The sequence below is a fragment of the Ornithodoros turicata genome, chromosome 4 (genome assembly GCF_037126465.1).
Source record: "Ornithodoros turicata isolate Travis chromosome 4, ASM3712646v1, whole genome shotgun sequence".
Taxonomy (NCBI): domain Eukaryota; kingdom Metazoa; phylum Arthropoda; class Arachnida; order Ixodida; family Argasidae; genus Ornithodoros; species Ornithodoros turicata.
In genome coordinates this window covers 29,809,740-29,881,828 of record NC_088204.1, presented here as the reverse complement: position 1 = coordinate 29,881,828, position 72,089 = coordinate 29,809,740, and the positions used below count along the sequence as shown (strand labels likewise).

At 46.0% G+C, this 72,089-nt stretch overlaps 3 protein-coding genes, 1 long non-coding RNA gene and 1 pseudogene across 4 annotated transcripts; 1 reads left to right on the top strand and 4 right to left on the bottom strand.

The window, feature by feature from the left end:
• Window positions 1–3,525: 3,525 nt before the first annotated feature.
• Window positions 3,526–4,973, bottom strand: LOC135392260 (uncharacterized; annotated as a pseudogene).
• A 4,874-nt stretch (window positions 4,974–9,847) lies between these two features.
• On the top strand, window positions 9,848–10,441 carry LOC135392906 (uncharacterized). Its single transcript, XR_010422295.1, has 3 exons — window positions 9,848–9,945; window positions 10,005–10,179; window positions 10,378–10,441. It is a non-coding gene; the product is annotated as an uncharacterized LOC135392906 (long non-coding RNA).
• A 7,611-nt stretch (window positions 10,442–18,052) lies between these two features.
• Window positions 18,053–52,358, bottom strand: LOC135392259 (uncharacterized). Its single transcript, XM_064622977.1, has 8 exons — window positions 52,313–52,358; window positions 52,122–52,215; window positions 49,708–49,734; window positions 38,143–38,285; window positions 37,674–37,742; window positions 37,483–37,595; window positions 19,591–19,625; window positions 18,053–18,165 (listed from the first exon to the last, which is right to left on the bottom strand). The coding sequence occupies exons 4-8, from the start codon at window positions 38,248–38,250 to the stop codon at window positions 18,053–18,055; spliced, it is 438 nt and encodes a 145-aa protein (XP_064479047.1). The 5' UTR covers window positions 38,251–38,285; window positions 49,708–49,734; window positions 52,122–52,215; window positions 52,313–52,358.
• A 9,093-nt stretch (window positions 52,359–61,451) lies between these two features.
• LOC135392258 (uncharacterized) lies at window positions 61,452–61,959 on the bottom strand. Its single transcript, XM_064622976.1, has 2 exons — window positions 61,872–61,959; window positions 61,452–61,825 (listed from the first exon to the last, which is right to left on the bottom strand). Exons 1-2 carry the CDS (start codon window positions 61,957–61,959, stop codon window positions 61,452–61,454), a joined length of 462 nt encoding a protein of 153 aa, XP_064479046.1.
• A 2,514-nt stretch (window positions 61,960–64,473) lies between these two features.
• Window positions 64,474–65,340, bottom strand: LOC135392257 (uncharacterized). The gene has a single exon (XM_064622975.1). It carries the CDS (start codon window positions 65,338–65,340, stop codon window positions 64,474–64,476), a length of 867 nt encoding a protein of 288 aa, XP_064479045.1.
• Between the last annotated feature and the right edge of the window lie 6,749 nt (window positions 65,341–72,089).

Genomic DNA, 72,089 nt, shown 5'->3' with positions numbered 1-72,089 from the left:
GCGCGGCGGATCGTAGCTCCCGGCGAAGTAGCCGAATGCTTTATTAACGCTTTATTAATGTAGAAACTATGGAAGTGAGCGTCATTTTTAAAATGTCGTTTAGCTGTAAGATCCTGTGCGTCAACTTTGTTCTCTACAAAATTAGCTCTCACGTGGTAAGGATTGACCAATCCCTGGGAGCCCTGGACCGGAAACCGCCGAAACCCAAGTTGCTCTTTTTCGCCGTTCGTTGGCAGCACCGTCCATGTTCCGGCAATCTTCAAAATATTTATCCGTAAAAAATATGCCGAATTGAGCAGTAATGCTTTCTGTGTGTTATCAAACAGTGATGTTGTGCACGATAGTGGGCAAAAATATGGGGGTTATTTTTCACTTTACAGTCCCTTTAATGACTTTTACTATGCTGTACGCTATCGCCTTTGCGTACGTTACACTAAAACTCACCATTGCCTGAAACGTTATCTCGCTCTTAGTCCGACGACGACTACCGACTTTCGTACCTTACCTACTTCCGATCAAAATTGGAGTACGCTCTATCAGTTTGGAACCCTCATCTCTGATCGGACATTTCGAACCGTGCTGCTCGTTTTAATCGCTCAAACTACTCTCGTTTCTCTAGCGTCACTCCAAAAAAAGGCGAACTTAACCTCGAAGATCTCTCCTTTAGACGCTATATTTCATGATTAAGCGTTTGCCGTAAAATTGCTCATCACTGCCCACACGTTCGTGATCAGCTGTTAACTCCAGCCGACTACACCTCACTACGCTGTGATCATCCAATCAAATTTCAACGGCCTCAGTGTCGATAATCTGTCTTCTTGACCTGTTTTCTTTCCTTCTGCCGTTCGGGACTGGAACGACTTTCCACAAGCCACAGTCTCGGCCACTAAGCCCTATCGGTTCAACGTAGCTGTATTCGCAATCGCCTCTCCCAGCTGATTACTTAATTACCTCATATCAATACAATATGTTATGACGTTGCTCATAGGAATTTGCATTGCTTCACATTTTTTTATATTGTGCTGTATACTTAACGTATGTTAAATAAATAAATATATGTCTATGGGTACATGCATTGGTACCCGAGCTGTATTGGGCAATCTCAGAAATTTCGGGGGGGGGGGGGGCGGGTGTAGCAGAAAAAAAAAGAAAAGAAAAACAGGAGGACTGGGGATAGAGGAAAATCCGTGGTGATGTGTAGAGTCTTTAGAACAGACAGTACCGCATTCAATACACTTTGTAGCAGGGACCTTCCCAGCTTTCCCCTCTTCACGACAGCATATTTCTCTGAATAGTCGCAGCAGTAGCCAGTGCGTGACATCCTACTCTGGAATTTGAGATTACAATCCTGGTCTAACTCCTGCTTCAACGCACACTCGGTCCGCCGAAAGAATCCCCACACGATATTAGCGTTCCGGCGGCTTGTCTAGCACGAGTGGCAGCGATTTCTCATCATAGCTCTGCTGGGTGAATTCTGACGTTCAGGCGTCGGAGGTAGACGACGACCAGACATTAACTGCAGGCTAACCACTGCGAGACGCAGTATACCAGTAAATGAAAGTACCACAAAACACGTCCCCCTTTCCCCGTGGAAATATAGTCATCACAGTAAATCAAGCTACACGTTTTTGTGTGTAAAAAAGGGAGTTTTCAGATGAAAACACCTTTTCTTACTCCTATGACCCGACCAAAACGTGTAACAATGGTGTTCAAAAGGGTGTACTCGGAAATTACACCTATTCTAACTCCAACAGCCAGTGTAAAGTAGCGTGTTATTGGGGATTTACACCTTTCGTCCTCCTTTTACACCTTTTCCCCCCTTTTAACACCAATTGGGTGGTGTTGAAAAGGGTGTTTTCGCCCTCTGTTAACACAGTGTTGAAAAGGGTGTTTTTGCACTGAGTAAACAAGACTGAGCTGTTAACTAATAACATGGCTTTTGACAAACTACTTTGGAAAGTAAACATTCCTGTTTGAACTAATGGACCTCACTGAAATGTGCCTGTGCTTGTCATTCCATTGATGCAGCTGGCAGAGCAGCTTTATGAACCAATTTCTTTGGGGGCTGTTGTGTCCTGTCTACTGCGCATGTGCCAGGTCGATGGTGCGTCTCTATATGTAAATCTTTGTATGTGCAGGTGATGTTTCTCTCTTAAAAACACAGAGTGGCACAGTGGCACTGTTTGCTACAATAGGTACTCATGCAAGAAAGCATGTATGAATATTGGTGGTGGTGCTGCCGTTAAGTCCTTGCCCTAGTATGTAACGAACAGTAAATGTAGAATGCAAGACAGATAAGCCGACCAATGCGATAGACTAGCTGAAAACATTGAGAATGAAACCGCATCAGAGCCACGCTGACTCTGATGCGGTTTTACTCTCGATGTACGATGTTGTTTTACTCGACTTGTCTTTTCTTTTTCAGAAGAATATGAATAGTACAGTGGAACAAGATACATGCTATCACATATATTTTACAGACGCAACATTTCGACATGTTCCTTATACCCAGGTGGCTGGGCCGGGCTATAAGACACAAAAGTGGCCCAAAAATGCACAGAAGATTTCTTTATGTACAAAATGTTAATTCTATGAATCTAAATATTCCTGTACTTACAATGACTGCATAGCTGGCACTACAAGTCGTGTCTCTTGAACTAATTACATGCTGACAACAACAACAACAAATGGACCTGACAAGAAGCATCAAGAAAAGAAAAGCTCAGCAGAGGGTTTCAGATTCACAGTGAACTGCTGCATGCCTGGGGTCTACAATTCACTGTTTCTTACACCAGGGCAGTGCGTGCATTGATGATATGCCTGTTCCCCCTTTGTGTAACATACAATGGCTCCGTCCTGAGAGCTGTAATGTCAGTGGCAATGAAGTACTTGTCGGTCAGCGCAACAACATAAACACGGTAATGGGTGTCATATTCTGCAGTCAAAAGTTCACGCATTTAAAAAACAATGTCCCTGCTGACAGCGTAAATACCGCAGACTTCGATGAATTCAGGAAGGTCATCAGAACTGACGTGGCTAAGAAATGTCATTCCTGGTGCATAGAGCGTACCATCGATCCTGACAGAGGTCAGTATTGAAATGGTTGGTGATTCCAGGTCCCGTTGTGCCAAATAAGACTTGACCACCTCTGGTACATGCTCAAGCAGAACTCGCCGACATCCTGTTGTGAAAAGCGAGCTCTTGGATGTGGCACCTGACAGGACGTATGCTTGCAGGTACTGATGCCTGACAGACAAAGTTTTCGTGATATTCTTGAAGTTGTGTAGCTTGCGTGATAGGTCTTTGAAATATTGATGTTTAGACTCGAACCTCATGGCCCAGATATTAACCAAGGGGCCATACCTGTAGATGAATGACGGATAATGTATCAGGTAATGTACTTTGCAGGGGACCGGAATTTGAGGAAACAGAGCTAGGAAGTCGAGGCAGAAGAAATGAATAAGTCTCTGAAGGTACGGCACGTGATGGCTCTGTAGTTTCCTGCTCATTATAAGTTCCACGATCTCACGCAGTAGGAGGTACAGCTCCCAGGCACTGTCTGAAGATGGCACGGAGTCGCCAATGAACAGTGAGAAATGTCTAAAGAAACAAAATATCTGAGAGGCGCTGCCTTTCATGCTGCTTTTTCCGTGAAGGAACTCTTGCGTTACCTTCTCTGGTTTGTTTCTGATGTCACCCGCCTCGTAGTTATACGTTTCAAGACGTTCATTCAGGTGGTTGAGGGAAAAAAGTCCACTTGAGACCAAGGATTTCATTATGTACCTCATTGCAAACGGAATCACTCCCTCAAAGACGTCGGGCATCACGTCAGGAGGGAAGTGCTCCGTGGGGTGAAATCCGGACGTCGTTATCGCACAGGCTTCGCGCACACCGTACAGAGATACTGCAGGCATTCCGCTCGTTAGCATTTCCAGATGGTGGCAGTGGCCTTCCGGGGACCGTAGCACAAAATCAGATTCTAGGTGTTTGTGACTTGTCTCATTCCGTAGTGCCAAGCAAAAGCGGCATATCCTACCCGCACTAAAACTGCACTTAAATCCTCCTATTCGATGGCTTGATAAATTGTCTCCGGTCATGATGAAGATTGTGTCATTGAGTACCCTTACATGCACCGCGATGCCCTCCCTTTCCAGTTTTGCCACATCCTCCAAAAGTGGGGCAAAAACCTTTCGAAGTCCATAAGCTGACGCATGCTTATCTTTCACAAGCAGCACAAGGTGTATTTGTGACAATGTGGACCTTGACCTTTATGCTATATTGAGGATTGAAAAATAAACACCCAACAGCTTGTGTTTCCCCCTCTTGCTCCCCAGCGGGTCACAAACTTCAAATTCATCTGCATACAATTGTATACAGATCTTTCCGTCGTCGCCCTGGAAATAAGAATGATCACGGAAGGCTGTTCCGTCGAAAACTGAAGACAAGTAGCCCTCTTCTCTGTCTGAGCAACAAAAGCTACTGTATGTTTCTGGGTCCTCAAGGACGTGCCTCAAAACATCACATATGGGCACGTAGTGAAATACAACTTGTCTTCCTCGTTCATTAGTTCCTAGCAGAACAGCTCGAGGCTCAATGAATGGGAGGTAGGTCTGCCAGTATTCAGTCCGGCCTCTGTTTGTCGCCAACGTCTGCATTTCATCGCAAATAGAAGAGTTCCGGCACATAAGTTCCGGCACCTCTTGTGCTGGCTTCGTCATTAAGTGGTCTGCGAGACCTTGCACATAACAAATGATGTCATTGGCAATTTCATTCGCTGTTGTCTCCGGCAGTCGCTTACTTTCTTTCCACTTTAACAACAGCAGTGCAAGCTGCCTCACATGGTCGAGTTCAGAAGGGGCCGAACTTTCATCACCTTGAGCACTTTCAGGGCTCTGTGTACGATGTTCTTCATCACGGTTTGTTGCCACCATATCGTGACCCATATCAGACGAAGTGTCAGTGCCGCTTTCCATGGTTCCGTGGCTGTTTCCAGGCTCAGAAGAGGCTCTTCTCTCACCCTGAAGGAGGTCATTGTGTTTGCGAACCACATGTTTGCGGTATGAAGGGAAGCTGACAAAGGAACGCATGCAACCACTAAAGCCACAAGTCCAATTCTGTTCACTGCCATGGGTCACGGGGAGATGCCGAAATAATGATTTCATAGAAAATGCCCGCCACTCGCATCTTGGACAGTAGAAGCAGCGTACACCTGGCATCTGGAAAAGTACAAATTTAACTAAGTATGACCAATATCAGGGGCGTAGCAAGCAAAAAATTTCAGATGGGTCAGTCCGAGAGATTAAGAGGATTTCACCCTCTTTTGCCGTTTCCAAGTGCAGTAGCCATGGTATGGTTTTGGGGCTATAACCTCCAAAGTCCCCTCGCTGCACCCATGACCCATATTGCTAGCTCTGGTGCTGTACCAAATGTTAGGGAATCAGAACTTAACCCCAGGATGACGGAACACATTTTAATTTCGCGTTGCGTTGTACATTCACTATCTTAGTCCACTAGAGGTTCACAAACAGAACAAAAGATAAGCAACCAGATAGGAAACAGGCAAGCTGGTGGTTAACATCCATACTGAAAGCCTGAGACTCTGTTCGTGCTTTTCCCTCAGGGTTTCAACATGGATATAACGATCCACAGCTTTCCCGTTAACCGAGCGTAGCAGATGAGCCGCGATATGAACAGGTTATGCACTGGAAGGGCAGCCACTTGTCCCTATAAGTGTAATGAGCAGTAAATAAGTAATGCTTACCAGAAAAACTTTTGTCAGGCGATGTGATGGGTACTGCGCACAAAAAGAACCGCGGCGGCACCACGAGAATTTCTCAGCGTATCAGACGATTTACGCGTACTGCGGCACAGACCTTCGTGTGCACAACTGCGAGTGAAGGGCCAGAACATGAGTTTGTAATGCTTAACTGGCTGAATGAAGAGGTGAACCAGTGAGAAGCAGCAACCGAAACGGGAACTAAGTAGCGGCGCGGCGCGGGTAAAGCAGAGTGCGAAGTTCAAGGCCTGTAGCCAAGACAATCCAAATTCATACGCTTTTGATTCTAACATTGGCGCGGTTGCGTTTCGTGCTCGGCGGCGTTGTTCTTACGACGCAGTGAACGCGAGTTCTTCATAATGACAGCTGTCATTTGTTTGCTACTGATACCGCATGCTGACATTAGACGTAAGTGCCAACTGAGTGAAGCTACTGTTGCAGCACTGAAAGATGCTGTGACCGCATCGGCCGTCTTGGCACCGCACGTTAGGGATGATGACAGGTTTCAGGTATGTTGCTTTTACTCCTTATGCTGTAACTTAAGGCGTCTGTAACAAACCTTTCGCTATTTTGTTTGTCAGATACTTGACAGTGACTTCAATCAGTACTTGGACCTGGCTGACGGCGACGAAATAGTGAATATGGCAACTGTCCGAGTCTTTCGCCCATGTGCGTCGCCTGCCCCAACCACAGAGCATGTGTGTACCGATGCTTGCTTTTTGGAGTTAGGGTTGTGACATGCGTACGTTAATTATGGAGCCTTAATTTCATTACCTGTATCGTAATACAGTTGGGCCTGTCCCTTCTGCTGTTAGATATTTGATACTTTTGAGGAGAGCCTTGCACTTAAGCACTGAATTGTCATACGTTCTCGTTGACGCGAAAATAGAGACCAAGTAATGTGGTCCCTGTTATACAACTCATCACGGTCCATCATATACATAGCACGTCATAGCACAAGCACGAATATTGGCTTTATCGTATTTGTAATAATGCTGCGATACCGAGCGCACCGCACTGGCATGAGGCATTACTCTAGTATATATACACTTCCTTTCCGTGACTATGTTGTCTTGTTGCATGCAGAATCAAGCTGCGAGCGTGCCAGATTCTGTGCCAAGTACATCTGGCAGTAGAGCCGATTCCACTGGAAGCGGAGGCGGCATACGTGAAGTTATGTAAGTACAATTCTCTATTTTGCAAGATATCACCGTGTGACTTGTGGGAAAGATTGTAGGTCACCTGATTGTAGGTCACAAGGCATCTAACCATTATTATTGACGAGCTATATGAAAGAGTGCTGGCTGTTGCCTTTTCATGCAGCTTGCACTGGAGGCTCTATAAAATATATGGAGCATAGTTAGCACCTCGCACGAGACGTGCTGGATGCTTCCACCTTTGGAACTGATTTTGGCGGCAGAAGTCGTGCACAAAGTTTCTAACTGAAGAGTTAGCGGGAGGTTAGCATACTTTATGATCTCTCACATGTTACCGTGCTTTGTGATCTCTCCCATGATAAAGAAGTAATCTCTTTCTTCACATTCAGCTGACAGTTGCTTCCTTACGCATGCTTTGAGGTGACACAGTGCGATTGTGGAGGTCGGCTTCGTTTCTATTTCATATGAACATGACACGAGTTTATATCTGTGCAGACTGGTGTACATCGGTGTAGACTATTTTCGAATGTGAATGACTAAATTACTGTGCCACTTATACCTTGGCACACTGAATGCGCAGATTTTATGTCGTTTGAGGAGATGATTGAAGTACAAAGTCATATCTCTGGAAACGCTAACACCTACTGAACAGGACTGTATCGGTCAAATTTGCTCCAAACAACAAGGAGCATAGTATCGGACCCATGATTGTGCTTTTCGCCACTCCGTAATACCGTTTCTACATCTATGAAGTGCAGGGGTGCCGCCAAAATTTTTGTTCCTGGGGGGGGGGGGATGCAAACCGCATCCATGCCGTATCCAGGGAGGGCATGTCGCAGATTTTGTCCCAAAATGACGTCAAAATGAAATAATTTTCGTAGCCGGGTGGGGGGGGGGGGGATGGCCTCCCCTTGCCCTCCCTTCGTGGTGCCCATGATGAAGTGCCTGTCCAGCCTGCCATGCTGAGTTATTTATGCTCGGCTTCCTTTCAAACAGGCATGACGTGACTGACCATGATGGCAGAAGCTATACACTCCCGCAGTTTGGACCACTTCATGCACTGCTAAAGTCTGGTGCTCCCCTCACATCTAAAGTGCACAGGAAAGTGATAAACACCCTCTACCAGTCCATGATAAAGTGCAGCATGTGAGTGTCATTTTTGAGACCTGCTTCTTGGAACCCTCTTTTTTGTGCTTTCTTTGTTGATGCGAGATATCTCTTGCTTGTTTGTCATTCTAGAACAGTGCTTGTGACCATGTTGTCATGTGGCAAGGCAGTGTCCGCCTTGATGGGGCACACGCCTCCTCTGTTCTGGTGACATGCTGCCTGATGGTGTGTTGGTATTGCATGCCTATGTGAGCGCTTAGGTACTGATACACATTATATAGTGAACTCTCTTTAACGCAAACGCACCATGATTTCCCTGGTATATTTACATTCTGTTTAATACATTCAATGCTCAAACAAGCAATGGTGGACACTGGGGGGGGGGGGGGGGTAGTTATTGAGAGTTTACTGTAGCGTAATTGATTGTGCATACTTTTTAGTTTATACACTTATTGTAATTTTTTTACACATTGTTCTAGAACTCCAAGTAGGAGATTCTACTCAAAAGTGGTGTCTCTGCTGTTGGAGAGTTATCCCTTGCTAGCTGATGTTGTAGGGACAGGACACGTAAGCTCTGTTTTTTTTTTCTTTTCTTGAAAAACTGTCTTTGTAATAAATAAACCCTGAACCCTTCAAGGGTGTAACCCAATTTCTCTGTGCATTTGCCCTCTGAATCAAGGTTCAGCCGCTTCGGGTTAAACCTGATAACTATGTGTGAAGCTGCATCTAAGCTGCACACATCAAGGCATGATACATACTAATCGCTTACAAAATGCGCAGTTCATTGCTTCTAAAGGTCCAGGGAACGGTGTGACAAACAATAGTTCTACAATGTAGCCTGATTTCTCCCTGAATTCACTCTGATGATAATTTTCTCACCCGAATCTCCATGAATTACTGACCTGATTTTTACCACCTGAATTACAAAATAAAACCCGAAAGTTTCAGGGTCTAGTAATGAGCAAGGCCAGACAACCTTCACGTTTATGAGAGCGTTTGGATATGTGTAACTGCCCCTGTGATGCATGCTGTTAATGAGTTATGTTTTGTGTGTGAAAACTTAGGAATCCTGGGTTGCCTCCCTGTCAACCAAATTCAAGAATGAACGGCGCAAGATAATGGATGATGAAAGGGTCACAGCCAACAGGCTCAAGTATGGGGGACGGGCAAAAAGGAAGTCTGACGAAGACAGTGCCAATAACGCTGGGGAGCTCAAAAGGCGGAAGCTACATATCGACAGTGCCACTGTATGTAATGTCTGAGTTAGGAGCCATGCAAACAGTAATAATCTGATGAAGAGGTTTCCCAATAGAGCAAAACAGGGAGACCACCAATGTGGAAAAACCTGGGACTGAACAACAATTCTAGTTCATACGGAAAGCCAGGGATATCCCAAGCAATGTCGTGCTCAATTCCTGGATATTGCAATACAAGAGGATAAATATTCAGTTTTAGTGCTAATCATTCGGATTGGCAGTCAGCTAAGCAGAAGAACTGAAAGCTGTAGGAATGGTCAGAGAGAGCTTTGAAAAGTCATCAATTTTTCCCTGTGCATATTACCACATGCCATGTGATGTTCTTGCTTTTTCCACCATGCTCCAGTGCACAGTGTTGTCCCCTATTTGGCTGTGAACTTCTGGTCCTTTCCCTTTATACTTTTCTATCTTTGATGTGTACTCTGCTTAATTACAGCAAAGCAGTGCCTCTCATGTGACTGGCGAAGATAGTAACAGTACTAGAGACCATGAGGAGTGGCTCCTCAAAGAATACAAAAAGGAGTCTCCCAATGAAGAGATGATTGATGTGAGAATGGCTCTTACTATGAGAGAGAGAACTGCATCCTTAATAAGACTTCCGGTTCCTGTCAGCAAGCAGACGTACCCATATCTGATGGATGCCAGAAGGGTATGTAGTGTCAGTCTGTATCACTACTAAATAATCAGCATCTATGCTTGCTTGTGTAGTTTTTCAAAGAATTTGAAAGAAGATACAATCAGGATCCTCTCGAGGGGACAGGCACTGCTCTGCATCAAATCCGTGAACTTGTGATCCAGCGTAAAATAAATTGTACAGACGACCTCAGAGAGAGTCTAATTGCTGATCAAGACATGGAAGGCATTGGCGAGACACGTAGAAAACGTGAGTTTGAGACTTCCTTTATGTGCTTGTCATAGCAGTTCCAAAAAAGGACACACTTTTCTCGAACATCTCTTTGAGCCTTTTTGCTGATCGCAGGTGTGCTTCCGAAAAAATGTGTCATAATTTCACATAAGTGATCTGGAAGCACATTTGGGCATTGTCAGAGGAGTTCTTTCATGACTCTTCTTACCGTTCCAGACATCCTAGATGTTCACGCCCTTAAGTTCCTCAGCACCTGTGTAAAGGAAAGTGAGGCCATCGAAAGCATGTTCGTGAGAGATGTAAGTCCGCCTTGTTCAGTTTGCGGGATTGGTGCTATCATAAGAGAGTCAATGAAGGGGGCAACCGTTGAAAAGTATCAGCAGCAGGTTGGGATGTTCCTTCCATTATCGTGCGGTGGCGAACATATAGGCCAAATGTCCCAGTGTTTGAACGTGTGGTTAAATCAGCACAAGTGCCGGCTCGCATCACTTTCCGAAGATACCACTCTTCCCCACATGAGTTCCTGCAAACCGATGTTCCAGGAAGCGAAGACACTGTGGCATCACCCTTCTCGTCTACGGAGAGAGATCATTGTGACTACGTTAATCCACTTGTCAATGAACAATGTCAGCCAGAAGTCAGTCAACCTCTCTCTTATTGGCCAGGAATCTGCCAGGGTAGTCGTTGCCTTTCTCGCCTGTTGCTAGTGAACGCTGTCTGTGTCAACAATGGTAGCATACCTTGAGCTTAAGGGAACGAGAGGACACGCAAAGAAGTAGACAGGACGAGGCTCAAAACCATCAATGACACATTTATTGATCAGGTAAAAGAGTCAGGAGTAGGAAAGGAGGTTACAAAGGGCCTGAGGAAGAATGACCGAGGGCTGGCTGACAGAAGCATTGTCTGAGCCTATTATAGCGGCTTTAAGAATGACCCGGTTAGCATCATCCCTTGCAGTGTGAAGACACTTCTTCCACGAGAAAACGGGCACAACCTTGACATGAAATCACGTGTTTGGCTAATTCTGAGGATTGGCTCTTATGTTTGACAACGCTAGAATGCCCAAGTAAACATTCGTTGACGCAGCCTTTGCTTTGGCCTACATAGGATTTTCCACAAGTTAGGGGGGATGGAGTACGCAAGGCGTTGTTTGCAATCAACGAATGGTTTGGAATGCTCAACCTTTCAAGGAATCACTTGTGAAATTAGTCAAGCAGGCCGGTTTGTTTTGTACGGTGTAGACGACTTGTATCGCATTGGCAGTGAGGAATTTACCAATGGCATGCGAAACGGCGTGAAAGAAGACAAGAACAACAAGACGGGAATTTGTGGGGTCAGCTTTGTAGGAAGGGGTTTGAGACACTATGTTTTTCAAATGACCGAACTGAGCGGAAAAGCAGCATGTGTCAATCTCAACACTTGTTTGGTAATGGCAGAGCAAACATGATGGTAACAGGATTTCTTTATGCATGAAGACAACAGGTTTTTTGCTGATGAAGGAACTAATAACCGAGAGACACGGGACACGAAGACAAGCACAAGAGTTTTTTGCTACGGCATGTTTTACTGTCAGCATCATGTTTCCTCTGCCATTACCAACAAAGTGTCGAGATTGACACGTGCTGGCTTTCCGTTCAGTTCGGTCATCAGTCATCGATCATTTGAAAAACGTTGTGCATCAAACCCCTTCCTACAAAGCTTACCCCACCAATTCCAGCCTTGTTGTTCTTCGCTGCTTTCACGCCACTTCGCGTGCCATTGGTAAATCCCTCACTTCCAACGGGATATGCGTCGTCTACACCGTAGAAAACAAGCTGGCCAGCTTGACTAATTCCACAAGTGATTCCTCGAAAGGTTGCACTGTTGAGCATTCCAAACCATTTGTTGATTGTAAAAAACGCATTGTGTACTCCATCCCCCTAACTTGTGGAAAATCCTATGTAGGCCAAAGCAAAGGCTGCGTCAACGAACGTTTACTTGAGCATTCTAGCGTTGTCAAAAATAAGAGCCAATCCTCAGAATCAGCCAAACACGTGACCTCCTGTCGAGGTTGTGCTCCTGTTCTCTCGCGGACCAAATGTCTTCACCCTGTAAGGGGTGATGCTAACCGGGTCATTCTTGAAGCCGCTGTGATAGTCTCAGACAATGCTTACGTCATCCAGCCCTCGGTCATTCTTCCTGAGGCCCTTTGTAACCTCCTTTCCCACTCCTGACTTTTTTACCTGATCAATAAATGTTTTATTGCTGGTTTTGAGCCTCGTCCTCTCTACTTCTTTGTGTGTCCTCTCGTTCCCTCATGCTCAAGGTATGCTACCGTCGTCGAACCTTCACCAGCTCACTTGCCGGCTCAATTTATTTCATAAGTGTCTATGTCCTCGTCCCTTTTGCGTCTTTGGCATCATGCAGTTAAACCAACGCTCTATACCTTCCTGTGCTTAGCTTTAGTGCTGAGCACATCACTGCACTCCTTGTTGCACTTTTTTATGACCCCTTGTTGATATTCACATGTCTCTCCTTAGGACCAAGAGCTCATTGTGCATCCATGTGTGGTGTACACTGGAAATTCCATCGAGGGTGCACAGCACATGTTCCTGTACGTGGACAAGGTGTGCCTCTTCCGTGTCACTGACCTGAAGCAGGGGACAGCAGCCATCATTTCAGCATACTGGCTTTATAACATAGAGTACAGTCCAAAGCCATTCAACACACTGTGCACACTGGAAAGGCTTTGCCTGAAAGTATCGGAAACCCGTGCAAGAACACCAGTTATCAAGTTTTTCAACTGCTATGGGAAGGAACTTGCCTACAAACAAAGCTGAGTGTGTAGCTGTGGTGTGAACACTTTGTTTTCCCTTCATTCAAATATTACGTGACCGCTTTCGAACAACGTTTACTTGTGAATTTGATTATGCCAGTACGGCTTTAACATTGGAGTGGACATCATATCATTCATGCTCACCATTTTAATTATTTTGAGTTGAACTCAGGCCAGCTGCCTTGCAGTGTGAAAGCGTTTGAAGTGACATTTCTAATATTGGCTTCCCACGATTGAGCTCAACACGGTTCGCTTTTCATGTGAGTTGGGCGATGGCTTGCTCAGGCCTGAAATCTGTGTGCCTCGGTATAGTTATGCAAGGTGAACCATATTGCGCAGAAATCCAGAGACACATTTCCGGTTGAAGGCTAGGCATATTTGGGTGTTTTATTTTTATTTTTACATTGGCAGTGAAAGCACCACAGTTCACACATTTAACACACGATTCCATTCACTCACGACTGGGCTAAATTAATGTTGATGGAATTGTATTATTCTGCTGGGCTGTTGCTTCTGGCAGGACTCCTATACCTTACCGATAACAAGGAAAGGAAACGTGTCATGATAGAGGAAGACACACGAAAGCACACAAAGAGGCCACAGACTTCCTGCAAAGCACGTCCTCGAAAAGGTGGCATTGTTGACTAATCCGTGAAATTCCGTGCCATTTGCTCATCACAGATTACAAGACACCTTGCATGATTTTGCACAGGTATAACATTTCAATGTGGAACCTAATATGTGCGTGACTCACAGGTTTTAGAAGCTGCAACCTTGTGCTTTTGTAGAAATTTTACTATGTTCTACTGCTTATGTAAAACTTCAAATAATGCCATGAGGACTTCATGTGCATTTCATCTAGTCCTCTGATGTTGCAATACTATTGTTTATTTTGAGTAGTTTTCAGCTGTTTGCTTCTCAGTTCAGGTGAATTTTTATTTTCTGACCTTGAGTTAATATGCTCTCCCTAGCCAATAATCCAAGTTTCAGTATATATAGCTGAACCTTCTTAATGCACCTGCAATGCTGAAGTGAAGTTTCTTTGCCATTTTTACTTTTAGCTTTTGTGTGTCTGAGGGACATTTGAAGTAAGTTCAACCCGTATGTTTCCTCACAACTGTAACCTTATGCTATAAATTTATGGATAGTAATAAATGTTATCTGAAGCTTCCCTATTTACTGTTCATTTTGTACAACTTATATAGGTGCGGTCGTCACATTCACCATTTGTTGGCGGGAATATGTGAGCCCACTTCCTGTCTGGCGGGCCACCCTTTCCTTCTGCCTGCCGCAGCCGCCCTTTGGGTTGTCTTTGCATTGTGAACGTGAATATGCTGGAGAGCACGGAACTGCAGGGTTACACCTATTTCAGTGGTGTATACTGCATAAAACACACATGTGAAACAGTGTCCCAATTGGTGTTTCATGCAGACTACACCATTATAAAAGGTGTTCTGTGCAAGATACACCCTTTAAAAAGGTGTTTCAAAAAACACCCTTTCCTTGGTGTAAAAAAAGGAGTGCGCCATAGGACAAACCATTTACACCCTAAAAGGTGTAAAATTATTTACTGTGCACCAATCCTGGACTAACAGAGGTCTTACCTAGCCACAAAGTAACCAACACGGTTCATTTGGTGTGCAGCGCGTCCGCCCCACTTGGCTTAATCATCGCTAACATGACCATTGCATTCGCTAAAACGAATTCGACAGGTCTCGGAAATACGTAAAGCTGACAGATTGCTGGGTGATTTCACGCCGAGTCAGGCAGAGTGGTGCGGTTGACCTCGTAGATTTTTTCGTTCCAATATATATGGAAGCCTAGTGGCGGAGGAAATAGTTGAAAATATATTCGTTTTTTTTTTTTTTTTTAGTAATCTTTCAAACTGACCGTTTGGAGGACTGCGCCTCCTCACAATTTTGAGGCCTCGTATCTTTGTAATCATTAAGGGTATGGCGTTATTTTCTTCCACACGTATTGCCTATATCCCGCTGTATTGTTTCGTCAATCGCGCGTAGCATTAAAACATTAACAGCATAGTCTTAATGGTTACGAAGATAGGAAGCCAGAAAATAGTGATGAAGCGCAGTGCTCCAAATGGTCATTCTTGAAGATTTTTATAAAAAACAAAAAAACTACAGGATATTTTCAGCTAAGATATATCAGCGTGGGATCACCATGCTCAGTGATATTCCATTTTGAGACGCGGTCATTGAGACCTGGCAGATACAATCTCTGATGTTGCCACTTGTCATCTAAGTATTATGGACTTCGAGCGTTGGAATATCCTGGCATCCCCGAGCATGTATAGTCAAAGCCGATGCGTGGCGACAGATGAACACAGCTCGGCCGTGGTGCAAAATAGTGTGATTTCCAATGCTGGTTAATTTTTCCTCTGAGGTAGCAGCGTGTGGTAGCATTCTGTTGGTTTCCTACATTGGTTCTATTGGTATTGTTTTTCACATTGGATAGCAAGTGTGCCTTCGCACTGCTCGTTACCGAAGGCATTTCTCCATGCCACCGGCATACTGATCAGTCGATTTTGTAACTTCGAAGCATGAAGGTGTCGGCTCTGCGCTTGAAGCAATCCGTTCTTCGCCTACACGATTTTAGTTGTTCGAGGTGGGAAATATAGACGAAAGATAGAGATACGTTGGTGGTCGTTGTCTCCACGTTGCAGTAAATCCAGTGATGTCTGTCGTCGCCCCACAGGTTCGACGTGAATGCTTCAGATCATGAAAAATAAATGGCTCTCGAAATACATGGGGGAAAACAGTATTGGGAATTATTCATCATTCACTCGAGGTCTCTGCCACAGGCAACGGCACGAAAAAAGTTATCCTATAACTCGGGTCAGTGGATCTTATTTCTTCACGCCCAACTCCACAGCGCGTTATCCTCTCTGTTGTAGTTCTGCTCCCACGTTTGACCCATATATGCAAACCATTACGCGCGATTTAAAATTATCCCCGCATTTTCTGGGCAGTTCCACGAGTTGCGTCAGCCGAATGGGAGCTAATTTGTAATTGTATTCTTGTAAGTTTGTACAGGTTCGCTCTTCGTACGAAGTGGCAGACGCCAATTAGGGGTGATTCAAGCATTTACTTTTCGTGCGGTGGTGAAAAATCACGAATTCACGCCTTGCCGATATTGGATGATTATCCTCCGCAAGAAATCCGGGACGGGGAGCCTGGAGTGCCGAAGTTGCGAACCACAGCGGAACAGGATCATTGTGTTAGCTTAGTTCAATTGGTAAGAGTCCTGGACCGATAATCCAGAAGATGTGGGTTCAAGTCCTACAGCTGTTTAACCTTTTAAGTGACTTTCTTCTTTCATCTTCTTTCACTATCACTGATTATTAAAGTTCCTGAGGTGTTTGTCGTCACTGTGTATCGTTCGGGCATTGCGTATGCGTGTTCACTGAATTTGACACTATCTGCTTTGTTGTACTGTGCATGTGTGTGTGTGCTGATGGTAACTGATAACACTTTGAAGCGGGTGTAAGTGCGAATAAAATTATTTGTTGCTTGTATTCACTCTTTGTGTGTGTGTCTCGATCGCCCTTCGAGCATGGACGATGAGCAACCACAAGGAGTAGAAGGGTTACCGCATGTTCACATGGCGCTACATGGCAACTCATTTGGTTTTTGAGATACAGTGTACCTGCACATTCAAGAGGTATATTTTTGTAAAAATGTGCATGTGTTTATGCAGTACTTGGCAGATTACCCCGTTACCGGATTTACTGGACTCCTTACAGTATGACATATCCCGTCGTCTAGACAATAGCGCAAAAGGTTTCCTGTTGACACAAAAGGTACTACTGTTGCATAATATGTAATTTGCAATTAATTACCCTTCTCTGAAACAGCGAAACACGTTCGTCACCTCAAACGCTCCTAACTCTCCAACAAATCAAGCCACTGGAAGCATCCTCTTCCTACGTTTCTTTGTCCTATCAATGCCGTACAAAGGGAGCCCGTGGTGGTGGTGAAAGGGCTCGCCGTTGTGGCCTCAGAGATGTGGGCAACGTTACGACTGACTCCCCGGGGAATGTGCGAACTGGGCCGACTTCTAAGGAAACTGTGCTGACATAAACAACAAACAACAACTTTATTACGGGGTGATGGCTGGAGAGTTTCATCGCCGGGAAAAAAAAACTGGGAAAAAACCCAGACAGCACAGCCGGCACAGGGATATGAACCCGGGTACCTCCCAGTTTCGACGTGACATGGCCAGCACGCTAACCACTGAGCCATGCGAGCTAGCAGGGGAGCCCGTCTTGGCTGCGACACGTAGAGATACACCTCGCCGCGACTCATTGTATCCTGTGGTATAACGGTAGCCACAGCACAACCAAGTGCGAGCGGAACAGTATGGATCAGATCGGATCAGTGTAGACTTATGTTCATCAAGCTCAAGGTTTTCTCGCACTATGAATCTTCACCAGTTAGCCGCCATCCTCTCAGTTATCTCAGATTGCAGTTGGGTGCGCACAGAAAGCTAGAGAACTGTTGGGGCCGCTACTCTTATAATAGCGCTGTTGCGTGATTGTGAAGTACATCACTCGTGTGTTGTACAACGTAGCTCACGACAAAAATTCGGTTTTATGTAGAACAGTTCCTGTTACGAAGATGGGTTATTTCGTCATGCTGGCGTCCTTCGCATTTTACGTGAAACCCCTGGTTCCAGACACCACCATCAGAAAATAGCGCGTAAATGAACTTCTTCCGCGTTGCAGCGCGAGTGTATTTCAGCCAAGTAACATTGAGCACAGAATATATATGCTTCCAGTGGCATATAAGACCCACAAACACCAACACCTTTGGTATCTCTTTGAGCTATCGTTCTGACTTCACTGCTGTTAGAATGTATTGCGCGTTTAAAGGAACCTGCGTACGCTTGACAATCGTGCTTCGAACTAGAACGGTAGGCTATACAGGTTGGCTTACTGGTACGTGTCAACCATTTGTCACTAGCAAACAAGCTCTTTCTTCTGAATCCCTGAACAGCAACTGCACAGTGATTATATCACAGTGTAGCTGCTATAAATGTCATAATTTTCAAACAACATGCTTACGTTTTAACCAGGCCGAGACTGATGGAGGAATCCAAGTCATAGTAATTGAATGGTGAAGTAACAATCACGATGAACTTGTCATTGGTGCACAAAGACTCGTTCTTCTGAGCTGCAGACAAAACAATTTTCTTTAAAAGCAGGGCGTCAGAATTCAGCTCCGCACCAAAGGTTGCAATTCATTGGTTCGATTTGAGAAGGAACGGAATGGTCTTATATATGCCCTACACTATCTGTGCAAGAAGTGACCACTTCCACTATGGGTTATTTCAAGGAGCCGCGAGCTAGGAAAATCTCGGAAGCCTTCAGGATTAAACATCTGGGCAATCAGCCTTGCGTCGCGTTCGGTCAGCCTATTCAAGGACGAACTTTTCTTCCTAAGTATAACTCAGTTCTCTCCGCGACGCTTTTCTCCCCCCCCCCTTCTGTTTGTGTCTTCGCTGCTCTTTTACCTTGTGTTATAAACACCAGTTCTTAGTTTGAGCTGGTCGATGTCATCTGTTGTTTCTGTACCTTCTTTTTTTCCAATATGGACCCATACCAAAACGCCTGTATTTCAATGCTGAGTGCTCTAAGGGGTTTAGTCCTAGCCATAACTATGCAAGCTCAACAAAGAGGGAGAAGGCAAAAGTGAGGGAATCCTTACAGAATTCGTTGTATACTCCTAATATCACCAAAGTCAAGCAGGAGCCTTCCGCCTCAATACCCATCATGCCCGGCGAAAAATACTAGCAGTATCACTAGCACTTTATAAATAGGCGAAAAGAAAACTGGTGCTATTTTTTCTGTTCCTTGAGTAAGAAACAGGTGCTACATAATTAGCAGCACCTGTTTCTTACACAAGTAGCGTAAAGTTATCATCTGGTTTCCTGTCATCCCTGTGTTTCAAGTCAAGCTGTGTTTTAAGGTTCACATCTGTGTATTATTTGCATGACGAAATGCCGGGTATTGATGCGTCGGCTTGCGGGTTCAGCTGTCCGGCGGTGGGTAGAATGTCCACGCCTGTCTGGCGACGAAATAATTCACGATAGTAGCGCATTAACAACAAGTATTTTCAAGTATACGTCTGCATTTTTGTATGGGGAAATACGAGCTCAGGTGGTAGCGCGAGGTGATTGACCGCACGACGACGACGTGTCGCGGCGATTGACCTGTCGCGTGCGGTCGTTGGACCGGCTGCGGTGTGCTAACTCGCCACTGTGTTCCTTCTGCACTATCGGATACTACTTGCATAATTTTTCCGCAGAGCACAATTCATTATGGTTCCTTCCCGCGATAGGTAACAAATGCATGCATTTGGAAGAATGCTTCACAAGAAGCGGCGCATCATGTAGAGGTTAATGCCCAGACAAAGTGTTCCGAATACAGAAAAAACACGCAAAATATACATGCAACATTCGTGAACCTGACGCGACATGTCACCTTGTGGCTGAATATGAGTATATAGGACACAGCCCTTCAAGCTTTGTGAGCATTTCTTGGGCTGCAAGGGAGACGCACTCACACTAACGAGACACATAAGAAGCAGTTCTCTTACCAAAGAAGTTTTCATCCAAAGCTTTAATTGGGGTGCTGTAAGAAAAAAGCAGTGTGGGAGTTTAGAGAGAGAGCATAGTTCAACTGAAAGGGCGGTACGCCATAACTATAAACACATTCATTAAAATGATCACGATCAAACGTTAGCCACCAGCTCTTACTGGAACTCAGCGCGTCGTGTGTGCGGAAAAGTTGTGGGTAAATCTGGGACTTCAGTATTGTTATCCGCCATTCCTTAGCGAGTGTTATCTGTTTTGTTGGTGGTCCCTGGTGGTGACCCAAAGCGTTTGTAGATAATATTTTGAGCGATATACTCATTATGAGCTGGGGCTTTTTCTCTGTTTGGCTTGAGCGTGAAGATGGCAGAATGCCGGGTTCCTGTATGCAAGGATTACCCCTGTTGCTTTGTTGATTTGGGGGTTGCTGCATCTTTCCTTGGCGACGGAACGGCATGTTTCGCCCACACAGAGTGAAAGCATGTTATCGCTCGCCATAGTTACGCCCGACAACATTCTGGATGAAAGACGCGACTCTCGCGGACCTAAAAGCGACTGTCCCATTTCGAAACTTGTATATGAGACCGATACAGTAATGTTGTGCACCGCTTTACAGTGGACTTGGCCAAGTTTATCTTCCGTAAACAGCTTACACATTAGACAACCGAAATTTAAAGATGTGCGCTCCCTCTACAGGTAAAGCTCCATTGAAGCTTGGTTGAAGGTAGAGTGCATCGTATGGTCTCAGTGAATCTTTGCGCCAGTGTCATCATCGCACCTTTCGGAGCACTCAGCAGTACGAGGCCTCACTCGTGTCTTTCTGCAGGGATGTGACTAATTACCTCGGTCGAAAGAAGTTACACGACGAAACGCAGAGACGGCAACCACGCTAGTAAAAGAATAGTGTTTGCATGTGTTGTTTACCCTGATGGAAATAGTAGGCACGATCTCATTGACTTCTTCCCGCAATTTTAATGCAATTCAATGAGTAATCATACTGCAAATTCATTCGAAGTGTGAAAGCCCACTATTTTGCATTGACCGAATTTGCAGGGAAGCAGAGAAGCTGCCTTCGCGAAGCCGGGCTCCGATGTGCTGTGTGGCGAAGACCGCATCAACGGAGCAAGGAACCAATTCAACGAATTAGTTCAATGGGCGTCAATGAGCAACCGTGACTTCCAATTGACTTAATGAGATCTGACATGTGTGTTACAGACTGCATCAACAGATGGAGTTAGGAACTGACCTAATGTGTATAAATGAGAAACCGCTTTCCAATTGATTTAATGGGATCCAACATGTTGCATGGCCGCCAATACAATAAGTGAGAAGCCAGTTGCTGAAGAAACGCACGTAATGGTGACCAACGATATATCATCATTCTCAAATTCAGTAATAATATGATTACGTCGAAAAGGGCAAAAAAGAGAAACACTGTCAAGGAGCCCGCGAAGACGGAATAACACACGTAACATGAAAAACGGTTAGGAGCAACTAAGATTTATTTGAACAAGAACTTTCGTGCAAGAGGCTGCACTTCTTCAGGTTACACAACTAAGTACGACATAAGTATATATACCAGGGGAACAGATACAATAAAACAGGTTTCCAGAACTGAGTAAACAACCAGACAGTAATACAATGCATCACGTGAGCAACCGTCACATAAGAATCAGGAAAGAGAAAGTGTACGGGTAAATGAGACATTCGGAGAATTGGGGTTCAAAAGATTTGGTGGTGAAAAAATGGGGGCACAGGTGGATGTCTAGCCGCGTACGAGGAGAACACAGCTTTTGTTGAACTGCGTGGGAAGGTCCGGGTGACCTTATGGACTGAAGGGAAAATGGAGCTGAGAATGCTAAGAACAGAAGGTGAATGAAGTAGCTTAGCTGGATGATGGGTTGAACAACTGCAGACGACCGCCATGAACGTTTAGTCCCCGTGGTTTTAAAAAAGAAAATTTAGAAATGAAGAAGGACTCGCGATTTTTGCGTTTGCAATCGGTGGTGTAGCCAGATTCCAGAATTGCAATAGACAGGTGTGTATGCATGTCATGCCCGGGAAGATTAAAATGTATAGCAACGGGAGTGGGGCGATTATTGACAATGTCGGATTTATGACCGTAAAACCTCTGACGCATGGTGTTGGTGACACTCAGTTCTGGAAACCTGTTTTATTGTATCTGTTCTCCTGGTATATATACTTGTGTCGTACTTAGTTGTGTAACCTGAAGAAGTGCAGTCTCTTGCACGAAAGTTCTTGTTCAAATAAATCTTAGTTGCTCCTAACCGTTTTTCATGTTACGTGTGTGAATAATATGATTAGGAAGAAAGCCGTGCAGAAAATGAACTAATTCGAGAGCACGTCCAATTCAAACAAATGAAATTCCAGAATACGCATCGTATCGAAAATAATGCAAGTGATTGCAAAAATATTGCAAATGAATTTAAATGACTATTTGAAATTAAAATTTATTCCAAACAAAGGAGGCGAGCACACCGTCGGCCGCGATGTCCCCAAGGGGACGCGTTGTAATATTCGTGCCGCACCACATAGTGGCTCGTCCTAGTTGAAAATACTTCGCGTTACTTTGTGAACACACTGTTCGCGTTACTTTGTGTTACAAAACTTTGTGAACATATCCTCAAAAGATTATATGCAACAATTCATGCAGGACGGGTCATCGCGAATCACCTATGAAACACACAAGAGCATGAACACCGTGGCATTCAGTGCATCTATTTTTTTTGGTCGGCGCTGTTCGGACATTATGGGTACATCCCTATGAATTTACTCATTATGGATTTATGATGTGTGTATTGATGGTGGACAGTATGCTTTCAAATATTGTTTATTTGTACTTGGGCCAATGGGAAACTAGACTGGTCTCCAATGTGTGTTTAACCAACGTGGGTGTCCAACGTTCTAACCATTACGTTACCATACCATAACCATTAACATTTACAGTAATTTCTCATTGAAACCCACTAAATTCCCGTTGTTTTCAATATGGAGTTTGTCCAAAATCGTCGATTCGGAATGAGAAATTTTGATCGCTTTAAACGAGAATTTTGAATGCGATATTCACTTAAACGGAATGAGATTTCAGGGCTATTTTGAATTGGACTAGTTCCTGCAGGGTACAAACGAATGTAATGCGCATGTAATACTGCTAGTTATGGGCGCGGCCATTTCTGGGGCAACATGCATGTCAAAATTCGCAATGATGTGCGAACGGGTTCTGTCCTGAAGGCATTGTGCTTGTCGTGCACCGCTAATATGTATAAGATAGCGCATTTTTGCAGTTTAAGAGCGTGCACTGAGCGTGCACTGAGTTTAAGAGCGTGTAAGAACTGCAGAGCAGTTTAAGAGCGTGTTGTCAGAGAGTTCATTGATACTAAATCCCAAATATTAGCCTCAAGCACCACCCTATGGATGCATGTCGTGGGCGTTCTACTGCACTGAAGAAGCTCAAACTTTAAACGTATTTTCTAGTAGGACCATGCCACCTACCGACTGACGCAAAATTGAGGATTTGGTGCATACTGGGCAAATTACTGCATCCTGTAACGAAAACGCAATTTCGCAGGTGTGAAGTTCATAAGGACTGGCTCCAAATAAAAAATAGTGAGCTCTTTTCTCAGTGATATAGGTGTAGTAAAAATCGTATAATTACGAAAATGCTTGAAAAGTGAATACGTATTTCTGTGAGAAACACACACATACATGCACATACACATTTTCGCCGCGATAACAAACAGGGCATCCTTGACATAGAACTGTACCAAAATGCCTAATTTATGCGCGGAGAAAAGATTACAAAAGTATTTTTTTGTTAAACTGGATATTTTTTTTTTCGGAAGCATATTTGCGACGATGCCTTCGCCGCGCGGTGACCGAGTATGAGCGCACCTTGCTCCTGCTCACCTCGAAAAACGTTGTATAAAACTGAAATTATTGCAACAAATGCTGGAGACTGTTCTCAACATTAAAGAGCGATTTCCCTATTGACCTTTTTCGACCGTCTCAATGTGGGGGCCGCAGAGGTCTCAAGCTCGCTTTACGGCTGTTTTTTATTTTCCTCTTTCTGCTGCTATTATTTAGGATTTGGTATATGTCAGTTTTGTGGTATGTCAGTATCGGCGATGGTCGAGTAGTATTGCTGGATCACTAGGCGTGGATTGTACCAGGTAGCATCAGATGCCATGCATCAATGTGTTAGCAAAAATTCTTCAAACGTGGTAAGGAGCGCAAAATGATACACAGACATGAAAGGATAACGTGCGTTCTTTCAACGTCACCAACACGCTCTACCCGTGCTCCCCCGTACGACAGAAAAACCACACACTTTGCATATGGCAAATGCTAAATGTTAAATGGTGACCACCATATGTCACCATTTATGGTGAAGCCATTCACACCAACCCTTCCACGAGAACAGCTGAGTCCGTACGGCTCAAGGTTGGACTGTATGACTATATGCAGGTGCCTAACTTGGGTTGTAGCTGTTACGTGTGTGTTGACGCTCGCGTTGATTCTAACCATGACTCCTATGAAATGCTTGTCGGAGTGCATGTGAGATGGAAAGGTAGTATTCTAACATAAGCAAACCGAAGCGCGTGATCATCATTTTCGTTTTTGTATGTGGCATGTTCTCGCTTTCGTACATATGTAGAATAATTGAGAGTACAGTCAACCCTCGATTTATGAACACCCTTCGTCTCTCGTAAAATCGTTCATAAATCGAGGGATTCGTAAGTCGAGGTGCAAGATGCGCGGAAGAGAAATGGGCTGAAACACAACAGGAAATGCAGTAGTTTACGCTTATTTCCGCTTATTTCCACATTCACTGTGAATCCAATCGAGGACAGCATTCATATTAGCTGAGGAGTGAGACTGTTTCCAACGGCAAATATCCCGTTTGTGACCGGCTCTTAGAGCTGATCGCTTTCGCTTGGAGCCACTAAGTGTTTCATCTTTTATATATGATCGAAACCGACAGCCGTCACCCGGGAAGTCAAATTTTTCCACTCACAAAACAGGTGAGTCACCTCTGGTAATTCTTGTGACTCTGGGACACTGCACAGCTGCTTGACCATCATTCTTTGTTCATATTTATTGACGCAAACCCAGTACTTCTCCGTGCGTCAACAACCCGGTTCATAAATCAAGGTCAGAACACATATGTTTTTGCAGTTTGGTTCCTTGTGACGCCGTTCATAAACCGAGGGAATTCGTAAATCGACGGTTCATAAAACGAGGGTTAACTGTATATATGCATGTAAGATGGTTCTGAAGTTTTGGACAGTCGCCGTTGATGGTGACAAAGTTGGTTGGTTCATTCCGGAAGCGTTAATAATTTTATAGCGATGATACGGAATATTTCAAGGCAGATATTTTATACAACGAAGCTCCGAGTACATGGCGCGCAACGTCATGGAAAGCCACGTGAGCGATAGGTTCCTTTTGTACCCAAGCCTAGCATTATTTAGTCTCGGGACTCTTGATGTGCATAATACTGCCGACAGTAAGAGTTGTGTCGTCTGAGACAGCCTCAGTGTCAAAGCGTTTTGGTGTGAGAACTCTTCTATGAATTTATATGTCTTTCTGCATTGTCGAAAATATCGAATTGCGAAAACATCGAAAAGATCAGTGGCAACATGGTCAAGTCCAAGAAACTGCATGTGCCGAAGAAACTCTGACCTCGTTTTGCATACTAGCACTATTGAAGCGTTGCCTTATGGGGACAAGCGTGTGGTCCCGCTGTGTGGCGTAGTTCTGGGAGCATGCTCCTTCATCTTTGCCACCTTTGATGATGTTATCCATACGGCCTGTCGTTTCATGCAGCCTTTATCTTTCGATGGAACTTTGAAGACGCTGATGCTCTGGAAGTCCTGAATAGTGGATGCACAAACAGGTATTGTCCTAGCATGTCACGAACGTGACGACTTTGGAGCTTTCCGTGAGTAAGGCTTTCTCCAACAACCTCTGCTTGCTGTGCACTTGCTGGAGAGCACAATATATTCGATTTTACTCATTTTCTTCGTAACTATCAGGCACTGCATAGCTGCATACCTTCATGTGTTTCTTTATGCCTACTACGAAGTCTCACGGAGTGAAGTACGCATTTTAGCAGCAGCGGTGGGGTCGACGTGCGACAGACGACAGAGCACACGCTGAACGAGTACTGCCCAACTTGCGGCTCCAGATACTAGCGGTTGGCGACCATCAGCCCCCTCCTATCAGATCTGAATGGCTTCACCATAAGCGACATCAGTTTGTGATCCGGGCACTGAAAATATTGCTCCGCCTTCTTCAGTCCGATTCGGCGCCGTTAGAAACATTTCCGTCGATCTCCCACGCATGGAATGTGACAGCTGACGTCGATACTCTGCTAATACCTTTCAGATCTCATAGCTCCATACTCTCCTGTGCTTAACATGAATTACCTCGTTTAGGATGCGTCAAACTAGTCGAACAGCCCCATACTAGTTTACCATACGTCACATTAGTTTCGGACACTACAGTCCCAGTATGTTGTAGAGACTTTTCTGCCATTGACCACCGCCGATGTTCGTGACATTCATTTGCTTAGAAGAACTTGGTAACCGTCGTCCCTCGCAACACCTCCGTCATTTGCCATGCCATGCCTTCTGTGGCACACAGCTGTTACAATTTACTTCGTGATCTTCAACAAACATTTGGTTGACCAGCCTCCTCGCTCAATAGACGGTATGCAAAACCCAGTGCCATCTCGTAGCACTCACGGAATCCTACCGGCATTCCGCCGTGCCTGAGGCGCCCTACCCGGCCCGAGCGGCCCGAGTCATGCACACGAGTGTCGTACAACAGTTCTATCAGCCGTCCGTAACTCGCTATAGAGCCCATACTATAGGGCAATTCACGCAACACTGGGTACGACCAATGACAATGCAGCGATTACTCCCTCAATCCTCCAACCAGAAGTATTTCAGTCCGGCTCACAGCATGACCGGACCTGGCTCTTGCTGACTTCTGCTTTCCATACTGCCGTATGCCATGCTGCCTTGGGCTTGGCCGGTCCCGGCTACCACTGATTTATAGCTTTCATGCACTCCGTAATGTTATCATGTGATTCCATAACAACTCTCAAACGTGTTGTAATAATAATAACTTTATTTTTGTTTAGATACCCAAAAACAACCACTAGGGACTTCTTATTGGTGCACCACAAGATGTTATTCATGACAAACTAAGACATTCAAATAGACAAAAAGGCAACAAAGTTGACAGTGAAACATCGTAGCTAAAAAAACAATGACTTGTAAGAAACGCATGAGAAGGAGCGAAAATGTCAAGGTCATAATGTTGCGATGCGGAGTTCAAGATTAGTTGTAAACGGTTGACTGGATTAAGCTTTGCAAAAGAGTGAGGATAAAAAACAAGAGGGGACCTCAGAGAACGTGAGGGCACTCGGAAGTTGATGCTCGATAGTAATTCGGGGCAATCAATGACAGCATGACCGAGCTTATATAAGAAATGACAGTCACGAATCGTTCTGCGAATGTGGGGATAGCAAGTTTGTTCAGAATATGATCGTAGTTGTAGTAAGTGCTGCAACGAAGATGACGAAGATGAAAACAAGCGCCGCCGAACGTTTTCTACTTCAGCGGTCTGAGTGATATTTAGGCAGTTCCGGGCTAGAGTAACGACACTGAGCCGCCATGTTGTTTCGGATGACCTCCAGCCCCACCTCAAGCCTCCAAGAAGGTGAAGTTCAGCAGTGGAAGAAGACAACACTTTGAAGAGCGCTAAATGGATGGCGCTGGAGGTCATCCGAAACAACATGGCGGCTCAGTGTCGATACTCTGAAGCGTAGCTTATTTAGTGACTCTATTCTGGGCCACTGATGCAAATTCAAGAGGAGGGAGCGCAGTAAAGAAGAATTAGCGAAAGTAACAATATGGATCCCGAAAGTTTTTAGTGATCCGCGAGATCCGAGTTTACGCATCGCAGAGGTGCACAACTGAATTACGTGCGTGTGGAAAGTTAAAGAGCTGTCAAGGTGAAGGCAAGAGCTTTTAATGGACGCTTCACGTCTAATATGAACAGAATCGAGGGAGTAAGTATAATGACATGGATGCGGCTTTCTAGTGAAAGAGATGACGGCTGTTTTAGAAATGTTTAGGTTAAGCAAATTGTTTGAGGACAAACGATGGCTCCGTGAAATGTCATTTTCCAGAGCGATACAGTCAGTGTAAGGAACAGAAATTTATTTGTGTCATTATAGTGACACAATCGCCTGGCAGGTTGAGGCATTCGAATGCACTGAGCGTACTGAGTCCATTGCCTTGTACTTCCTGGCACACAGGAAATAAGTTCAAACTTTCAAAACATGCATATCGACACAGCCTATTCTCATCAACGAACAACTGTCACATTCTTGCGCACACTCTCTTGATGAGCATGCCCCTGCCTGCTATACCTCTAACATAAAATAATGCTGCTTCATCAATCCTATTTTCTTGTCACCGCTATGCAAATCTGACGGCGTTCGAACGTCCACGACAACACTTCAGTTTGAAATCTAGTGGGGCTGTTCTTAGACTGATGCTTGTGTCGAGAAACAGTATGCACGATCAAAGAAATTGGATAAGACGGCGAACGCACATGCCTCCCAACTAAAGACAACGCCGACCCGACGTTCACCGTTCAAATTTCAAATGAAACCGCCGAGAGAGCAAGGTATATCTAAACAGGTAGAGCAACTCCCATAGGCCCCTGTGTCTTCAGAATGTGTCTTCAGAATTATGACGCCATGATAGAGACGGTCAGCGCCATATCCATCCGTTGCGCCGACTACTACCATTGTAAATAGATGACGTCAGAGATGACGTCAGCAGTATGAATAATAAGTAGTGCATAATTAGCCATGGCACGTTTACATTCGCGCCCTTTGTTTGCGGTGTATTCCTTTTCCTCACCCAGGCAACAACATCAGACGCGAACACAGAAAAATAAATCATATCAGATTTAATTAAAAATATCAATTTGAAATACATAGTTATCACAGATTTGGACAACTCCAAACAGAAGGGCATCGTGATGCCCACACAAAAATTAGGAAGGTTCACTTAAAGGGACTGTCGCATCCGGAACCGTGGTTACGAATCCAATACCAATGTGTTCGGTACACTACCACGAGCTACTTGCCAAATTTTCTCCTTCCAAAACGGACCGGGTGATGAGGAATCGAATTTAAAAGATCCGGTTTCGTTTTGATCCTCGAAAGCGCCAGCGCCAACAACATCGCGTGACGCAAGGTGGAATCTGGCTAATCCGCTGTGAAGGACGCTGTCGTCTGCCACCAAGTCTGGGGCTGCTTTGTTTTTTTCCGGCACGTCGCCCCTATTCACATGTGACACTTTCTAGTGACGCGGATACTATCTCTACGCTCGCATCCTTCGCGTGAGATGTCGTTTGGAAACCGACGCAGCGTTCCTGACTCCCGGAAAACTTCCTTCGAAAACCTCGATGTTTGATTTCGCACGCCAAGGATACAGGCTACAGCCAGACCCCAGAAGAAGCGAAAGTTGGAAGCAGCTACATCACTAGCGGGTATCCAGATGAAGCAAGGAGTGTTCATGCTGTCCGTGTATGCTCCTCGCATTTCACCGATAATGTGTACCTGGATGAGAACATCATGCAAGTGCAACTTGGATTGACACAAAAAAGGAACGAATTGAAACTTGACGCCGTTCCGACAGTGTTCCACGAACAAAGCGAGCCAGCAACTTCGACAGTAAGTCACAATGTCTATGTAGTTTCCCAATCGGATCTGTCACTCTTGCGCGTGAGTAACTTAGCAGCAAAAGACGAAATCGGTACAACGTAAGGTATCCCATAACCTATGATTAATAACTAGATAAATAAAATACAATAAACAAGTAAAAGAACATGATGCCATTCATATGAACGTGATTGGCTTTTCTCGTTGTCGGACGAGTTATCACGAAACTTTCCCTGTTACTGAACCTGTGACTTGTGGAATGTGGTACACATGATTGGTTTTCATATAGGTACTCATCCGGTTCCTGGGGAGCACAGACGCCGCACCAACACTTTGATTGTTTCCTGCGTCGTAGTGTGAATGTCACGGGATTAGTATTGAGCACTCCGATCATGAACGTACCTAAAGCAGTGGTCCTGAGGCTCGTTCTGTTGCGCTAACGTAGCTGCGGCACGTACATCACCAGCAACTTGCAGAAGAAGCGGATCCGTCGAATATGGGCCGTCATCAAACATGTATATTCGTCACGGGAGCTATTACTAAAGGCATTTGAACAGCACGATTCGCCACTTCCGCGTTCCGAGTCCTCCATCTCGGTATGTGCCTTCGCCTTCGTCTCCCTGACCTTGCTCATGCAAGCCGCGGGGACTCCTCTGGCTCGCCGCGTTCTTATTGGTCAGATTACTTGTGACGTTGCTAAAGATTCTCAGCAGGGAGTTCCGCTTGACGACCGCATCCGTCGTCTGCTGTAGCGCCGCTTACACACGAATTATGCAAAAACTATTCCGTCGATCGGAATGGGACTTTCGGAGCCATGGTCAGTGAAGGACGGGGAATCTCATTTCACAGTGGTTTTGGAATCGATCTGTGGTCGACGCGACTGTCGCTTTAAGGTCCATTTCTCACCTAGAGCTAAACGTACACGTTGTGATTACACGTTTGCATTTATTCAATGAGTGGCCATTATAGGTACATTGCAACAAAATATGACTGATATAATGTGATGCGTTGCAGGGAGTGTTCCACTCCGGAATGGCTCAGCCAAAACAAGGCTTGGCCTTTTTATTGCCAACAGGAAGAGGGCGCCAGCAATCATACATAACACGCCCTTTTCTTAAAGAACAAATTATTTTGTTAATGTAAGTTAATAACAATTCGAACAAATTCGAAACAACACTGTAGACACACGAATTACTCAGTAATATAGTCCTGGTATCTTGTAGGTGGACGTATGGTCCTTCCTGAGCGAGTTACAGGATACGTTGGAGATTCACCCACTTCGGCACGACAATGGCTCGCATCGCTTAATGGCTGTAGGTCCCTTGCTTCAATACGGCGAGTGTCGGTATCCTCAGCTGGTAGCTGTAGGTCACTTGCATTTGTAGGTCGAAGAAAGTCCCGTATGTTGTAGTCTTCAGGAGAATTACGATAACCATCAGTCACGTGGACTCGTGGCCTCAGATGAACACGGTTACGCACATACACAGCACCACTGGTGGTTCGCACTGTGTAGCGCCTTGGCTCAGGTCCAACCTGAATGATTATTCCTTTTTGCCAGGACTTCTTGTGCTTCAGCCACACCGGCTGACACCTCTGAAGTGTCGATAGCATTCGAGTGTGGTTATCGCCATGCTTGTGCTGTGCTCTCTGCCTACGCTTCAGAAGCTGTCGATGAGCATCCGTCGAGAATAGGGGATCCAGGTTTTGTGGCAGGGTTGGCACAAAGGTCCGAAGTTTTCTGCCCATCAGCAATTCTGCTGGTGAAAAGGATCCAATATTCGGGGTAGCTCGGTAGTTTAACAGGACCACTGATAAGTCCTTGCCTTCGCTGTAAGACTTAGTCAGCATGGATTTGAAAGTTTGAATCGTTCGTTCTACCTGGCCGTTGGACCGTGGGTACCCTGGTGAGGATGGCTCATAATCAATATCCCATTCTCGCAAAAACGTCTTAACAGATTCAGAACTGAATGGTGGACCCTGGTCCGAAACGAGAACAGTGGGGATCCCAAAACGTGCAAAAATGTCCTTGAGAAAAATTATTACAGATGTTGCAGTTGTAGTGTCCATACGCTTCACTTCGATGTATTTAGAAAAATAATCAACAACAAGGATGTACGTGGCACCTTGACAATGGAAAAGATCAACAGCTAACTTTTCCCAAGGTCTAATTGGAAGATCTCTGTCAAGCAGTGGTTGGTGGGGGTTTGCTTTCTGGCCAGACTGGCAAATGATGCAGCCGGACACTAGGTCCTCAACGTCCTTGTTGAGCGTTGGCCAATAGACACTCTCGCCTGCCAGCCTTTTACATGCGACAATGCCCCGATGTGCTTGGTGCACTTTTCGAAGAACATCTGCTTGAAGATCAGCTGGGATAACTAAGCGCTGTCCCAAACAAACGAAGCCATCTGTCACGTAGAGTTCACTTCTTACATGAAAATATGGTCTTGCCGTAGGGTGAACATCAGCCATATGCTCTGGCCATCCTTGTTGAATATACTTGGCTAGTTGCTGTAGAGCTGGATCTCGACTGGTTGCCTCTTGAATTTGTTTGAGTTTGGTAGGAGACGCTTGCACCAAGGTGGACACCAGAAGCCCTGGATCAGCGTCTGCAGTTTGGACCCTGGATGCTGGATCTGGAGCCCTCGAAAGTGCATCAGCGACAGTTAATTGCTTTCCTGGGACATACACGAGTTTAATGCTGTACCCTTGAAGTCGAAGCAACAGTCTTTGCAGTCTCGGTGACATTTTTGTCAAGTCCTTGCTCTGTAGTCCTATTAGCGGTTTGTGGTCTGTCTCAACAGTCACACAGCGGCCTAGTGCATAATAACGAAACCGTTCACATGCAAACACCACAGCTAGAAGTTCTTTTTCTATTTGCGCATAGCGCTGTTGAGGAGGGGTCAAGGCTGCTGATGCATATGCAACTGGTTTACGCTCCTGCATCAAAACAGATCCCATGGCAAATGAACTGGCATCTGTTGAGATTGTGATAGGTTTAGTTGGATCGAAGTATCGAAGTACAGGCGCTGTAGAGAGCTTTTGCTTGAGGAGGTTGAAGGCCTCTTGTTGCTGTGTTGTCCAATGCCATGCCACATCTTCTTTGAGAAGCTCCCGTAAGGGGCTTGTAATCGTCGACAAATTCGGTACAAACTTCATTAGATAAGTTACCATGCCTAGGAATCTTTGTAACTCTGACTTGTCTGAAGGAGCTGGCATGGCCTTGATGGCTTGCACTTTGTCAGGGTCTGGAGCTAACCCTTCCGATGAAAGCTTATGTCCCAAGTACGTAATTGACGAGAGTCCCACCTTCACTTTTGCCTTGTTGAGCTTCAAATTGTTGTCTCTAGCGATGGTCAAAACAGCTCGGAGATGGGCCGTGTGGTCTTTCGACGTTTTTGAAGCTATGAGGATGTCATCAAAATAGGGTTTTACGATAGTCTGTCCTTCAAACACTCTGTCAATAGCCTGTTGGAACAGTTCAGGTGCGTTAGCTAGTCCAAAGGGGACTCTGAGAAAACGGTAACGACCCCATGGTGTTGTGAAAGTACAGAGTCGTGAACTAGGTTCGTCGAGGGTGAGCTGCCAAAAGGCACTTTTCGCGTCCAGCACCGAAAAAACTGTGGAGCCGTCGAGGCTAGCGAAGAGCTCTTCAGCAACTGGTATGGGGTAGTGTTGTCTCTTCAAGGCTTTATTCAGGTTCCTTGGGTCAAGGCACAGACGTACTGCTCCGTTCTTTTTAGTGACGACAACGATGGGATGAACCCACTCGGATGACTCAGTCACTGGCGCAATTATGTTATTCTGCACCATCCTCGTCAACTCAGCTTTAACCTTGTCTTCTAGTGCACTTGGTACTCTGCGAGGAGCACACACAGTTGGTACTGCCCCTTCATGCAGGTCAATGCGATACTGGCCTGGCAACTGTCCTATTCCCTCAAACACGTCAGGGAACTCGTTGAGTACTCGTTGGTACTGCTCCCGAACGTCTGTGCTAGTTGCTTCTGCTGTTTGGTAGTTCTTCACTCGAACCAGTAAGTTGAGAGCTGTACATGCAGTGGCTCCGAGAATTGGCTTAAGTGAATCTTTCACCAGCAGAAATCTGAGACGGCAATTGGCATCATTTGCTGCGCAATCCAGTTCACATTCATCATCGATAGAAAGTTGTTGCCCACTGTAGGTTGTCACCTTTGCTGACGTTGGCTTAGTCTTTGGCTTGTTCGGCCACTGATCGAACAATTCTTCGGGTATAATGTTTACATCCGAACCGGTGTCTAACTTGAATCTCACCAAGTGTCCATTCACTCTCACTGTTTCAGTCCATTCTGTTGAGTCATAGGTCATGTCGCATACTGACAAGCTGCCCAAGAACAGTTCTTCTTGAGAATCTTCTTGTGGGTTTTCATACAGCAACCTCACTTGTGGTCGCCGCGTTGGGGTCTGTCGGGACGTCTGTCGACAGAGTTGTGAAAAGTGGCCGAATTTGCCACAAATATGGCAGGTCTTGCCATACGCAGGGCACTGTCGTGGAGGGTGCACTGTCCCACAGCGTGAACAATTCCGTCGGGCGCTCCTGAGTGGAGGCTGTGCGTGCGAAGTCTTGTCGACGATACGTGGGCGGTCCGTTGATTTCCAGGTCTTGCGATCACGTGCGTGAATGACATCCACTTCTGGTGCGGAGTCTTGCTTGTTTGCTATGTCTTGTACATGCTTCTTTGAAATCTCTGCTGCCTTGCACGTAGAAATAATTTTGTCCAGCTGAATGTCCTGCTCACGTAACAAGCGTTCACGCAAGCCTCCGTCGCGAATACCAACAACAATGCGGTCACCGATAAGTCTATCATGTTTATCACCGAAGTCACAGTTCTGCGCTTGTCGACGGAGTTCAGTTACAAATTCGTCAACTGTCTGACCTGGCTTCTGTACCATGGAATTGAAGACGGCTGCTGCCTGTGTGACATTCTTGTAAGGACGATAAAGTTCATCAAATTTGTCGAGAATGAAGTTCACTGGGTCATCGTCAGTGGCTGGTTGTGGAGAAAACGTCTGCGCAATGCGACGTCCATGCGGTCCCAGCACATGTAGCAACAACGCCCTCCTTGCCGGTTTAGGCTTAGCGGTGTATTCGCATGCCGCTTCGTAGATAGTGTAGGCCTCGCGCCACTCTTCCCACGCTGCCTGGGGGTTGTCACCTGGTTCAAACTGCGCTGGCGGCTGAATGAACGCACTAGCCATTCTTTTTCTTGTTACCTCTGTCGTTCTTGAGTTGTTACTGCGTCGCTGGCTGTCACCATGGCTGTGTTAAATATCCCACTTCTGACACCATGATATAATGTGATGCGTTGCAGGGAGTGTTCCACTCCGGAATGGCTCAGCCAAAACAAGGCTTGGCCTTTTTATTGCCAACAGGAAGAGGGCGCCAGCAATCATACATAACAATGACATCGTTGGTGCACAGCTGATTCCTGCTAATACTCACGCTATCATGGCAGCTCCTCGCATGACGAAATTTTATTTCGCGGGACAAGCAACAGGGGATGCATTGTATTCATCTGTTCACACGTGTAAATCTTCGTCTACAGCTTCGAGATGTGAACGTCGCTTACTGTTTAACCCAAAAAGTGTACGAACTCCGTATTACAATGCACGGGTGCATAGATGCATCGATAAACACGCCCAGTGTGACACATGACATGCGCAAAGGGAGCAGGACACGGAAATGTACTCGGGTTGTAGATGATTTCGTATATATGCACCAGTGGGGCAACAGAAAGTTTTTTTTACACTGAAATTATGAATAACCTATTAGTACACACACAAGCCATGCCCAAGTTGTAAAGTTTTTTTGTTTTGTTTTTGTTTACGATCGTACCTCTACTACCAACACCCACGATCGCTCGCGCCTCATGCTGGTAGCTTTGCCGATGTGTCTGATTTGGTATTTTCGCTTGTTTTCGCTACCAGTTTCGATATGCCTTGGAGAGAGTACGCAGCACGCAGGCGAGGAAGCGCGAAGTGCCGTTTTCAAGTTCTGGCAACCAGTCCGAACACGCCTGTGGCGTCCGACCAATGCAGAAGCACGGATTGCTCCGTGCGCAGTAACACACATTTTGACACAGACTTTGCCAGAGCTGTGGGGTCTGCTTCTATCGCGTTTCATGCTTCACACGTATGCTGTTCCACTATCTTATTTGCGTGATGAGACGAGGGTGTTTCCAAAGGTAATGCAAATCAGGTAAGAGAGCTTCAAATGCCTGTATTGGTTATTGCATGGAAACCACTGAGCGCAATGATTTCAATTTTGGGTAAGAAAATTATTATGTTAACCCAGTGCAACGCTGCTTTGTTATCCCATCTATGGAAAAATTTATACAGAAATGTTATTTTTCATGCATTTCATGTGACTGTTTACCAGACAGATAGTCCGCCTCAGATATGTCCCTCAGAAGGTGCACTCTGGTTTTTTCCAGAACCGCAAAAAATAAGGGTTCGGTCCGGGTTCGAGTTCGTGATGCTTTGATTTTGTTCCGGTTGGATTCCGGTGAGGCCAAGCAAAAACTTTAACTGGTTGGCAAACCGGTTTGTAGGACAAACCGACAACACACTTGACAATGCCAGTTACATAAACCGCCTCCACACAGTCATGGAGCCGCTGTACCCTTATCCTTCCCGTGCCTCTCAAACCGGGCCGTGACACATTCTTCCGAGCCTCGAAACTGCCACGCACGTTTTCATACGACAATATTCACTGCAGAAGCCACCGTACGACGGTTACTTCTGAGCCCTAGCCCGTAACAATTAGCATTTCACCGTCCAATTTCCGAACCGGCAAGATATGTTTCCAAAGTGCGACCCTGCAGAATGTTCTAGTAACACCACTCGTCAGCAAAAGCCCTTCCTTCGCCTCCACGAGAGACATGTTCACGCAGGGTCTGATGGGCACTTCCGCTTACCCGAGATGGGACTGCTGTAGTGGCGACCATAAGATCTATTGAGATAGATAACTAGGAGAACCAGCCGAACCAACGTCGCTCGAACTGCAGCACCATCTGTACCGGCGGCCACGGTTGAATACCGTTTGCGGCCCTTCTCGTTCAATAATCCGTAGTGGCTACACGACAGCTGGTTGAGATTCGATGACGACGAATGAGAACCCGAAAAATTCAGATAAGCAACGGTTGAGTGAGCTGGCGAACTATTTCACATTAAACATGTTGGCTGGCTACGGGTCAGCATTTCCACTCCAACCAGACTTATTCCGCAAGGCTACGACCACGGTACGTACGCGGACAGATCGCTTCATAAATTAATGTCATCCTCGCAGTTGAACAGCGAAGGCAAAGGTTGAGGTGTTAGAGTTATTCGGTGCGCTACTGTAGTCGCCTCGTCTGCGCAAGTGACACCTCAGCTGCTAATGATATTCAGTTCCTACATAGCCGATTTCATACTTATTTCGTAACACAGCGTTGCGAAGCATGAGTTTGATAGAAAGGTGTAACACCAAGCGCGCCGCGATTTGAGCCAGTTAACTGTAATAAATGCTGGGTCCATTAAAGAGAGAGGCCGAAACATTTAGATAACGACACTGAACAATGTGCAGCAATAAGTGCCACATGAAGGATATCCTGTGTTAGCGAAACCTTATTCCAACGAATATCTGAGCGCGAGCAGAGTCATAGCTGTCATATGGCCGCTGATCAGATGACTTAGACGTGAAATTCACGCGATGAAATAGTGAAGCATGAGACGTATCAGGAGCAGTAATTAATAATTGGGTGTTTACGTCGCGAGACAACTGAGATCATGAGCGACGCCACAGCGGTCGGTCTGTGGATTGCTTTTGCCCACCTGAGGGTTCTTTAACGTGCGATGAAAGCTCATCACACGGCACCCCGTATTTAACGTCCCTCGCGGAAGACGGCGTGTCTGAGCAACTTGTACCCTGCCACCAAGTTGCTGGCGTCCTCGGCCGGGTTCGAACCCGCGATCTCGGGATCAGAAGGCGAACACGCTACCGACTGAGCCACCGAGGCCGGTTATCAGGAGCAGTGCACTCATTTCATTTCATTGACTGCCTTCCGCTGCATGAACTGGTCTCTGATGATATGATGAACATTGGATCTATCCTCACCTTGACAGTGCGATTACTATATCAGATGTCCTCGCCTTCTCATCTTCAGAAAGGAATTCAGTCAGGTTGAGTGATTCCGACCGCAGGTACTTCTGTTCTTGTTCCCGTGTAAACTGGCACGGTTTGTTTCAGAATATTTCAGTTAAAAAGTGTTACTCATATTGCTCCTACGGTCCTCAATAAATGCTTACCACAGTCGTTCCTACCACAAGAAGCTTTACTGTGCAATTCATGATCACCTTGTTCATATAAAAAGTTGCCTGGAATGAAAGGTGAAGAAAGTTACCCATAGACACAGCAGATATACAAAGCAGACCAATTTGCGAAGAAAGTGACGAATTCATCGTTCCCTGTGGTGCCATCAGCAGATTCATTGAAGAGCAATGGTAAAGGGAAAAGGAGAGGCAGAATTTGAACCATCGCCAATAACACTAATCCCCTACCGCCTGAAAGTCACGTAAACTTTTTACAGGAGAGCAACACGGCCAACAAAAAACTCGTAAAACAGCTTAATTCTGTTTTTCCGCTTTTTATCTCGTCTTTTTAGGTGACAGCATTACACGAGGCCAGGTCTACTTATGGGCACGAGCTGCACATAACAGTCACATTTGAAATTACACTTCCTTGATTTTTTTATTCAAGCTGGAACGCGAGACTTACCTGTGTCAGGAGACCTTCGGCGTATTTCATGAAATCGCCGGCCTCCTGAGCTTCTGTGTACGAATGATCTCCCACAAAGTAGATCTGGTACGGCCTCCATTCATCCATAGTCGACGTGTTGCTTTCTTTCACGGGCCACGCATCTAAAAGTAGCAAGCACCCCCAATGCAGCTAACGGTACTTTACACTTCATTATGTTTGTTACAAACAACGAACCATCAGCCCTAGGGGCTACACTCATAGCCAATACAATATCCCCATAATAAGGACACTGTCATTTCAGCACGTCAACAAATGTATTTGTTTACGACGTCACTGTGATGACGTCGGCATGATGTTACGATGCCGTCACTATGGTGATCTCGAAGATCTCGAGCATATCCTTCTCCACTGCCCGCACTACCAGCCTTTCAGATTCACACTTCCGGTGTCTCTATGACCCGGCTTCACCAACACCTGGTTGACTTTGAAACGAGATCGAGCCTTGCCAAAACTTGAAATTCAAACGACAGTTGGTAACGTGATGAATGTTTCACTAACAACAACTCTTTTTAGTGAACCGTTAAATTCAAATTAAGGAACCGTTGATCTCGGTTATTAATCGGCGTTGGTGAAACCTGGCCTCTCGCCTTCTCAGTATGTCCAAATTGCTTGGTCCATGGCCAAATCCAGCTCACCAGCGCTCTGCTCTGAAAGCACTTTGAAATTCCTTTGGACACCGTATGGCATCGTTCCTCACACTAAGGCGACTCGTTATACCATTTCACCGCATTAGTGAGTTTTAGTGCATCGTACGCTATCGCCTTCGCGCACGTCAGTGATAGCGTGGTGGTTCTGCGCACGGCGCGAGGCCGCCTCTTAAAGGTATATGTGTGCGTAGAACCACCAACGCTGTCCCTTACGTACGCAAGCGTGGTAGTCATCTCAGTCATCTACTTTGCACAGAAGGTCAGGTGTATCATATGTTACCTTATTATGTGCACTAAATGCTGTATTCAGTATATCGGAGAAACCTCGAACACCATGAGGGAAAGGTTTTACGGCCATAAATCCGATATTGTGAATAACCACTCTACATCCGTTTCTACACATTTTAACCTTCCTGGACTCGCTTTGGGTACAGACCTCAAAATCCTTATCTTTGAATCGGGTTATAACAGTGGCATGAAGCGCAACAATCGCGAATCGTTTTTAATCGCAAAATTCCAGTCTCTGAAGCCTCACGGTTTGAACATCCACGCAGGCCCACTACAACTATTTACCCCGTAAATATCATTTCTCGCATAAAATAAAATAATGATAAACACACACACAAACTGTAAAACAACTCTCCATTTTTCTTTCCATATTCTCTTCGTTTGACTCTCTCCTGAGACTACCTCTGTCTTCACGTTCTCACGGTCCACTGGTCACCTTTGTACTCCGCACCTGTGTCCTCATTCCGTCGCCATAGCCCCCTTTCTATACTTAATTCCTTGAACGTCACCTACATGCGTTCTCGTTTCCTGTGTAATCCCTTGGACTCGCGTTATGTTGCGTTCCTGATAACCCTGCGATTGTATTTATGTTCTTTTCATTTTTACCTGTATTTGCATCCTTTCCATCACTCTGTTACCCTCTCATGCCAAAACTCCCTCGCCAACTGTATATACGAGGGGTGTTTAAGTCACACCAGGACTTTCTGTCTCCTGAGTGTACAAATGGTTCGCGTTACTTCTTTTTCGTCATTTTCACACGGGACAAGCCTCCGCTTTCACCACGTGGTGGTCCACAGTTTGTGCCAAACAGAGGACATGTGCTAGACAAGATGGCCGACAACGAGGTGAGCGCGCACATCGAACATGTCATGATGTTTCTTGTGAATGAAGGCGTAAGGTCATCTTAAATTCGCAGAAGACTTCAGGCTCAGTATGGCCACGATGCACTTAGCCGCAGCAAAGTGTTTGAGTGGTGCAAACGGTTCCGAGACGGCCGTACATCAGTGCAGGACGATCCCGGCCGGGGCGGATCAGAGCCCAGTGTCAGAGTTCCTGAGAACATCAAACTTGTGGAGCGCCTGATCAAGCAAAGCAAAGAATATATATATACTATATATATATAGATACAAATATAAAAATGAGCAAATGCTCCATGGCTGCACGTGAGGCATATGTTTACTGTTCAAGCGTGCCACAATCCCAGCTGTGGACGGCCGTTTCGAGCTTCTTGGCTCTCATCGGCACAGCGTAGGGATGTGACACGCTCTTGGGTCGGCACAGACACTGTGTCTCTGCAAGACATCAATGTTTCCGGGTGTTAGCAACACCTCTGGAGGCCGCAGTGCAAAGCCAGTAAGTACAGATACAAATATAAAAATGAGCAAATGCTCCATGGCTGCACGTGAGGCATATGTTTACTGTTCAAGCGTGCCACAATCCCAGCTGTGGACGGCCGTTTCGAGCTTCTTGGCTCTCATCGGCACAGCGTAGGGATGTGACACGCTCTTGGGTCGGCACAGACACTGTGTCTCTGCAAGACATCAATGTTTCCGGGTGTTAGCAACACCTCTGGAGGCCGCAGTGCAAAGCCAGTAAGTACAGATACAAATATAAAAATGAGCAAATGCTCCATGGCTGCACGTGAGGCATATGTTTACTGTTCAAGCGTGCCACAATCCCAGCTGTGGACGGCCGTTTCGAGCTTCTTGGCTCTCATCGGCACAGCGTAGGGATGTGACACGCTCTTGGGTCGGCACAGACACTGTGTCTCTGCAAGACATCAATGTTTCCGGGTGTTAGCAACACCTCTGGAGGCCGCAGTGCAAAGCCAGTAAGTACAGATACAAATATAAAAATGAGCAAATGCTCCATGGCTGCACGTGAGGCATATGTTTACTGTTCAAGCGTGCCACAATCCCAGCTGTGGACGGCCGTTTCGAGCTTCTTGGCTCTCATCGGCACAGCGTAGGGATGTGACACGCTCTTGGGTCGGCACAGACACTGTGTCTCTGCAAGACATCAATGTTTCCGGGTGTTAGCAACACCTCTGGAGGCCGCAGTGCAAAGCCAGTAAGTACAGATACAAATATAAAAATGAGCAAATGCTCCATGGCTGCACGTGAGGCATATGTTTACTGTTCAAGCGTGCCACAATCCCAGCTGTGGACGGCCGTTTCGAGCTTCTTGGCTCTCATCGGCACAGCGTAGGGATGTGACACGCTCTTGGGTCGGCACAGACACTGTGTCTCTGCAAGACATCAATGTTTCCGGGTGTTAGCAACACCTCTGGAGGCCGCAGTGCAAAGCCAGTAAGTACAGATACAAATATAAAAATGAGCAAATGCTCCATGGCTGCACGTGAGGCATATGTTTACTGTTCAAGCGTGCCACAATCCCAGCTGTGGACGGCCGTTTCGAGCTTCTTGGCTCTCATCGGCACAGCGTAGGGATGTGACACGCTCTTGGGTCGGCACAGACACTGTGTCTCTGCAAGACATCAATGTTTCCGGGTGTTAGCAACACCTCTGGAGGCCGCAGTGCAAAGCCAGTAAGTACAGATACAAATATAAAAATGAGCAAATGCTCCATGGCTGCACGTGAGGCATATGTTTACTGTTCAAGCGTGCCACAATCCCAGCTGTGGACGGCCGTTTCGAGCTTCTTGGCTCTCATCGGCACAGCGTAGGGATGTGACACGCTCTTGGGTCGGCACAGACACTGTGTCTCTGCAAGACATCAATGTTTCCGGGTGTTAGCAACACCTCTGGAGGCCGCAGTGCAAAGCCAGTAAGTACAGATACAAATATAAAAATGAGCAAATGCTCCATGGCTGCACGTGAGGCATATGTTTACTGTTCAAGCGTGCCACAATCCCAGCTGTGGACGGCCGTTTCGAGCTTCTTGGCTCTCATCGGCACAGCGTAGGGATGTGACACGCTCTTGGGTCGGCACAGACACTGTGTCTCTGCAAGACATCAATGTTTCCGGGTGTTAGCAACACCTCTGGAGGCCGCAGTGCAAAGCCAGTAAGTACAGATACAAATATAAAAATGAGCAAATGCTCCATGGCTGCACGTGAGGCATATGTTTACTGTTCAAGCGTGCCACAATCCCAGCTGTGGACGGCCGTTTCGAGCTTCTTGGCTCTCATCGGCACAGCGTAGGGATGTGACACGCTCTTGGGTCGGCACAGACACTGTGTCTCTGCAAGACATCAATGTTTCCGGGTGTTAGCAACACCTCTGGAGGCCGCAGTGCAAAGCCAGTAAGTACAGATACAAATATAAAAATGAGCAAATGCTCCATGGCTGCACGTGAGGCATATGTTTACTGTTCAAGCGTGCCACAATCCCAGCTGTGGACGGCCGTTTCGAGCTTCTTGGCTCTCATCGGCACAGCGTAGGGATGTGACACGCTCTTGGGTCGGCACAGACACTGTGTCTCTGCAAGACATCAATGTTTCCGGGTGTTAGCAACACCTCTGGAGGCCGCAGTGCAAAGCCAGTAAGTACAGATACAAATATAAAAATGAGCAAATGCTCCATGGCTGCACGTGAGGCATATGTTTACTGTTCAAGCGTGCCACAATCCCAGCTGTGGACGGCCGTTTCGAGCTTCTTGGCTCTCATCGGCACAGCGTAGGGATGTGACACGCTCTTGGGTCGGCACAGACACTGTGTCTCTGCAAGACATCAATGTTTCCGGGTGTTAGCAACACCTCTGGAGGCCGCAGTGCAAAGCCAGTAAGTACAGATACAAATATAAAAATGAGCAAATGCTCCACGCTCCATATATATATATATGTTTGTAAGTCAAACATCGCCATGCCAGTACTGGATAGCTGTTTCGGCCTTCTGGGTCTCATCAGCAGTACGCAGGCAGGCAACGTTTGAGCGGATGGCGTCAGAAGGTGACGTGGCACGTGATGCCTCCCGTCCCGTTTTTGTCCCTTATATATATATATATATATCTTTGTCGATGCGCGTAACTTGGGATGGGAGAGGATAAAACTAATGTGTAACCTAACGTTTTGGAGGGGGCGATTGGCAAAGGGGGGCATCGCCCCCCTTTGGACCCACAACTGCTTGGAGCGATGAGAGTAGGCGGTAATCTGTTGTCCAGATAGACCGCTTTCAGGCCCAGATAAGGTGAAGGTTCCATGAGAGTCTGCGTTCGAGAAGTGCGTATTTCTGGTTTCGACTGATTTGCACTGCGAAATTTGGCAATTTATATCTCAAGATACGTTCGCGTTTCAGGGTGTTTTAGCAAGTACAAGGGATTCGATTGATTATCGTCACCAGTTGTTGTCTCGCATGCACAGAAGACATCTAATTAGTAAGTTAATTAAGAAAATTTAGCTAATTAGACGTCTAGTAGTTGCGTACGCTGTCCTACAGGATGTCCGCCTGATCGTACAACCCCCCTGCCAAAATGGCGTCGGCGGCTCTCAAAGGCTTTTTATAAACGCCTGTAACCAATAAAAAAAAATCTTGTATCAGACCAATCACAAACGGAAAGAGTGGAGCGAATTGAATACCATATCTGCTCAACGCCATTCATTGATGTCACTTTTCATTCTCCGTTGTATGTCCATATCTCATGAACGAAACTCCATTGGCTTGCGACATACGATCTTTGCGGAAACATAATTTAAATGTGTAATTTCGGAATTTTCAATGTCTGACCTCAGCGAGGTTTCGGTAACAAAAACTTCGAGGTCGTGTTGCAGAATAGCACTTTCCAGATGTTTGGGCTTAGTTTGTGTACGACGAAGTCAAAAGAAAAATTGCAAAAAGACAAGACAAAGGTGCTTCGTAGCGTTAGCCTCATATACGTCGTTGACCATACTACAAACGGGTGTGCCATATTTTGCATAGTATTAACCCTACAGGGTGCGGCAAGGTCTTCAGACACATTTCCAGAACTCGTGAAAAATCGTATGCATGCCTAATAACATCGAAATATGGTACGCTTCCTTAGACTTTATGAGATGTTTCCAGAAAGTACAAACTTCAATCTATACGCCCACCACGTTCCGAGAAACGAGTCGAAGAATATCGGGGCCCGTGCATTCTGAATGCCCTATACTGCTCTCGCTATGCTTAGTGCGTGAGGAGTTCTCTCCGTTCCACGCCGTATACCGGGTGCAATGGGCTGTGCGCAAAAACGGAACTTATCTTGCTCCACAGACAGAGCGGCGAACAGGCGAGCTGCTGGTGAGGATAATCCACTAGTGATACCCTGATATTGGGGGAGCGGGAAAGTTAACAGAGCACAGCACAAAATCTCACGCAGTCCACCGCATGCACGTGGTTTAGATCGTTACATCTCAACGCTGTACGAGCGTAGTGGCTGTGCTGAAGTGATGAGCGGACTTCCACGATGACGTCATGATGCTTGCCTCCAGTTGGATATTGCAGAATCCAAGAGCAATAATATGAGAAACAAGAAGAGCGGCAGGTCGGGAGCCCGAAGTACCAGAGCAGATGAAGCAGACGACGCAGCTTCCTCTCTTATAGTTCGGGCTTCCGACCTAACGAGGAGCAACGAGGAGCGAACGATATCCGAAATTTTCGACAGCTTGCTTCGACATTGCGCTCCGGTCGTGATGGTACCTTTCATGTCACTTGACAACATCAGCTACGTTAGTTTCGTTTTCGGGCACAGTGCCAGAACACCCGGTATGACATGGAACGGAGAGAACTGCTCACGCACTAAGCCTAGCGACAGCGGTATATGGCTGTAACGTCCGAGCAAAAACCAAGCGTTTAATGAATAGCAAAATGGGCCCGCATACGGTGGGTCCAGATTCCAAGACCGAACTCAGAGCTCCCTGCCCGAGCTCAAGGTCATCAGCGTCTCGCCCAAGCTCTTGGCGATGGTGATGACACCCCTAAAGCAGCCAGCGGCCGCTACACTATCCCCTCCAACAGAAGAGCGTTCGCGTCCCGCGAACGTGTCAGCAGTGTTCGCCTGGTATCGTTGAGGCTGTCGCAGGGTCGCCCTTGGGCGTAAACGCATTGGTCCACAGCGACGGTCTGGACTCCCGTGGGAGTCATCGGATTGATCTTCAGGGACTCCGACTTCAGAACTACCCTCAGAGATACTTTTGTCAGAGCTTCCGTAGTCGGGGTCGACGTTGCTTAGCAGTTCGCGCACATCCCCAGACAGACGACCGTCGGAGCTTGCAGAGTCGGGGTCGACACCACTCAGCACAGGGTGTGTCCCGTCATCCAGCGCGGTCGAAGGAGTGGTGTGGTGTGGGACTGGCGTTTCATGATCTTGCGTATCGTCCAAGCACTGCAGAGCCAGGTTTTCTTCGTGGGAAAAATTGAGTGGAGTACCCCCAAGGCGCTCAGTATGACAGGGTAGCGTAACGTCACAATCGGAACTCCCGTCGCGGAGCGGGACGGTGTGCGGTGAGGAAGGGTGAGCCAGCGGAGCCAACGAGCGGTCTGCAGTGCAGCCCGGAGACTCAACCGGATAGGGTTTCAGGCGATTGTGATGGACGACGGGACGCTTCCTACGATGCTCGGCGTGCTGTAAGCGGTAGACATTGTTGGGCAACTTCTTGAGAATGGTGTACGGCCCTTGCCATGGTAACCGAAGCTTGGCAGACTGTCCCCGCGGCACAGCTGGGCTGTGGAGCAAAACTGTCTCCTTCGGAGTACTTCAGCTCGGCCGTCGTGCGGTCATAGTTTGTCTTCTGCCGGGATTTGCTCCGGACATCATTGGATATTGCTGCTTGACGTGCTGCTTGCAGGGATCGTCGAATAGCCTCCACGTCGGCGGGTGCTGCAGGGTCAGCGTGGTTGGAACGCGTCGACAATGCCATCCACCGGTAGCACGGGCTCGCGGCCGAACAAAAGGTAGTAGGGAGCGTATCCCGTGGAGTCGTGCACGCTAGAACGGTATGCCATCATTATCATCGGTAGGTAGGTGTCCCAATCTCGTTGGTTCTCGTCCACGTAAGCACTCAGCATAGCCAAGAGGGTGCGGTTAAAACGTTCGACGAGGCCATCTGACTGAGGGTGGTAGGCGGTCGTTCTAGTCTTCGTAATACCCAGAATTGAGCACATGTCGCGGAAGACGGCGCTCTCGAACGATCGTCCCTGGTCAGAATGGATTGAACCCGGGAGCCCGAAGCGGGAGAAGAAGTGGCCGATGAGGCAAGTGGCAATGGCGTCGCTGCGTTGTGACGACATGGGAAAGGCCTCCACCCAGCGAGTACAGTAGTCGGAGACAACAAGGATATACCTGTGGCCACGGTAGCGTTTGCGGTAGCGGACCTAGGAAATCAAGGGCAATTCGCTGGAACGGAGAAGTGCTGATTTCCGTCACTAGGGGTGCTCGGGGCTTGGTTGGGGGCGGCTTCCTGGAAGAGCATTTCAGGCATTTCGCGCACCAATCAGACACATTGGAGGAAGGACATTGGACACATTGGACATTGGAAGGACACACAGGAAGGACATTGAATTCGAAGAGACCCGCGTGGGTGGTGAATGCGGTCTTCTGGCGTGACTCCGCGTCCATTTCTACTTGCCAGTATCCCGAAGCAAGGTCGAGAGTGCTGAAATACGTGGCGCCGTTGAGGTGATCTATGGTACCGTCGATTCGCGGAAGGGGAAACGTGTCTTTGCGGGTGACAGCGTTGAGCCGACGGTAATCCACGCAGGAACGAAGCGTACCATCTTTTTTGCGGACTAGGACAATTGGGGATGCCCAAGGACTGTCGGAAGGTTGGATGACGTCCATGTCCATCATGGCTGATATTTTCTCGTCCACGGTGTCCCGTCCATTAGGTGGCATTCGGCGAGGCCGCTGTTTAATGGGAGGGGCATCTTGGCTGTCGATAGTATGACGGGTTAAAGACGTCCATCCGAGATCCCAGTCACCCTGAGATACGATATCTTCGAATGCGTAAATAAGGTCAAGTAGAGAGTTGCGATGGCACGGCACTAAGTCTTGGGTGCATTGGACAGAGAGCGTCAAGTCTTAAGGAGTTAGCAGCGGCTGCGGTGAGCGGGGAGGAAGGGGTAGGTCTGGAGGTGTGATCTGCGAGGACGTTCACGGGGAAGTGCTGATGGAGCAGATGAAGGCTGGCCAGGGTCGTACCATTGTAAAGGGTGATGGCTTCGGAGGAGGGATTGCTGACAAGCACGGAAACACTGTGGTGGCCATCAGACAGGGAGAAAGTAGCCAATACTTGTTTCTTCTGGAACTGTCTGGGTTAAACGACAGACGAGGTCTGGTCTGGGTTAAACGACGGCGGGACCAGAGAGCGGGATGGTCGAGGTATGCTGGGTACGTGCGTCCAAGAAGCGCTGGGAATGGGGGCGAAGAACCGAAGTCGCTTCAAGAGTGAGGGTAATGGGCTGGAGGGCTGATGAGCCGAGGCAAGTCTTGAGGGTACGGGAGGCAAAGTCGATGGCGCAGCGGTGTTGAACCAGAAAGTCGCAGCCGAGGATACACTCATGCAAGATACCACGGACGACATAGACGGGATGAATTGTAGTGGTTCCGGGCACAGATATCTTCATATAGAAGACTCCTGTGATGTCAAGCGGGTTGGTGTTAAGGTCGACAACGTGCGGGGGGCTTCCGCAAGACGGGAGTGAGTGTTTGAACGGCATCATGCCCCAAACGGCGGAATTCACTATGGTGACGCTAGACCCAGAGTCCAGGAGCATACGCACAGGCACGCCTTCAACGCTTCCGGAAGCGGTGACCAAAACGTGATGCGCATATGGGGCCTGCTGCGGCGGCGTCCCGAACGAGGCCGTGCTGGGGACGCCATTTAGTTTTCCGATGGCCGTGGCAAGCGATCGCCGCCACGTCGCTGTGCAGGCTGTCGCCGTGAGCGGTGTGGGCATGACCGGGCGAAGTGGCCGTGATCGCCACAGTCGTAACAGACAGAGCTGGGCTGACGTGAGATGCACAAGGCGTCGACCCTCGAGACCCTTGCGAGACCTTCCATGGTGTCAGCGTCGCGCTGGACCGGCTGTCGAGATGCGGAAGAACTCGTGGGAGGCAGGCTTGTGGTTGCAGCAGTTGACAGCGAACCAGGAAGCTGGCGGAGGGCGATGACGCGGGCGGCGGCTTGGAGGGCGTCAGAAAACGTGGCGGGATTGGCGGACGTGACTTTATCACGCGTCCCACGTTCGAGTCCGAGAACGAACTGATCCCTCACCATGGTGTCTCGCATTGCCGCCGACGAGTCTGGGTACGCCTTGTCGTAGAGGTCGAAAAGATCGTACCCGAAGGTGTCGAGGGCCTCTTCACCACGATGAATGAAGGCGCGAAAATTGGCTGCCGCCAATATGCGCAGAGCAGAAGGAGAACACTTAGAGGACAAAGCCGCACGCAGATTCGAGTACGTTTCTTTTTCAGTCGTCGTGAAATGATCGTAAATCCCCTTTGAGCCCGACCACGTAGCCGCGCCGGCAAAACCAGCAACTTCCTTTCATCAGACCACGAATTAGCTGCAGCGAAAGCGGAGAAGTGCTTCTCCCAAGAGTCGAAATCTCCGTCCCCCGAGTACGTATCGGGCAGGAGAAATTGTTGAGGGCAGGCTGCATCCGGGGCCGTCATCCCACCGCTGCCACCAAGTGTAACGTCCGAGCAAAAACCAAGCGTTTAATGAATAGCAAAATGGGCCCGCACACGGTGGGTCCAGATCCCAAGACCGAACTCAGAGCTCCCTGCCCGAGCTCAAGGTCATCAGCGTCTCGCCCAAGCTCTTGGCGATGGTGATGACACCCCTAAAGCAGCCAGCGGCCGCTACACGGCATTCAAAATTCGTAGGCTCCGGCATTCTTCGACTCGTATCTCGGAATATGTTGACTGTATAAATGAAAGCTTGTGTTTTTTTAGAACTTCTGACAAAACTACGGTAGTGTACCAAATTTCGCTGTTATTAGACATGCATACGATTTTTAACGCATGCAGCCAACTGCCGAAGCACAAGTGGATGCAATTTTACATCGGCGTGTTAAATCGAACCTCGCTGCAATCGCTGCCGTCTTTGAGGCGCCCACAAGATCGGTCCAACAGCAAGGACTGTTAAAAACCTCAAGTGAAAATTGAAATTCATGTTTTCAAGTCATAAACAGTTTCACAGTTTTCATTTCGAACTTTTTTTCTCTCTGTCGATGATTTGCGCCCGGAGAGGCGCAAATCCCCGCCCCTCTATGCTCCGGCGCTGTGCTTACCATACTCAATAACACCAAAGCGGGCGTCGTTATTTTTAGTTCGTATGATATATTCAATGAATCAGAAATATACTGAATTATTAGACAAAATTCGTACAAAATTAGAACAAAAACTCGCAGGTTGCAAAATCAAAGGCGTATCTGCGAGGTCTCAGACTGACCGGAGGTCCGTCGGATGTTCGTGAAGTCGTCATAGCGAATGAAATGCGCATTTTAGCGACGTCAAAGCTTAGCACAGCGGACGCGCCGGAGCTACACAAATCGAAGCCACATAGGTTAGTTTATGGCCGCGAGAGACTCGGATAGTCCAGTTATGAGACCAAGTTCTGGGTAACGCAGCCTGAGGAACACAGAAATAGAAGAGCAGTAAATCTCACCTTTTGTAGGTTGGCTTGCGGGAGAAGCTGAAAAGTAAAGACACAGCATTGATTACGTTTGTTGAGCAAATTGCGACGAAGGTTTCACAATAACGAACAGTTTTGCAGTGCCACGATGCACAGGTCCAGATAACGAGTTGTATCCCGCTCATAATGTGCTGAAATATTCGTGTGCATGCAAACATACACACACTCACACAAAATCGTTCGTGCATCATCCAAGAAGGGACGAGTCCATGTTCCTTCGTAGGTGCTTCCAGGCACCATTTACTACATATGTTATATCTGAGCTGAAAGCAAATTTGGTGCAAAAGCAGAAAAGCTTTGCTTCACTTAGCGTCAGGTACACTGGGCGTTTATATTTATTAGCTCGGAGGCGCTCAGAGCGGATGGGTCGTAACGGAGCTGGCTCCAAGGCGTATGTGAATTGGTCCAGGTACGCTCGCTCTGTGTTTAGATATTCACTCAGAGTGACCTCCGAGGCAGCCCCTTTCGCACGATCTTGGAGGGCGAGCTCGCAGATTCTTCCCACAATTTCTGATCTAGAGGATGACGGGCATTTTGAAAATTTGAAATCGTTTTCTTCTAGAACCTCTTGACTGCCCGCCCACCCGAATCAGATTGTGGAATTAGTTGTAGGCGCTTATATTTTGCCCCTGGTGTAAAAAAAAAAATGAGAAAAGAATTGGGAATGAAACATAGCTAACAACTTTATGTGACACAGGTTTTCGGGCAGAGTCTACGCTTCTTCAGCCAACATATATGCAACATGGAATGGCATGTGATTGGTATAGCTGGAGAGGATCGTGCTAAGTGCGTGTGTGTTTGTCCGTGTAACGCATGCAGTCTGGTGTTTTGTTACAAAGTAATAAACAGTGCCCTGCGACCAGCACCCTCTGGAAGCAGACCACACGACCATACTTGCTGCGCAAGCGCAGTGTCGTTCTCGCTCGGTCGCATACGAAATTTTCTTCTATCCTCGGTTGCCGCCAACGGATCGGTTTCCAGTTCGATGACGCACTTCCGCTTAGCTCGCGACCTACTCCGACCGAATAAACATGAACGCCCATCATTTCTACGGACCTTCCACAACAGCTGAGTCAATGTATGGTTTCCGGATGTGAACTGAAAACAGGACTCTGCACGCGTGCTTCGCGTGAGATTGCGTAAGAGTCAGCCCCGATAATATCCCGACAAACAGATGCCGTGCTAACATGTGGCTAGAAACCTATACAGTCTAAACTCGTTATTATGACACTCGTTAATACGACATCCTCACTTTGTGACCGGTTTTCTAGGGAACCGTTTTTTTCCCATAGAAACACCATATAACTCACCCTCGTTATTATGACAACTCGTTAATCCGACTGTGACCGAAATTTTGAGGACGGACCAAGGGGAACACGTGTATTCTGCCCTCGTTATTATGACCGCCGACTGTTGACCTCGTCGACCATGAACAAAGTTTCGAGAACGAACGGCGGGAAACCCCGGTGTTCTGTCCCAATTGTGACCACCGACTGTTGACCCTGCGGCGTTTGTGATTGTGATCCACCAAGACTATCAGTGGCCTCGTGTGACGCATGTGTGGACAACGTCGAACAAAGCACACCCACGCAATAGAGACAGTGGAGAGCTTGCAAATTGAAAGTGCTACGAAACAGACAGTTCTGACGGATTTCTTTCGCAAATAAATTGTAAATCAGCAACTGAGTCGTCTTCATTTTAGTACAGCATGTAGCATGTCCTCAAACCTGAAGAAGTGCAGCCTACTGCACGAAAGTCTTGTTTTTAATGTATATAGTAAACAGCTGATGCTCTTAACCGTCTTTGTTATTTTTGATTCTGCATCGCCGGAAACTTGCACATTGTTTTTCTTCATTGTTTTTCTTCACGTTCTACAGCATGTAGCAGTAGATCCACACAGGTGTATGTGACATTCGCCCCTAGGTCATTGATTACGTAAAGCCATCGCGACACGCATGCTGGTGAGCACTATCAGCTTTATCAGCTTATCAGCCGACATGTTTTTCCCGCTTCTTGCCCACCAGAGCAATATATAGCCTGGAACCAGCCTGCTCGTGACGTCACATATTTGTAAACAGAGAGGTCTATATTCGTCACATGTTTGTAAACGGAGAGCCGTTCTTTTTTTCCCCTTTTCCGCGAGTGGCTTGGGTTTTGGCGTGGCGTGGCTTAGGGCTGTTCATTATACCTCGTGTAAGGACATATTACGTTGCTACAACCACAAAGGAAACCAGTCAGCTTCACGAGGTATTGCGTCGTCGTTTCGCTACTACGGGCAACGTACATGTGGAAGTGGCAGCATGTACCGAAACAGTAACCAAAAGCGTCCCCACGGCGAAATTCGCAAATTGCATGCTAGGGGTTTTATCGATTGAACTTAGTCTTACCTGCGGGACAAGAGCATTCTCTCGACGGCGGCGGCGGCGTTGTTGCTTCGCTCTTTTCAGTAGTGCCTTTTTTCTCGCGCGAGGATATGTGTGCCTTAATGAAAATATGTAGGAGGTAGCCTGTTAGGATTAGTACTCCCGCAATTCCACATGCGATGGCTGCATTCCGAGCAGTCGGAGAGGGCACGTACGCAAACTTCATCTTGGAAGGGGTTTTTCTTCTTCTCACGAGATGACCTGTACCCTCAATCTTCTTCCCTTTCTTTAGATAGAGGAATGACCATCATAGCGAACTCAAAGCATCGCGACGAAACACGACAATAACCGTCATCAAAATAAAGCTGTTGTGTTTAGAGCTATAACTATAGATAAAGTACAAGAGGTGATTGTATTTGAAAAAAAAAAAAAAAAAAAAGAAACATATTTTCTGAATCGGAATTTCGCCCTTACAATGTCGCCTCGCTTTGCAGCTCGTCAGCGTCTTCGCGCCGCTAGCGGGATGACCACACCATTGTACTGGCTGGCAACATGATTTACATCCATGATCATCCTCTGATGATGATGCATCCTCTCCGCTCATTTGCATAGTGGAATTTGATACTTGCACAGATACTTCACGTTGTGCGCTCGTTTTAGGATTATAATGCGTTAAGTGTTAAAGGTAAAGGACCAAGTGTTAAAGGTCAGCTATGCCGATATCCTAAATAGTCGAAACGGTTGTGATATTCTGCTCTCCATCCATTCTGCTCTGCATCCAACTCTCCTTAAAATACACCTTCGTTCTCCCAGTTCGGCACAGTACCATGTAAAAAATGAAATAAAAAAAACAGCTAATTTATTCTGAAACACACATGGGCACAGCAGTGTTTATGACGTAGAAGCACCCGAACGGGCGCTGTGACGTGTATGCGCTTTCGTACTTTTCGGTGGATTCCAGCTACGGCTATTCGTGGCTTCACGTATCTGTGCTTGAAGATTTGAAGATCGCGGACAGCCGGATTGCACTGGTTCCGCGATGAGTAAACAGTGCAGCAGCTGGGAACTCATTCGTGAACCAAGCTTTGTGCGATGTTGTAACCGGAATTCGTCGTTTGTGTTTTGTGTCGAACAATTTGTATCAAGTCACGTCTGCGTTAGCCGCTTTACAGCACTTGCAAAGTGTAGGGTCAATTACCTTTGGAAATTCACTGACGTTTCGACGGCCGTTTTAGCAACAAAATGCCGACAATGTTTTATTTTTGCAGGAAAAATGCATGCTATGTATTTGAGAAACCGCCTAATGCTATGGAACAAGTTTTACGTACGATTTATCAGTGCGTAACACCGTCGACGATGTTATGGAACGAGGAGCATCGTAAAACAAAATACCAATCGAATTTTAAGCATTTTGTGGGATTCTGTGCATTTTCCAGAAGTTTTCTTTGAATCGCACACTCCCATGTCATGCTGTGTCGCGTAGCACGCTACAAACTACTGCGTTTAATGTCTAACATCTCGATATTGTTTTTAATGAGCATCGCAGCACAAAAGCATGCACACGTAAGCTCCAGAAACCATGTGGCTGCACACCATGCATAGGCAAAATAAATACCAGAGCACATATTGCCACATAGAAATGGTGTTGTTAGAAATGTGGGGTCTGAAGGGTTATGGCATAGCATAGATCCTAGAAACCAAATCAGTGAATACACCTTATCGCTCTGTAGAGAGCTATTTCAACTCACAACTCAGCCCATGGGATGTAAAAATGTTAGAGGCAATTTATGTGTCATGGGTGACATCACTGGCCAGTCTCGAAATTAATTCCGTATTCAGGAAGTATTGCATAGATCACTTCGTATTTAATATTTATCATGTAGGACAAGACAACAATATTTATCATGTAGGACAATTTGTAACATGCAACCATGTCTCCAGCATTCTCGACTGCCCCTTATCTTTACAGTTAGAGACACGTTACCAAACGATTCGGAAAGGGTAGTCTTACAGGGCCCGTGTAACTCGAGTCTTCATGCAACTTATGCTTTAGCATACCCATCCCACATGATGTACAATTATATATGCTTTGACATTATTATCTATCTAATCTTCTGAACCATGTATGTGGCTGCATACGAAATTATTTTTTATGCGCATGCTGTACCTTCCTAGTCATACATGTGCACACGAATGTGAATGTGAATGTGAATAACAGTGAATATATGTGAATTGACAAAAAACAATACTAGACTCTACCATCATTGAGCCCCTTTAACTTTACAACTGTTATGTCTGGTGAACAGGGAATACCTCACTAGAGAAGACGGCATTTATGTTTTGTTTGGCAAGCCAATAAATCTCTTTATTTACATTTTCCATCAATCATCAATGTTGGGACCTGGTGCATATATAAATGTCAATAAGGAAAGTACTTCCAAATTATTCCTATGTACTCAGATGCAGGTATGAAAACTCTCGTTTTGTACCTCAGCACAGTACAGTTTCAAAATTAACGAACTGTACAACATCTTAAAATATCTCAAGAGGGGAACTACATCAAGCTCCAATAATAGGCTAGACAATCAAAGCTCCAAAAGACAAAGTAGTTCCAGAAAAATCTGAATAATTGGTTGCCTTTGTGATGTGTACTACTATGTACAGTTCATGAATTGAACATGTTACCTCATAGCATTGCCTCCATGTGAGCACCGGAACAGGCAGCTTTCCAGCTCGCTCTTTTTGTGTTTTTCTATGGTATTTTCTTTTTTTTACATAGCAAACATAGCCATAGTGAAACACAAGCAGCCAAGAACAGGATGAGGCGGCTACAACATAACTGCTAGCTCTCAACTATTTTTTAGCAGACTCTGGAATATACACGCACATGCTGCTAAAGAAATGAACATTTAACCAACAGAATCACAGACAAGAAAAAAACGGGGTTATATCCCCCTCTCCTCATTATATTTAACAAGCAGCTGCTGTATCACCCTGAGTGTGCCCGTGCGTTCCCTTTGAGATTACGTATCCCCGACAGAGGAAAATCCAACCGCGGACTGCTTACACATGCATCTGTCTTGGATTTCTCTTGTTGTTTGAACGCAGCCTTGATCTCTGTGTTCTGGAAATTTAGGGAGCATCCAGATTCCCTACAGTGTATTGGCAAGTTTCTCGAGGTCATCAAAAGTCTGTCCTTGGCTGCCTGTGTTTCACTATGGCTCTCAGATACAAACTACCCCATTTCAACACAGTAGGAAACACAGATTTGTAAATAACATCGGTTGATTGCACTGTACGTACTCCCCATTTAAAGGATCATAGTGGATACTACATCTTGTGCGAGAATGTCAGGAACACAAAAAAAGCTAGATTTGACATCACTCTTACGTCGTAGTAGTAGTATTTGTGTAAAGCTATGCAATTCCTGTCCACCAAATAATTTAAACCATATGTATCATCTGCAAGCATGATAATCATCAACCACTGTATCCTCATGAGGTGATGAGAGTTTGTCATCCCAAGGAGACTCCCTTGCAAATGTCCTTAGGGTTGCTCACCCCTGCACAAACAAACAAACAAACAAACAAACAAACAAACAAACAAACAAACAAACAAACAAACAAACAAACAAACAAACAAACAAACAAACAAACAAACAAACAAACAAACAAACAAACAAACAAACAAACAAACAAACAAACAAACAAACAAACAAACAAACAAACAAACAAACAAACAAACAAACAAACAAACAAACAAACAAACAAACAAACAAACAAACAAACAAACAAACAAACAAACAAACAAACAAACAAACAAACAAACAACAAACAAACAAACAAACAAACAAACAAACAAACAAACAAACAAACAAACAACAAACAAACAAACAAACAAACAAACAAACAAACAAACAAACAAACAAACAAACAAACAAACAAACAAACAAACAAACAAACAAACAAACAAACAAACAAACAAACAAACAAACAAACAAACAAACAAACAAACAAACAAACAAACAAACAAACAAACAAACAAACAAACAAACAAACAAACAAACAAACAAACAAACAAACAAACAAACAAAGCTTTAATGACAAGAAATTGATAGTCATGTTTACTTTATAATGATTTTGCACAACAGAAACAAGACGGTTGAAAGTATCTAAATTTTAATGAGACAAGACTTTCGCACAGAAGGCTGCACTTCTTCAGGTCTAACATCAAGTTACAAAATTCCAGAACATATAAGACATGTTGTAAGGTAGATATCAAGTAGAGCGAGGGGTGGTACAAACATACAAATATAAATACAAACATATATAATAAAATAAAAAGGGGATACGACTCCATCAGTTTCAAACAGGCAAGGGATGAGTTGTGTAGCATAATACATGAATGACCACGGTGGCCAGGTCAGTATTTGGCAGAAAAGACATTCAGGGAAACAGTGCTACAGTGTCTTGACAACTCAACCCTTGCCGGCTTGAAACTGATGAAGTGGTAGCCCCTTTTTATTTTATTATATATGTTTGTATATTTATTTTTATATTTGTACCATGCATGTTTTATATATCCTGGGATTTTGTAACTTCATGTTAGACCTTAAGATGTGCAGTCTTCTGCACGAAAGTGTCGTCCCATGAAAATTTAGATGCTCTCAACCAGGGTGTCGAACCGAAACGTTTTTCGTTCCGGTTTTCGTTCCGGTTACATCATAAACGATCCGGTACCGGTTCTGCTCCGGACCAAAAAAATAACGGTTCAAACCGGTTATTAACCGGTTCCGCTCCTGCTGGGAATATTCATCCCCATAACAAAAAATCAATGTTACAAAATGTAAACCCGCTTATTCCGCATACATGGTATTTAATATTAATAGACAGCTGTGAAATTGGTAGCTCCTGGTTCCTGTAGGTTACTGTCTGTTCAAATGGGCTTTCTCCTTTCTTGAAGCGCATGCTACAAACGAACTTGCTTGTCGAGATGTCATACGTAAAGTACAGGGTGTGTGCAGAAAAACGTGACCCGCATTTAGGCCCATAGCTTGTTGCCTACCTAACTAACGAACTTCCGGTGGCGCATGAAGGCGCATTTATGCGTTCGAAATCTGCAGAAAAATTCTGGAAGCCATACTCAGCTTAAAAAATAAACGGGACTACGGAAACATCGGCTTCCGTGCATCAGAATAGGGCAACATGGTGGACAACAGGGTGTATGTGAAAGGGCAACATGGTGGATGTAGGAGAGATGTGTTCAAGTACCGCTAGGGGAGCAAATCGAAACGATGTCCCACATGGGATGCTCATCGGCAGTACCCCTAGCGGTGCCTGCACATAACTCTCCTGAGACCGAAATGCACTACCATGCACTGACATGACCGCCCTATTCTAATGCATGGAAGCCCATGTTTTCGCGCTCTGTTTATTTTTTTACACTGAGTATGGCTTCCAGGATTTTTTTGTAGCTTTCGCACGCATAAATACGCCGTCGCGCGCCACCGGAAGTTCCTCGGCTAAGTAGACAACGAGTTACATGTAAAAATGCGTGTCACGTTTTTCTGCACACACCCTGTACTTTCTTGCTGGATTGGAGCGATCGCGTCCCATCCGAATGTGTGTTGCTACTGTCTAGCCAGCAAGCACCACCGCACGAGTACGACGAAAATCGAGGAACATCTTCACTCACAAACGCATTCGACGGCTCCGTTTTATTTTCTTCGTGTCCCGTCCAAAAGAGTTGCCACTTCGCACGAGCTTGCCCTCGCGTATACGTAAATGTATTCAACTTAGCTGCTCTCAAACAAGGGACGCGTTGCGCGACATTACCGATAAAGAAGCCGTTATGCAGCCTTCTTGGGTCGCTGTTTAGTTGAGGAGAGTTTGGGGGGATCAAAATAAAACGAACACTACGGCACATTGCTAGAGAGTCATATGTACCTCTAAGTCTGTGTGCGTGCGCGAACGATAAACCATTACAAAGGGAGCCTAAGGGACATAGTATACCGATATACATTCCTCCGTAACCGTAACCCTCGTATAGTATCCGTGACATGACTTCAGAGCACATGACGTCTGTTTCATTCGCCTATCCGTAGTTCAAACCGGCGAAGTTTTTTCTTGGACCGAAAACCGTTAAATATATTTTTCGGTTTCCCTCCTGAGCGAAAAAAAAACGTATACGGTTTCGATTCCGTTCCAGTTCGCACCAAAATAGCGTTTTTTTTTTTTTGGTTTTCGGTTCCGGTTTTCGGTTCGCTCCGACACCCTGCTCTCAACTGTCTTCTTTCTGTTGTGAATCTCTATCGCACGATACTTGCACATTGCTCTTCTACCTACTATGATTGTGCAGTAAGATTATGGACTTTGGATAAAAAGACTACAAATCTCTGCTCAAGTATTTTTGCAAAGTGAACAGCATGTATGCAGTATGCACACAGTATTTGTGGAGTAAACCCACTAAAAATGTAATGAATGTGGCATTGCCCACAGTAATGCACCAAGTGCAACACAAGTATTGTAGGATCCAGGTATTACATAGGTAGGTAGCTTACATACCAATCCAGTACCACTATCCAGTGTGTCGTTGCGAATAATAAATAGTTCCCATTTTTCGTAGCTCTCAGAACACAGGAAGTGAGTTAATAAGAGTAGACAATGTTAACATGAATTATGGGCTATTCTTCAATCAAACATTCACAGATAATAAAGGCACGTTCCTCAATGGACGATGATGACAGTGAAAATTCTAATACGCTATCAGAGACGACATCGGTGTCTGCGTGTCAGAAAGGATTGTATGTCCAGCAGTAATCCAGCTAACACTAACAAAAATGTGCAAAAGACAAATTAACTGAACTAATGTAACCTACCTTCTATATCCGACAGTGAAGCTTGTACCACCCCATCCACAGGAACCAGTGCCCGGACAGCAAAAGTGCTTGAACAGGGATGTAGCAGTTAATTTATTTATTTATTATACGTCAAAGGCCCGTAGGCATAACATGATGGAGTCGTGGGTTGCATAGTAGCAACGTACAAAACATAAGATATAGGCAAAAATACTTATATTAATAACAACAAACAAACAAACAATGGACATTATACAGTATAACTTAAGAAACGTTGTGGACACTAAACGCTCAAATCACCCATTAAATCAACAATTCTCTTTTTGAATGAAACATGATTAGTAATGGTTGCAATATCATGGTCAATATCATTCCAGTGTCGTATTGAACGAGACAAGAAAGATTCCTGGTAAAAGTCGTGCTTGCAAAATGGCCTCATTATTTTATTAGGATGGTCAAGGCGCGAAGAACTGTAATATGCACACTATAGCATATCTGTGTGTAGTGCCTTGTTGTGGAATATCTTGTGAAAAAGTGTGATAGACGCGATCTTGCGACGCTCTGGCAGCAAAGCAAGCTCAGCCTTTTTCTTCATGAGGGAAACACTGCTGTGCGGAAAATAGTCACTGAAGATAAAACGAGCCGCTCGGTTTTGAACTGATTCAAGGGATTGGGATAAGCTGCTTTGAAAAGGGTCCCATATTGGAGACGCATATTCTAAAATCGGCCTGACAAACGTTGTGTACACTTGTTTTTTAACTGTTGAGTTGGATTGTCGAAGTCGTCTTCGGAGGTAGCTTAACGTCCTGTTTGCGCTTCCCACAACATGCGCTACGTGAGCTGTCCATGACATGTTGCTAGAAAGGTGAACTCCCAGGTATTTGTAAGTATCGACATGCTGTAGAACGGAAGAACCAATGCTGTAAGTAAACTCTTGGGGTTGACGCCGCGTGAATGACACGACTTTGCTCTTAGTGTTATTGATTGGAAGTTGGAAGATAGAGCACCAAGAAAGGACGATATCGAGATCGCTTTGTAGCTTACTGGCATCGAAGTGATCCGCTGTTGTCCGGTAGAGCACACAGTCGTCGGCAAATAACCGTATATTGGATGAGATACCCAATGGCAGATCATTAATATATACCAAGAAAAGAAGCGGTCCAATGACTGAGCCTTGAGGTATACCAGACGTTACTGAACAAAACGGTGAGGATGAGGAATTGGCAAACACGTACTGTTTTTGATTGCTGAGAAAATGTTTTATCCATGCTAGCACAAACGTATCTAAGTTAAGACGTGTGAGTTTAGTAAAGAGTTTAGTGTGAGGAACCTTATCAAAAGCCTTTGCTAAATCCAGAAAGACTGCGTCGACTTGCAAACCAATATCCAAGCTTAGCAAATATGATGCTAGCTGGCAAAATGAATTCGCAAATGAGGTTACATTGCAGAAAGAGCTACCAAAGACATGGGGCGACTTTGATTATAGAAGACGATCTCATGACTGAGGAGAATGTGATGCAAGAAATGGTTCATCTCTATACGAGAGCGTCACATCATGAGAACGCATCCATTATTTTTCTTTGTCAGTACTTATTTCACAACGACGTCAACTATAGAGCATTATCTCACAATAGCACATATATAATATTATTTAATAATTTAAGGTCACACACGCAAATGGAACTTTTAGGACGCCAGATCTTCCAAAGCTCAATTACCGTACTTTATCCGTGCATTTGAGCAGGCAACAGAGAAACCATTGCAGTCTTAATTTCGACTGCGAACAGGCACATTACTGGAAACGTTCGCCAGTTTGTTTTCTTGCCAAAATGAAAAGTCTGCGTCATCATTTAACTTTTCTAAAAGTCCTTGCAACGTGTACTCCTAAAGAGCGCGATGAGATTTTAAAGGAGGTGCCACCTCATAGCATAGAAGCTCTTTCTGAAGTCTGTAAGAATATATTTAATGGTAATATTAAGCTACCGCCCAGATTGTTCAAAGAGCTGGAAAAGTATAAACACACCATTCGATACATTGCATAGAAAACACTGCACAAATCACCAAAAAGACTAAGATCCTTCCTCTGTCATCAGAGGGGAGGATTAGTGCCACTAATTTCCTTATTGCTCACGGGATTAACCAGTGTGCCCGGTGGTGTCGCAGGCCGAGCTCTAGCAAAAACGGTAGGTGTCTAAAAAATGGCTACAAAGGTCGAGGTATTGACTCCTATCGAATCAATTCTTGAATCTAGCGAAAGCGATCATATTAAAGTAAAACTAATGTTAACTGCCATGTACTACACTATAAAAATCATCAGAAACCATCTAATGTGTGGAAGACGACTGATCAGACCAGGGCGATAGGCAGAACTGACTGTTTATTCCAGAGCGCGAGGGGAGACCGCGCTTGGTGTCGCGCGGATATGGCCGCTACAGGGCTCCCCCCCAGAAACGACAAGGTCGCTCCAGGATACCCGTTTGGGGGTTTGGGAGGTAGGTCTAGTTGACAGGTGGGGTTGAGCCTGAAGCGGTAAGGAAGGGAGGCTGAGTGTCGGATTCGGTGAAGGCGGGTTTGAGCCGATCGGTGGACACCGTTTCCCGACGACCACCGTGGTCGATGATAAAGTATTTGGGATGGTGTTCGATCACGTGGTGTGGACCAGAGTAGGGGGGCTGTAGAGACCGTAGGAGGGCGTCAGTCCGGAGGAAAACTTGAGATGCTGATCGGAGGTGGGGTGAAACGAAGGTCCGACGGGTACTAGGAACTCGAGGGGCAGTTGGTCGAACTCGGGAGAAGTGGTCGTGAAGGCGTCCGACATAGTCCGTTGCTGTCAACTGTAGGTTGTCAAGCGGCTGGGGGTCGAAGAACTGGCCTGGAAGGCGAAGGGAGGCGCCAGTGGACGAGGTCCGCTGGTGTACATTTCAGATCTTCTTTCCAAGCACAGCGAATGCCCAACAGTATCAGGGGAAGATATTCGCTCCATTTTGGGCTGTCGTCGTTGGACATTATGGCTGCTTTGAGGTGACGATGAAAACGTTCAACATTGCCGATAGCGCACGGGTGATAGGCTGTGGTGCGACATCGGGTGGTACCAAGAAGCCGAGTGAGGGCAGAAAAGAGTCGTGATTCAAACTGACTTCCCCTGTCGGTGATTAACTGAGATGGAACTTCGAAACGCGAGATCCAAGTTGAGATGAATGCTTGCGCGACGGTCTCGGCTGTAGAATCGTGCATCGGGGCCGCCTCCGGCCATCGGGTGAAACGGTCGATGCACGTGCTAGGTATCTGTAGTTATGAGACGGAGGCAGGGGACCGACGATGTCGATGTGGACATGGGCGAACCTTGCGTCAGGCAAGGAGAAGGTCGAGAGGGGAGACGCGGTGTGCCTGTGAACCTTTGCCCGTTGACATGCAAGGCAGGATCGCGTCCAGGTGCGAATGTCGGTGTTCATCGATGGCCAAACGTAATGGGTGGCTACCAAACGTTGCGTGGCTTTGACTCCAGGATGAGAAAGGCCATGAAGCGATGAGAAGAGGGACCGCCTGGACGGTTTTGGTACACAAGGTCGGGGCGAACCGGTTGCCGTGTCATAAAAGATAGGCTGCTGGATACCCGTAAAGGGGATAGGCAGTAGGCGGAGGGACGAATTGCCGGATCGGATGTGCCTAAGTTCTGAGTCCAGCTCTTGCTGCCTGGCAAGATCGCCGAGATTGATGGAGGTGTCATGGAGGGAAGAGATCCTACTGAGAGCGTCAGCGGGGACGTTGTCGGTTCCTTTAACGTGCTGGAATTCAGCGTTGAACTCAGCTAGGAAGGCGAGGTGTCTGATTTCGCGTGGGGAACAGCGAGAGCTTCCAGACTGATACGTGTAGACCAGCGGCTTATGGTCTGTGAAGATGACGAATGACTTGTCTTCGAGGTAGTAGTGGAAATGTTTAACCGCTGTGAAAGTGGCGAGAAGTTCGCGACCAAACGTGCTATATTTCTCTTCCGCAGCAGATAGTTTCTTCGAGAAAAAGGCCAGCGGCTTCCAGTGACCGCCAATACACTGCTGTAGCACCGCCCCCGTGGCTTGGTTGGATGCGTCCACCATGAGGGATGTAGGAGCTCCACTTACTGGGTGACTTAAGGAGGCTGCTGAAGCGAGGGCTTCCTTTGCTTGGCGGAAGGACTGCAGGGCTTGTGGAGGCCACGTGAGTCCAGCAGAGTTGGGTGTATGTGCCTTTAGGAGTTTTTCTAGCAGTCGCAGAATAGCAGCACAGTGGGGGACGAAACGACGATAGAAGTTAACCATGCCAAGGAACCGGCGGAGCTGGCGGATGGTTGTGGGCAAGGGAAAATCCTGGACTTGCTTGACCTCGCTTTCCAGGGGAGAAATTCCGTGCACGTTGACCTTATGGCCCAGAAACTCCAACTCAGGCACGCCGAACTCGCATTTATCGACGTTGATGAGCAATCCATGGTCAGATAGACGTCGAAATAAGATGCGGAGGTGCTCTGTATGTTGGTCGGGCGAAGCACTAGCAACCAGCAAATCGTCGAGGTAGGCAAATACAAAAGGAAGGCCGCGCGTGATGTTGTCGATAACCGTTAAAAGGACTGTGCCGCATTTCGTAGGCCGAAGGGCATCCGGAGGAATTCAAAAAGCCCGAAGGGTGTTACAATCGCAGTGTTCGCGATGTCTTCCTCGGCCATGGGTATTTGATGGTATGCCTTGGTTAAATCGATTTTTGAAAACGTTGTTGCTCCTGAAAGGCCGGCGGTGAAGTCGGAGATGTTCGGAAGAGGGTAACGGTCGGGAAGTGTTGCCAAGTTTAAGGCGCGATAGTCTCCGCATGGCCTCCGGTCGCCAGTTTTTTGGGGGACCTTGTGAAGAGGTGACGACCAAGTGCTGGAAGGTGGTCTGGCGATACCAACCGCGAGCATATGGTCGAATTCCTGTCGCGCAATGGCCAGCTTCTCGGTGCTCAGACGACGTGCTTTGGCGAAGACCGGCTGACCCCGCGTGACGATGCGGTGCACGACAGGGTGCTTGACGGGTTTCGTCCAGCCGCAGGGGGAAGTCAAGGAAGGAAACTCGCGCAGGAGCTCCGCAGAGGCAGTGTCCTGGGGACGGGGTTTAGTAAGACCTGCTGGTGGTATGCACGTTGAAACGCCATTCACAGAGAGGCCTGTAAGGTTGTCAAGCAACACACGCCTAGCAACAACGACCATAAGGTTATTGTGCGCTAGGAAATCGCTTCCTAAGATGCAGTGCGTAGTGTCTGCCACCAGAAAGACCCAATGGAAGACACGACGTAGCCCAAAATCCGGAGGCAAGGATCGGCGGTAGGACACTGCAATGCGGGAACCATTTACTGCGGTCAAATACATGATAGGGGTACGTCGTCGATCTTGGCTAGATGCGGGGAGAACACTAACTTCAGCGGCAGTATCGACAAGGAAATTCTGGCTTCCGGACAGATTTTGGAGATAGAAGAGGCGACCGTGCCTTGTTGACTGGGGTTTCCTGGTCGCGGTTAGGAGTCCCCGGTGAAGTTTCCCTGCCAGCGGCATGGTGATTCGCAACGTCGTGCCCTGCGGCCGAAACGACGGTGGTACCAGCAGACTGGACGATGGTTGGATGACGATGGCGGTGTTGGAGAGCGTACTATTCTGCGGGACTGTCCAGCACGGCCAGGAGAGTGGCTGTCGCGGCGGCTGGGCCTGTTGAAGGCGTCGGCGAGCCGCTCTATTTCATCACGTAAAGCGATGTGTTCCGAGTTTTCCAAGGACGCCGATGAGGAGGTGCAGGTACCGCAGGCTTTGGGTGAGGATTGCAGATGGGTGCTGTTCACTGCAGAGAGAGTGTGCGCAGAAGCTTGGCCGGATGCAATTTCCGTTACGTTGTCGGCGCGTGCTGCGAGGGATGGAAGGTCGCGGTCGTCCGAAGCGGATAAGACCAGCTGTACGGACGGAGGCAGTCGAGAAAGAAAAAGCTCGCGAAGGAGCTTGGGGTCGAAGGTGGAGCTTCCGATCAAATGCTGCATTTGCCGCAAAACTTGGGAGGGCTTGCGGTCGCCAAGAGGCTCGTTCAGCACTAATTCTTGTAAGCACTGGCGGTCAGAGGGAGAGGTTCGCTCGACGACGGCAATCTCCAAGGCGTCATACGAAGCGTCAGCGGGAGGACAGTTGACGATGTCTGCCACCTCGATGAGAATGTCTTCGGGAATGTCTTCGGGGAGGGCGGACAAGGCATGGTGAAATTTCGTTACTTGGGATGTGATGTGCGCCAAGGTGAACTGTGACTCTGCTTGCCGAAACCATATGTCCGGGCATGAACGGGTAAAAGGTGGCAGTCGTACGACGAAGGGGGATACCAGGGGCTGCGTACCGTTGCCATCCATGATCACGTCCGGGTCACCAGTGTGGAAGATGACTGATCAGACCAGGGCAATAGGCAGAACTGACTATTAATTCCAGAGCGCGATGGGAGACCGCTCTTGGTATCGCGCGGATATGGCCGCTACAAATGAAACAGAGCCAGCACCCACAGTACAGGAAGAAAAAAATGATGAGTCACTTCCAATGGGATGCTCATTTGATTACAATTCTCTTCCTACTAATGTCAACATTAAAAAAGTAAGACGTGTAGTCTCAGTGCTACCTAGGAGCTTGACTTGGAATGATAAGGGAGAAATCATTCATAACAACCAAACAATCGCTGGTTCTAATATAAAAGAATTGGTGTTGCATCTGTCCGGACACAAGAAAGGGAAGCCTGCTTGGTACCAAAAAGTGGCAAAGATCTTGCAGCCACACCAAATACGTCAGAAGAGGAAAGCAAGGAAACGTATACTCTGGGAAACGTATAAATCGCCCCAAAGAACAAAGTTGCTTTCATCATCATTATCGTCAGATGAATATATCACAGAAGAAGAATGAGTTATAGGGATCCAAACGCTGGTTTGAGAGGGATTGCGCGATACTGCAGAGGTCGAAACATCCCTAAGAGACAGGCAATCGAAGAAATACAGCGAGATGACGTCTACACACTTTACAAAGAAGGAAGACGTAGATTTAAGGGAAGAAAGACCATCTCACTGCACATCGACAATCTTCATCAAGCAGACCTGATTTCATTCCTGCAGTACAAGAAACAATGACTACACCCATTAAGATCAAGCGTGGTGAAGATGTGAAGAAAGGATTGATCAAGTTGTACCGCCATAAGCATTATCCCCATCACTTGCAGGTGGATAGAGGGAGAGAGTTCTACAACAAACACGTGAAAACATGGTGTAAACGTCACTCAATACACATCTATAGCTCTAGATCTATTTAAAAATGCTCTTTAATCGAACACGCGATTAGGACTATTAAAGCTAGACTTTATCGTTATTTGGCCAGTAAAGGTCATCACAAGTACATTGTGGTTCTCCCAAAGATCATCGCCGACTACAATTAATCATATCACTCGACTATCAAGATGGCCCCGAATGACGTCGATAAAAATAATGAGCTTGAACTATTCAATAGACTTCACAGTAAAAATGACAACAAACCAAAAAAGCTACCATTGAATGTTGGTGACCAGGTGCGTGTTCTCATGAATAGATCAATTTGTGACAAGTGGTACATTGGGCACTGGTCCTTAGTTGTCTACACGATCACACGATACAAGAACTCTGATCCATCAGTGTTTTACATAGCTGGTCCAGACGGGGTCGAAGACGATTAAACTTACTACGCCAATGAATTGCAGCGTGTAGTGAAATGGCAAGACGACCCGTACGCAATCAAACGCATAGTAAGTCGAAAGAAAATAAATGGTGTCACACATTATAAAGTGAAATGGCTAGGTTATGATGACTCAGTTAATTCCTGGGTTCCAGTCCAAGATGTCGCGAAGTTCTGATTTTTACATGTATCTCCTATCCAATGATTGCATGGATACGCACCCGAACAACAGTCTCAATGACTTTACAATTTCTCTGAGTGCACCACTACAACTGAATGAAGAATATGAAGTCAGCCTGCATGAACTTTCCATCTCTAATGTATTCTACGACGTTCCACGGACTAGCGATGCTACTCTACATATTACTTCCAGAAGCGTTATTGAGCTCTCATATAGGTGCAAAAAAGTTTCCCATTTTGAAACTCGTCCCATATTTACATAAAATGATCCCCAGATTCATTACAGCTTTCATAACACGCAATATTTGAAGCTGTTACAGAACGAAATCACACCAATTTCAATGAAGTTGTATGATGAGACAGGTCGTCCACTTCATTTTAGAGGACCAGGTCGTACAGCTCTAGTTCTACACTTCAAAAATGTATCTTAAAGAACTGCCAGAGATCCATTATGGATCAGGACTTGGTGATCTTTTACCATACTAAGTGCCACTGTTTCAAACTGGGAATGGCTTCTTTAGTTCTTTGTGTAAGCTAGCATTACCACTATTGCATCGTGCAAAGCCTTACATAGCCCCTACTGTCATGAGCGCAGCGAAAAATTTGGTGAAAAAGTTATCTGAAGGGCAAAACATCAAGCAAGCGCTGAGAGCAAGCTCAAATGAATTAGGGACACAGATTTTAAAGGACATTGCCGGCAATGGACATCGAAGGAAAAAGAGGAAGAGAAGAGACATTTTCGATAAATCTTCTGTAACCATGAAATAAAGAAGACACTTTTTTCCCACATTGATGTTGCTTCTTTATAAAGAAATGGTTTTTACATGGAAAAGAACAGCAACCAGGGTTGGGAATAGGGTTGCACTCCGAAAACGGGCGTGGATTGGCGCCCAAGAGAGGTTAGAAGTCGGGACAATGGGTCTCCCTTTCACTTGTAGAAAGTGTGGTGGACAACGCTTCGAATCGCGATCGGGCGTCGCATTCCGAAAAACAGGTGGCCCAGGTAGGGTTGGGTTGTGAGGACAACGTCAAAATGTAAAGGGGACTGAAAGAAAAAAGAGCTTTGCTTGGGTAAGATGCTAACAAATAAAACTATGAGGAAAGCATTGTGCCCTTTCATTTGCAAAGATGTCGCAGGTCAACGTTGCACACGCACAGTCCCAGCTGGCTTTGAAGGGGGAGTGTGAGTTATTCAACATACCTCCTACCCAAGTTTCAATAGAATCATACGAGACGCAAGTTTATCATCCTGTTTCTACAATCAGCAGAGGAGAATCGACGATCGAAGGGAACATAAGAAATCTCTCAGACTTGTATCTCGATTTATCATCACGGTATTTTAATATAGCTATGCTGATATTGAGGTGGGATGGGAGTGAACCAATTGCCCGAAGAGCAGATGGCATCACTGAGGACACTGCATTCCCAGTCAACAACTTGGGTGCCGCTTTATTTAAATATGTAACCATTCACTTGAATGAATCAACGTCTTGCAAGCAGTAACTGTTTGAACTCCTAGCGATGTATGATTGATACCCTACTTCATACGAATACTCATCTGCAGAAGACTTTAGATGATTGTGCAATGTATACACATGACACAGGAGAGCATGCAGCAAATGATCCACTCGCTCGGGATGCAAAGTTGCGCATTGCTAGGACAAGTGGTGGGAAACTATTTGAAATTGTCATGAAAGTTAACACCGACCTCACAAACCAAGGGCGGCTTTTGTTACCTGGTGTGGGCGTTCGAGTGACTGCTCTACATAATACGGATAGTTTTAGATTGCTAACTGGCACCAATGAAACTCATAAGCATCAACTGAAAATCCACAGCGCGGCACTTGTAGCATGCAAAGTCAAAGTTAGAAACTCAAGTTTTATTGCACACCAGAAAGCCCTTAGATCATCCCCAGCATGTTACATCATGCATGGACTAGAAAGCAAAGTCCGCTCGCTTTCGCCGGGACTTCATGATGCAATCTTCGAAAACTTATTCTCGGATAGAATTCCTGATCAACTTACTGTATGTCTATTTCGCACCGAGGCTTATCAGGGTGATTACAAGTCGAGCCCCTTTTGTTTCGAGCAGTTTAACGTTAGTTTTGTAACACTATCAGTTGATGGATACAGGAAACAACTATCCTATGACTGGGAAAATGATCTGGCTAGAGCAAGCTACTATGAATTCTTGTATCAACTGAATGAAAAACATGTTGAGTTAAGTTATGAAAAATATAAAACGAATTCCTTTATCATGCATTGGAACTTCAGTGCTGACGAAAGTTTTGGTTCCTACTTTAATCCATTACGCAAGGGCAATTGCAGGATTGAAATTAAGTTTGCTAAGCCATTACCTTGCGCAGTGTCGGTTATACTTATTAGTGAAGCACCCAAGATTTTATCAGTCGATGGTGATCTTGTTGTTCGAGTGGACTAAGTATGAATGTGCTTGATCTGGAATTATTGTTTTCTCTGAACCATGAAACTTTGAATATATGTATCGCAGGACCTTCGCAATTGATATGGTGCCAAGTTTAACCAGAGAAGGGTTTATAGTTATCATATCGACTCACTGCAGCAATAGACGCGGACAAGGAGTTAGAATATGGAAGAGACAAGCCACCTCCAGACTCTCAACTAAGAGAAATTTAATGAAAGAGGAAGTATTTGAAGAACAAACATTGTGCATCATCAAGGGCATATCAGTACAGCACACGTCATAAGGTCACAGGTTTACCACGTGGTAGCCTAGAGGATTTGCAATCACACTCCTGACCTTGAGGGTTCACTTAGATTCAATAAATTATGTTCCCTGTTAAGATATTCCTTTTCTTGGTAAGTAAGTGATACGGAAGGGGAGCTGACACATTTTTCACCAGCTGACACAAACATGTGGATGGGAAAGGCCTCCATTATCTCCCGTACAGTTTGATCTCTATGTGTAGAAAGCACTGAAGTCTGATGAAACATAGGTGTGCATGAACATTGCCTACAATGGAGTGCAAGGTTACTAGATGGGGCACGACCTAAGGAAGACGCGTGTTCCATTAAACTGATATTAAGGCATCGACCAGATTGGCCAACGTAGATCTTGCCGCAATCCAGCGGGATCGAATACACCGTCCCTAGGTTGCATGTAACAAAAGGATTGCGGTGACGCACCTCACAGACAGGTGGTGGTTTTTGTTGGTTAATTCTAGAACACAGAGTTTGCAATTTTTGCGGAGCTGAAAACATAACATTAGTATCATATCTAGTTGCAATTTTCATCACATTATGAGAGAAACTGTGTATGTAGGGGATGCATACTGGCCTCCCAGGTGGTCGGGTGCGCTGGCTGATGGAGTGGTCATACTTGAATTCCTTGACTAGAGATTCTGCTATCGTCAGAAGGAAGGTCTCTGGGTAGCATGCTAGCCGGCGCCTTTCCAGTTGCGCCTCAAAGCTAGAGGCTACGGTAAAGGAACATGATTTAGTGAGCGAAGCACGTATCGCCGATTTTGCTACCGCCCTTTTAACCAGTTTTGAGTGAGCGTAGCTATATGGAACGAGCCCCTTTTTTGCTCTAGGATGGTTTATCAAACATGTATGATTCTGATCATTGGTGGTATATAAATCAAAGAATTGTACAGAATCCTGTTTAGGGAGTTCAACGGTAAGAGATACAGAGAGTGTACCAACTACCCCGCTTTGTCCCTCTTATAGTTATCAATACACACCCACACGACGGTCCCGGAGAACACTGGCTATTGTACATGAGAGACAGGAATGACAAGTACATCTATGTGGACAGCTTTGGTCTACCACCGATTGAAGAAGAGCTACTAGATCTGCCTGTTGTTTAGTATTGTGAGAAATGCATTCAAAGCATTTACAGCTCAAACTGTGGACCTTTTGTTTGTTTCTTTGCTTCCCGCCTTTGTAAGAATTACCAACTCAAGAGCATTGTGTCCTTATTTGACAATAACCTTATATACAATGACCTCAAGATAATAAAAATGATTGAAGAGGAATACCTCATTTAAAGAAAAATGTCTCATTTTATTTCTTCAATGTACAGACCTTTTTAAGATAGTCGTCCAGACTCGACACCTTGCGACAACCATCTTTCTTGCGACGCACGGTGTATTCCGAGTGTTGGATGTAAAAGTTTCGAATTCTTGGTCGCTTGAGTCCGGCATTAAGTATGGCTGGAGAGATATTGTCACCCTGACGATACCGTCGCAACAAGTCACACTTGATGGCGACGAAGCGTTGGAGCCTCCCACTAATCTTCCTCGTTTCGTCCGCATCGGAAACGGGAGAACTAGCATAATGAGACGAAAATCAGCCTCTGGCCCATTGCAGTTCAGATAGGAGTTTAATTTCATCAAATCCTTGTACATCAGCCATTGTACCGTCAAAGCAAATCGTTCACTGGGCTTCATATGGTTGATCCGAGTTTGGATGGCAACCGAGATAAGGTCGGATGTTATTGTCTAGCCAATGACATGGATTTCGATGACCACAATCCACCACAATGACAGCGTCGCAGATGCTCATCATATCGTATAAAGAAAGTTCTGGGTGGTGGCTTCAATGTCTTCACAAGAGGAAGATCCCCCATCAGAAGACAATCAAAATCTGAACAAAGAATCACATTTTTAGAGAGGGGGAAAAACGGGAAAACTTTCTATACATACAATCGTCCTCGGAGACCGCGTAGCACTTCTGCGCTTCCATCGTCGACTGTGAGCGGGATGTTGAAAAGGAATCCGATGGACAGGATGTGCATACTTTCCTTATTGGTTGCGTTTTCCTTAGTTTGCAATTGGTTGTTTACTACAAAGACTTGTACATCTACAACAATCCGCATGTACAACTGCTACATGCGGATTTCTCCAGCCCACCCCTTGTTGCTAAAAGTCATTTATAGAAAGTAGGAGAGGATATGATATGATAATGAGAATGCGTTAGCTTTAAAAAACGAAGATTTGGTTCCTAGAGCATCACTTCGAAGCAACATAGCCAACGATGGTGGTAAGTTTTGATGGTTTTTACCTTAAAGTTAGGTTTCTTACGAAAGTTGTCTTTCTCAGTTTTCTCGAGTTTTGAAGACGATGATGATAGTGGTGAGTTTTTGTGGTTTTACTCCTCAAGTTAGTTTTCTTAAGAATGTTATCTTTGTCAGTATTCACAACAAGCCCAGTATTTTACTTCGAAGATGGTAAGGAAATGGCGAATATGAAAAGCG

Excerpts from the sequence above, each read along its gene's own strand:
- LOC135392259 (XM_064622977.1), bottom strand. The coding sequence starts at position 38,250 with ATGGATGAATGGAGGCCGTACCAGATCTACTTTGTGGGAGATCATTCG. Across the intron at positions 37,743-38,142 it reads CCGAAGGTCTCCTGACACAG|GCAACTTTTTATATGAACAA; the intron begins GTAAGTCTCGCG and ends CTTTCATTCCAG. Across the intron at positions 37,596-37,673 it reads TTGTGGTAGGAACGACTGTG|TTTACACGGGAACAAGAACA; the intron begins GTAAGCATTTAT and ends AAACCGTGCCAG.
- LOC135392257 (XM_064622975.1), bottom strand. The coding sequence starts at position 65,340 with ATGGATGGCAACGGTACGCAGCCCCTGGTATCCCCCTTCGTCGTACGA.
- LOC135392258 (XM_064622976.1), bottom strand. The coding sequence starts at position 61,959 with ATGTCCAACGACGACAGCCCAAAATGGAGCGAATATCTTCCCCTGATA. Across the intron at positions 61,826-61,871 it reads TTGGAAAGAAGATCTGAAAT|GCCAGTTCTTCGACCCCCAG; the intron begins GTACACCAGCGG and ends TTCGCCTTCCAG.